The 66,633-nt window shown below is 39.5% G+C and overlaps 1 protein-coding gene and 2 pseudogenes across 2 annotated transcripts; 2 read left to right on the top strand and 1 right to left on the bottom strand.

Annotated features, from left to right (window-relative positions):
- Positions 1-7,704: 7,704 nt before the first annotated feature.
- Positions 7,705-16,768, top strand: LOC148109660 (trafficking protein particle complex subunit 2-like; annotated as a pseudogene).
- LOC123786153 (store-operated calcium entry regulator STIMATE pseudogene) lies at positions 15,886-19,904 on the bottom strand (annotated as a pseudogene).
- A 225-nt stretch (positions 19,905-20,129) lies between these two features.
- On the top strand, positions 20,130-54,285 carry ACTR2 (actin related protein 2). 2 transcript variants are annotated; one of them, XM_087863464.1, is made up of 10 exons: positions 20,130-20,307; positions 26,944-27,054; positions 29,065-29,079; positions 32,432-32,647; positions 36,373-36,445; positions 39,863-39,999; positions 41,936-42,085; positions 45,731-45,876; positions 49,654-49,786; positions 53,395-54,285. In XM_087863464.1, exons 1-10 carry the CDS (start codon positions 20,260-20,262, stop codon positions 53,563-53,565), a joined length of 1,200 nt encoding a protein of 399 aa, XP_087719590.1. In that variant the 5' UTR covers positions 20,130-20,259; the 3' UTR covers positions 53,566-54,285. The 2 variants fall into 2 exon arrangements, with proteins under 2 accessions (XP_087719590.1, XP_045644077.1); XM_045788121.2 differs by lacking the exon at positions 29,065-29,079 and having other exon boundaries at positions 20,131-20,307.
- Positions 54,286-66,633: the final 12,348 nt, after the last annotated feature.

The raw sequence follows: 66,633 nt of genomic DNA on the forward strand, positions 1-66,633 counted from the left end.
TGCCCCAATTTGGATGCCTTTCATTTCTTTTTGTTGTCTGATTACTGAGGCTAGGACTTCTAGTACTATGTCGAATAACAGTGGTGAGAGGGGAAATCCCTGCTGTGTTCCTGACCATAGGGGGAAAACTCTCATTTTTCCCCATTAAGAATAATATTCACTGTGGGCTTTTTGTATATGGCTTTTATGATATTGAGGTATGTTCCCTCTATTCCTACAAGGCAGAGAGTTTTTATCAAGAAAGGATGCTGTACTTTGTCAAATGCTTGTTCTGCATCTATTGAGAGGATCATATGGTTCTTGTCCTTTCTTTTATTAATGTAGTGTATCACATTGATTTGCAGATGTTGAACTACCCTTGCAGCCTGTGACTAAATCCCACTTGCTCATGGTCAATAATCCTTTTAATGTACTGTTGGATCCTACTGGCTAGTATCTTGGTGAGAATTTTTGCATCCATGTTCATCAGGGATATTGGTTTGTAATTCTCTTTTTTGGTGGGGTCTTTGTCTGGTTTTGAGATCAAGGTGATGCTGGCCTCCTGGAACTAGCTTGGAAGTTTTCCTTCCATTTCTATTTTTTGAAACAGCTTCAGAAGAATAGATATTAATTCTTCTTTAAATGTTGGGTAGAATTCCCCTGGGAAGCCATCCAGCCCTGGACTCTTGTTTGGTGGGAGATATTTGATTACTGCTTCAATTTCCTTGCTGGTTATGGGTATGTTCAGGTTTTCTATTTCTTCCTGTTTCAGTATTGGAAGTTTATATATTTCCAGGAATGCATCCATTTCTTCCAGATTGCCTAATTTGTTGCCATATAGTTGCTCATAATATGCTCTGATAATTGTTTGTATTTCTTTGGTGTTTGTTGTGATCACTCCTCTTTCATTCATGATTTTATTTATTTGGGTCCTTTCTCTTTTCTTTTTGACAAGTCTGGAGAGGGATTTATCAATCTTATTAATTCTTTCAAAGAACCAGCTCCTAGTTTCATTGATCTATTTTACTGTTCTTTTGGTTTCTATTTCATTGATTTCTGCTCTAATCATTATGAATTCTCTTCTCCTGCTAGGTTTAGGCTTTATTTGCTGTTCTTTCCACCCCCTCACTTTCAATCTGGAGGTGTCTTTGGGTCTGAAATGAGTCTCCTGCAAAAGCATATCAATGAGTCTTGCTTTTTTATCCAATCTGATACCCTGTGTCTTTTTATTGGGGCATTTAGCCCATTTACATTCAGAATAACTATTGAAAGATACAAATTTAGTGCCATTGTAATACCCGTAAAGTCAGTTTCTGTGTATTGCCTCTGTTCCTTTCTGGTCTATGTTACTTTTGGGCTCTCTCTTCGCTTAAAAGATCCCCTTTAATATTTCTTATTGGGCTGATCTAGTGATCACAAATTCTTTTAGTTTTTGTTTGTCCTGGAAGCTTTTTACCTCTCCTCCTATTTTGAATGACATCCTTGCTGGATAAAGTATTCTTGTCTACATATTTTTCTCATTTAGCACCCTGAATATATCATGCCAGTCCTTTCTGGCCTGCCAGGTCTCTGTGGATAGATCTTCTGCTAGTCTAATGTTTCTACCCTTGTAGGTAATGGACCTCTTGTCCTGAGCTGTTTTCAGGATTTTCTCTTTGTCTCTGAGATTTACAAGTTTTACTATTATATGTCGAGGTGTTGACCTATTTTTATTGATTTTGAGGAGGGTTCTCTGTGCCTCCTGGACTAGAATGTCTGTTTCCTTCCCCAGATTAGGGAAGTTCTCTGCTATAATTTGCTCTAATATACCTTCTGCCCCTCTCTCTCTTTCCTCTTCTTCTGGGATCCCAGTTATTCAAATATTGTTTCACTTTACGTTATCACTTATCTTTCTAATTCTCCCCTGATAATCCAGTAGTTGTTTATCTCTCTTTTTCTCAAATTCTTTATTCTCCATCATTTTGTCTTCTATATCACTAATTCTCTCTCCTGCTTCATTTATCCTAGCAGTTAGACCCTCCATTTTTTATTGCATCTCATTAATAGTCTTTTTAATTTTGACTCTATTAGATTTTAGTTCTTTTATTCCTCCAGAAAGGGGTTACCTAGTGTCTTCCATGCTTTTGTCAAGCCCAGTATCTGAACTCTAGTTTTGACATCTTACTTATATCCATACTGACTAGGTCCCTGGCAGTCAGTACTGCCTCTTGTTCTCTTTTTTGAGGTGAGTTTTTCCCATCTTGTCATTTTGTCCAGAGAAGAACAGATGAACAAGAGAACAAAATACTAAAATGGCAACAACCCCCGAGAAATATATACTAAACAAAGCAGAAGAGTCCCAAAACCAAAAAAAAAAAAAAATATATATATATATATATATATATATATATATATATATATATATATATATATATGATCAGACAGGTGAACAGAACAGAGATCCTGTGTGTATTTTGGTCTGTTTGTTAGAAAATGAGATCCCAAAATTGTAAAGAAAGAAAAACTTATATATATACAAAAATTAAATTAAATGCATTGAAAGGATAGAACGTAACTGTGAAGATGAAAATTAAAAAGGACTTAAAACAAAGAAGAAAAGAGAGAGAATATGATTAGATAGGTGAAGAGAATACAGCAATACACCAGATTCTGGGTGTATTTTGGTCTGTTTTTTAGAAGATACTGCATTCCAAAATTGTAAAGAGAAAAAAACTTATATATATATAAAAATAAAATTAAACACAACAAAAGGATAAAACGTAAGTGTAAAAATGACAGTTAAAAAGAGTTGATAAAACAAGAAATTGGTTGAAAAAGGAAAGAGAAAAATTAAAATTGAAAAACTAAAGAATCATGGGGGAAAAAAACATGAATTCTATATACTGTTTTCCCCTAGCACGGGAGTTTTACAGCGGGTGAGCGTGATCGTAGCCTGATATTCTTGCTGATCTGGGGGAGGGGCCTGTTGCGCTGATTGTCAGGTGTCTTTCCCCCAGGCGGAATTGCACCGCCCTTGCCAGGGGCCAGGCTAAGTAATTGGCTCAGAGTTGCTCTATGTGGCTTTTGTTCCCTAAAGGCTTTCTGAGCCACTTTAGAGGATGAGAATGAAAATGGTGCTGAATCTCCAGCTCCAGAGCAGAATGCTCGGGCCCCTGACTCCTCAGTGCACCCTCACGGAAAAGCACTGCATCACTCTGTCTCCCTGCTCTCCGGAGACCGCACTCCGTCCTTGCCCAGCCTGTGACCGAGCCTTTCTATCTCAGGCATGCAATCCCGTTTGGAGTCTCCAAACCCTGCAAACTCCTCCTCCTAGAGGAGGGAAAGGGGTGTCGAGGCAGTTCTGCTGCTTGCTGGGCCCCTACTCAGAAAGCAGTTGCCCGACTGTTGGGGTTCGTGGTTTTATGGCAACACGGAGCTGAGAGCCCTGATCTGGGCTTGCTGATTGCAACTGGCTTCCCTGCTCTGATGCTAAACTCAGACACTCCTGCTCTTTCTGTGATCCCGGGGATCCTGAGACCACACGGTCCCGCCTAGGATTCCACCCCCCTTAGCCACCTGAGCACCTTTCTGGCAGGGACGTTCTTCATCCAGAGCAGACTTCTGAAAGTTCCAATTTTGGGGTGCCTGGGTGGTTCAGTAGGTTAAGCATCCATCTTTGGCTTGCGTCCTGATCCCAGGGTCCTGGGATTGAGTCCCCTGCTCCTCCGGGAGTCTGCTTCTTCCACTACCTCTGCCTCCCTCTCTCTCTGTCTCTCATGAATAAATAAATAAAATCTTAAAATATAAAAAAATAAAAGTTCCAATTTTGCATTCCACTGCTGTATCACTTTCCGGTGGCCGGCTTACGGAGGCTCCCTTCCCCCCACGGTTTATCTTCCCATCTATCCACTTGGATTCACTTCTCTGCACCTCCTATCTCAGAGAAAGTGGTCATTTTTCTATATGTAGAGTTGCAGCAATTCTTTTCTTAGATCTCCAGTTGAGTTTGCGGGTGTTCAGAAGGACTTGAGAGCTATCTAGCTGAATTCCTGGGACCAGAAGAAACTAAAGTCTCCTATTCCTTCAACATCTTGGGCTCTCTGACAGTTTGTTTCTTTTTATTGCTATGCAGAATTCCATGGTAAGGATGAACCATACGTTGCTTAACCATTTGCTCGTTAAAGGACATTTGGGTTGTTTCCAGTTTTTGGGCATTGCAAGTAAGACTGCTATGAACATTCCCGTATAGGTTTCTTTTTTTTTTTTTTTTTTTAAAGATTTTATTTATTTATTCGACAGGATAGAGATAGCCAGCGAGAGAGGGAACACAAGCAGGGGGAGTGGGAGAGGAAGAAGCAGGCTCATAGCGGAAGAGCCTGATGTGGGGCTCGATCCCGTAACGCCGGGATCACGCCCTGAGCCGAAGGCAGACGCTTAACCGCTGTGCCACCCAGGCGCCCCCCGTATAGGTTTCTTTGTGAAAGTTTGTTTTCATTTATCTGGGGTAAAAGTTTAAGCATACAATTGCTGGGTTGTGGGTAAGTGATGTTTAGTTTCATAAAGAATTGACAGACATGTTTTCTAGACTGAGTGTTTCATATATATTCCGATCTGCAGTGTCTCAAAGATCCAGTTTCTGTCTTTTTACCAGCAATTGATGTTACCACTTTTTTTTTTATTTTAGTCACTTAATAGTCTAATAGGTGTGTAGTGGTACCTAATTGTGATTTTAATTTGCTTTTCCATTATGGCTAATGATGTTGAATATCTTTTCTTGTGTATCTAATGGATATTCTAAGAATGATCTCTTAGGATCTTCCAAAACTTAAAGCAGTGTCACTTCTGAGGAAGGTGAGAGGGAACTGGGATTAAGGATGAGCGTAAAGAGGGACTTCAATGTATCTGTAATGCACCATATGTTAAAAGAAGAACGAATTCATGTAGTATTTATATGATTAACGATTAGCTAAAACAAAACAAAGAAAAAGCACAGAATGAAAAACAGCAGCAGTATTTTATCATGGAAAGAACTAAGACTTCAAATCAGACAGACTTGGCTCTGAAGTCTGATGTCCCTACCAGGTGTGAGGCTTTAGTAACTGATGTTAACCTCTCTCAGTCTCACTTCTCTTACCTGTAAAATAGTGGTACAGTACTCACCTCATAAGATTGTTGTGAGAATTTAGTTAAGTTAGATAATATATTAAGAGGGCTTAGATAGCGTGTGGCAGAAACGAGTTGCCCAGTAAATAGCCACTGTTCCTACTAAGATGGAGACTCTATTGTTTTCTTTAGAGATTAATTTATTTAGACCTTCGACTCCTCTTAACCTCCCATAAGTGGACTAGTGTTCATTTTCAGGAATGGTGTTATGCTATAACATGCTTGGTGATCTCATTCCATGCTTCCTAAATGAGTAAGAGATTGCACCCATAAGTTGTACAGAGTTAATACTAGCAAATCCCTAGTAAACTCTTTTCCTTGAGGTCCTCAGATTTTACAAAACTATCTGTAATGCTTAACAAAGACTTTTTCTACATGATTGCGGTTGTCAGACCAAATCCACAATGGAAAGTCTATAATCTTAACCAGAGTAAAGAGCAATCATTCATTGTTAAGAACGCCCAAACAGGTTTGAACAAGTCAGTTTCTCTGGCAACTTCACATTCCAAGATAAAATCTCATCCAGATATTCAAAAGGAAACTCGAGTTCTCTGCACTAGGCATTAAGTGAAGTGCCATGTTACCAGAATTATGTGCTAGGTCTGTGCTAGGTCTCCAATATGAGTTAGTCTACTTCAGTGTGTTTAGGTTTCTTTGCCCCCAGAGATGACCAGTGTGTCACTGATGGCTGTGTTCTTTCAGGCAGCAGTGCACTGCATTTGTAATTTACAGGGAATCCAATTCAAGTGTGATGTGTCAATTATGTACATTTACCTGAACAAATATGAAGAAGTGATCACACTTCTAGAAATGTTGATACAGGTCATAGAGGTGAACATGGAGGTTCTTACTCTGCTAATTGAGGAGAAAAAGGCAAGGGAAGGAGAATAAGGAAGGAACAAGTATATGAGGAACAAGTATACGAGGAACATATAATGCTCACCCTACTTAGACTGTCAGCCATGAAAAAATATAAGGGAACATGAATTTCAATGTTATAACTGCGTGTTGTAAAATGATACTACTTTTTATAAATTGGAAGAGTAATGTATTTGGGGTAAAAAACAAACAGAAATGTATAAAGTGAGAAAAGTTTAGAAAGTCCGGCCAAAGCTAAGTCTTTTAAAGTGAAGGCTGGAACCCATGCCTTCTAATTCATGGTTCAGTACGCTTCCCACTAGCATCTGTATCTCATGCTATAATTATATTCATTATTCCATCACTTAACTCTGTGCACCTCAGGCCACTCATCTTTACAATAACGGGGGCGGTAACAGATCTGAAGGTAGTCACGGTATCTGAGGGCTGTTTTCAATATTCTGCAAGAGAACAGTGATACTGTTGTTTCGAAACAGCGATACTGATGATTCCAGGGTGTGCCACAACAGTTACTGGGACACATGGCAGACAGTGACCGTGCATGCTGCGCGCAGAGAGTATGTTCTCTTCCTGGCAACAGTTCAGAGCAACAGCCAGAATTAAGCAGCAAAGTGCATTCAGTGGGATCTCCTTCTGGAAAGGTTGGAAACCACTGGACTCGATTGCTATGCTGCTTTAGCAGTAGCAGAAAGACAGTTAACTCCCCGCTCAGTCCTCTTCCTGTCTACACCTTATGTGAAAGCCAGGTCAGCAGAGGAGTCGGAGTTGGAAGAGGGTTTACGGCTTCATCTGGGAGTTGTAGGTGAAAGTCTCAGCTAGACTCATGAAGACCATAACACAGGTCAGAAGTAATCCCAAAAGGAAGAAGAAAGGGATCTTAAGCCTCCAGGCCAATGGAAGAGGCAGAGCCCAGGCTTAGTCTTACTAGGTTCTATTTTCATGTCTATAAACTCACGTATTTTTATTTTAGACTTGTTTGTTAAGCTTCAAGGCCTGAAACAGCTTGTGACAAAAGCTCCATGCTGTTCCTCACGCTGCTGTTGGGGGATTTGGCCATGGAACTGATCCCTTTTTAATCTTTCATTAGAGATTTAAATTTATCACTGCCCCCGCAAGCTTCATGCTTCTTTTCAGTAGCAAGCTATTCCATCAGATTTTAATCACGTTTTTAAAATAACTGAGTATCTTGCTTAGGTTAAATATACATAAATTCTGAATTTAATCAAATTTTATGCATTTTATCCAGATGATTCAAATGATTCTTAAATTAAAACTGCTATTCTCATCATTTCTTTTGGTGATGGCAGATCACTTGGAGGTCAGGAGCTTACATGCTGATGTTGGATACCGTTGTCAGGCATAATTGTCCCCCCTTAATCATGTGAAAAGTGAAACTCAAACTTACTTAGTTATTTTTAAAAAACTGTTTAGGGGCACTGAACCCTTATTAAAAAGTCATCTGTTAATAGTCAAATTCTGAGGGCAATGACAGCTTCAGGAAACAACAAGAATGAGTGAATCTTACAACATTATGTTGAGCAAACAAATGAGACAAAAGAATATATATCATAATGATTCCATTTGTATAAAGTAAAAAATGGGCAACAGTAATCTTCGTTGTTAGAAGCTGGGTAATGTTTTGCTTTGGGATGGAGAGGTGGGACAGTGATTGAGAGGAGGGGTGGGGACATCTTCTGGGGGGCTTGTAATATCATACTTCTTGACCGCGGTGTGGTAACATAGCTGTGTTCACTTAGTGAAAATGTCTTGAGTGTAAAAAGTGCACAAATGCACTTTTTTGCATGTGTATTACACCTTAATAAAATTCATTTTAAATTATATCCAGTTTTTAGACATTAATTTTTAATTTCATGGGAAATACATGAAAACATCCCCTCTGTTTAAAAAAAAACCTGGAATATTTTAAGTTAAGGTAAGTTCTTTTTGATCCCTTTCAAATTTTGTACTCTCCCAAGAGGATATCCGTTTATCCTTTTAACATATATTTACAGACCTAAGGGCATAGAAAATATATAACATTGTGTGTGTATTTTAAAATCTGTGTTCTTTTGTTAAACTATCTGGATTAATAGACTTTGCATTGTTTCTTTCAATAATGCAGGTTATCCACACTACCTTTCACTAAAAAACCTCTAATAATCTTCACGAACCTTAAATATCATTTTGTAATATGCCCCATAGACACAAGTTTTATCATGCATATTATATTGGATATATGATTAGTTTTTTATATGTTATTTATGCAATATACCTTTTATTATAGTACAGACTTTCATACAACTTGTAATAAAATTTATGCAAAAAAAGAGTCCCTTGTGTACCTGTCAGTCAGCAAACCTCGAGGACAGAAAATTGAACTTGGAAACAGAAGCCTATAAGAATCAACAGTAAGTAGCTGAGTTGAGGTAGCAACATATATAATCACATTGTAAAAGTTTATGAAAGTGCTGCTAATGAGATTATGCTAGGGTGTTGTCCACACTGTGTGTAGAAGCCTAAGGAAGCTCCCAAATCAAGGGTTAAAATGTAATTTAAGCAAGATACATGATGATCTTACAATTTATGTTGCATAGGGTAATGAAGCCTTGATGAAAAGAAAGCCAAAAAGCAAAAAATCAGCCATTGTTTATTTAGTACTGGCTATTCCACCTACACACACACACACACACACACACACACACACACACACACACAGAGGTTGAAAAATCACATGGTTTTCGGGGAGTTCCAGCAGAGGCTGCCCAGTGCAGGTCTACGGTGGGGAGTAACTGGCCGTTCCCTGCAAGGGCTATCTGCTGACGACAATGTCTGAGAGCTTCTGCTTTACAAGTGTTGGCCACCATGATAATCCAGTTTTTGAAATGGAGTTTTCGCTAGCTGGAGAAGCAGAATCCAACGATGACCGTCACCATCTGAAGCAGTTCATAGCTCATGCTGCTCTCAACCTCGTAGATGACGACATGTGACTGTCCACCAACATGGACTTGAAAACCGTGGGCAAGTTCAAGGAGTGGTTTCTTTTGGCATTTGTTGCCACAGGTCATGTGAGATTTATTATGGTTCGTGACATAAGGCAAGAAGATGAATAAAGAACTTCTTTACTGATGTCTATGATTTATACATAAAGTTTGCAATGAATCCATTTTATGAACCCAATTCTCCTATTTGATCAAGCCCATTTGGCAGAAAATTTCAGTTTCTTGGGAAGAAACACCTCTTAAGTTGAATGCAGAGAAATTTGGAAATAAACGGTATTGCTACCATGGTGTGTTTTCAGGAATGTGTACATTGTAAGTAACGTGAGAAAATAGCCTGGAAAAGTTTAGGAAAAAAGTCCAGGGGTGCCTGGGTGGCTCAGTTGGTTGAGTGGCCGACTTTTGATTTCGACTCAGGTCACGATCTCAGGGTGGATAGATCAAGCCCCCTGATGGGCTCTGCGCTCAGAGGGGAGTCTGCTTGAGATTCTCTCTCCCTCTTTCTCTGCCCCTTCCCTGGCTCACATGCATGTGCTCTCTCTCAAATAAATAAATGAAGCTCAAAAAAAAGGTCAAGTGGTTTTACAAGGCTTGTGAGGTTGAACATCCAGCGTCAGGCTTACCCTCTCTATTCTCAATTTCTTCTTCCCCAAGGCAACTACCTTCAACTCTTAGTAGTTTCTTCTGATACTTAACTCTTTATTTATGAACATGCTTCTGCAGCTATTTCTTCATCTTTTCCAGTCTAATTTTTTAAGATTTTATTTATTTAAGAGAGAGCAAGAGAGATTGAGAGAATGAATGGGGGAGGGGCAGAGGGAAACACAGACTTCCCATAGAGCAGGGATCCCAATGTGGGACTTGATCTTAGGACCCTGGGATCATGACCTGAGCTGAAGACAGGCCCTTAACTGACTAAGCCACCCAGGTGCCCAATCTTTTTCAGTTTAAACACCATCCCTTAACCATCTACTATGAAAGATCATTTAACTCCATTACAACTCCTCCCCAACACACATACACTTCCCTTCCCCTCATCCTCCTAGCATCCAAATATCATAATATTTGATTAGACCATTATTTGGTATTTATACTCATACTGAGCCATATAGTATATATAATAACATTTCTTTTGTATTACAATTTAAAATTTTTCCCTGGATTTAATCATTGTCTTATTTTTTCTCTGTTTAAGAAGTGATCACTAGTTTATCACCAAACCCTCCACTAGAAGTACCTATACACAGCTTGTGAAGTCTTTTATTTTTATTTTTTTATTTGAGAGAGAGAGAGAGAGAGAGCGCACAAATGGGGTAGGGAGGGGTAAAGGGAGAGGGGGAGGGAGAAGAAGACTCCCTGCTGAGCAGGGAGCCTGATGCTGGACTCGATCCCAGGTCCCCAGGATCATGACCTGAGCCGAAGGCAGCTGCTTAACCAACTGAGTCACCCAGGCACCCCTCAAAGTCTTAAAATATATCAGATAATCTAGTGCGTATGTGTATGTATATGTGGGGAGGGAGAGATTGATTTCCCTCCTGAAGTACTCTGTCCTGATTCAGACCCTAAAGTGATTCACAGCAGATTCCTTGGGATTTTTGTTCTACTGTCAGTCATAGAATTCTTATTTCTCTTCTGTTTTGGTGAATTCCTGGTCTTCTACTTCTCATGATTTCATATTTCTTGAATAACTGCCTCATTTTCCAGGAATACATCCTTCAATAACTTTCTGAGAAATGGAGCATTGTCTAGAAAATTGTTTCTCAGTTCTTGGAAATAATCTTGTATTATCTCAAATTCTTTCTTTCCTCCTATTTTCTGTTCTTTCTTTCTGTAAATTCTATTATTGTGATATTAAATGTGATATTAAATGTGGCTCAGTTGGTTAAGTGTCTGACTCTGGCTCAGGTCATGATCTCTAGGTCCTGGGATCAAGCCCCACATTCGACTCCGTGTTCAGTGAGGAGTCTGCTTCTCCCTCTCCTTCTGCCCCCCCAACTCATGCACGATCTCTCTTTCTCAAATAAATAAATAAAATATTTTTTAAAATGTCCTGGCCTGATCCTCTAATTTAATTTTTTTCCCTTTTTTTTCCCATTTTATTGTCTTTTCACTCTACTTTCTGGAAAGCGTCTTAACCTTTATGTTCCAACCTTTCTGTTGAATTTTTTCTCCTATCATATTAATATTTTCTTATCCCTCTGAGGACACAAAGATATTAATTATAATGATTTTTAAAAGTTCTCTTCTGCTTCCTATATTGTCACTGTTTTGGTTTTTGTCTTAGGTGCTAGAGATTCTCCTCAAGTGTTTGACGATCTTAGGCTGTCCAATGATATTTAGGAGAGAAAGACTGAAAAACTGAATGGAAGATGTGTGTTGGGCACTGAGTCCTGTTGACGAGTGGGTTTTACTGTAGTATGACCTAGCAGAGCTTTGACTATTTTTTTAGGGGGATCCCCAGCTGTCAGTATCTATAGGAAAACTGATTACCAGTTTATTAGCAGTTCAGTAGGAAGGAGGCTGGGTGTCTCATTGTTTGGATGTAGATTTCCCATTAATCTCCCTGTAGTCCCCAACTGTGCCTGTCCCTGAGAACAGAGTCCCTTTGTCTTTAACCCACTCTAGAGAAAAGTCACTCCATTCCACAACAGGAGGGATGGCATGGGCGGCAGGATGAGGTGTCATCTGACTGAAGGGCCAAAGGAGGATATTTAGGAGTCCAACTAATTTTTAAGCCATTTTTAGTCAATTCCTATTCAGATTTCTACCTCAAGAAGAAGCTTGCTTTTTCCCCATCCTAACCTCAGGCATTAAGTTTAAGCTTTCTAATGTTTGTTTAATGACTGCCATTCCTCCATCTGCTCTCCAGTTTACAAATATTTGTCGATCAACCTAACAACCTCATTTCTTTCTCTCTTTCTTTTGTTCATTTGTTCATGCCTTTTTTTGGCCTCAGGGAGTCTTTGTACTTGCAGTTCTCTTCACCTGTAAAGCGAACTGCTTTAGCTTTTATCCTGAAAGGTTAAAAAAAAAGGCTTTATTGAGATATAATACATATACTGTACAATTCACTTATTTAAAATATATACAACACTATCTGTCAAGTACATCTCAGTAAAACTAGAAAAAATAAATACTACAATAGAGTTGTGCAACCATCACCACAAGCAATTTTAGAACATTTCATTATCCCAAAAAGAAACATATACCCATTAGCAGTCATTCCTCATTTCTCTGTTCCTCCCCCACAACCCACCAACCTAGTCATAAAAACCATAATTTACCTTCTGTTTCTATAAATTTGCCCATCCTGGATATTTCACATAAATGGAATCATAAATTATAGATGGAATTGGCTTCCTTCACTTAGCATAATGTTTTCAAGGTTCATCCATGTAATAACATGTAGCACTACAGTACTATACTCCTCTTTGCAGCTGAATAATATTCCATTATGTGTAATTGAACACACTACATTTTGTTTATCCATTCATTGGTTGATGGACATTTGGGTTGTATCCACTTTTTGGCTATTATGAATGTTGCTATGAACATTTATGTACAAGTTTTTGTGTGCACATATGTTTTCATTTCTCTGGTGTATATCTAGGAGTAGAATTGCTAGGTCATATGTTAACTGTGTTTATCCTTTGGAGGAACTTCCAGACTGCTTTGTAAAGCAGCAGTACCATTTTACATTCCCACCAGCACCATTTTACATTCCCACCAGCAATAGATAAGGGTTCTAATTTCTCCACATCCGTGTCAACACTTATTATTATCTGTTGTTTTGGTTACAACCATCCTAGTGGGTGTGAAGTGAAACCTCATTGTGGTTTTGATTTGCATTTACCTGATGGTTTCTTTGATGGTAATCATGCTAAGTTTCTGTTCATGAGCTTATTGGCCATTTTGTATATCTTCTTTGAATAAATGTCTATTCAAATCCTTTTCCTATTTTCAAATTGTTTTAGTTCTTTTTTATTATTGAATTTTAAAATTTCTTTATATGTGCTAGGTACAAGTCCCTTATCAGGTATACAATTTGCAGGTATTTTCTCCCGTTTTGTGAGTTGTCTTTTCACTCATTTGATGGTATCTTTTGTAGCACAAATGTTTTTAATTTTGATTGAGTCCAATTTATCTATTTCTTCTTTTATTGCTTGTGCTTTTGTATCACATCCAAGAAATCATTGCCTAATTCAAGTTTATAAAGATTTATCCCCTACGGTTTTTAAAAAAAGATTTATTTATTTATTTGAGAGAGAGAGAGAGCAGGAGCGGGAGGGGCAGAGGTAGAGATCTCAAGCAGACTCCCCACAGAGCCAACATGGGGCTTGATCTCATGACCATGGGATCACGACCTGAGCTGAAACCAAGAGGCAGACACTTAATGGACTGTGTCACCCAGGCATCTCTACCCCCTATGTCTGTAAAAGAGTTTCATAGTTTTACCCCTTAAATTTACGTCTTTGATCTATTTCAAGTTAATTTTTGTAAATTGAGATGAGGGGGGAAATATGAACCTTTTGAATGAGGAATATCACAACGAAAATGCCAACTAAAACTATAGCTTATACACACTGATTGCCTATGAGATTTGTGTTTTGATTTTAAAAAATCATTTAATTAACCTAGTTTTAAAACTATAATTCTATTGGAAAGCAACTGCAGTGGCTAATTAGGTCAAAACCTATTAGCTTTGGAAATGAGAAATTATGGGTCAGGCAAATTACTTGATTATTTTCTGGTTCAATCAGGCAACAATCATTGATGACTGCTTAAATTATCAAGTGGCAAACTCATGGGGAACTCTGCAATACATCATTTGATAAAACCAAAATCCTCTAAATAATCTTCACTAACTGTGTTTCTTCAAACGTGATGCAATAGAAAGTACAACTCGCTGCCTATGAAATACTTTTACCAAAATAGTTGAAACTACATCTAATCAAACTTCTAGATCTAACCACCAATTTCTAGAAAATATGGAGGCTAGAGGAACAAGACAAACAACATTTCATAGATACAATCAGCCAAATATAGAATTGGGAAACTCCAGAGGACAAATGATCCAGTTTCTTCACCCAAAATATGGTGTAAGAAAAGAGAGAGGGTAGTGTCATAGACTAAAATAGTCTTAAGAGACATATCAACTGAATGCAATGTTCAGGCCTTATTTAGATCTTGATTGAAAAAAACCAAATGAAAGAGGAGGAAGAGGACATTTTGGAGATAACTGGGAAAAGCTAAATATGGATTATTAGGGGAATAAGAATTTGTTAATTTTGTTGGCTATAATAACGTTATTGTGATCATGTTTTTAAAGTCATTGTTAGAAACACAAACCGAAGTATGTAAAGGAGGTAACGTATGATCCCTGAGGTTTGCTTTCAAATACTCCAGCAAGCAAGAACAACAAAACTATGCGTGGAGGGAAATTGATGTAACAAGAACAGCAGAAAGCCGATCGCTGTAGAAGTTAGCTGATGGGCTTGTAGGGTTCATTTTACTATACTTTTATATGAGTTTGAAATTTTCCATAATAAAAGCCCAAAAGAGCAATCAGATCAATTATTAAAAAATAACTTAAGGTGCCTGGGTGGCTCAGTGAGTTGAGCATCCAACTTTTGATTTTAGCTCAGGTTGTATCTCAGGGTTGTGAGTTCAAGCCCCTTGTTGGGCTCCACACTTAAGACAGAGTCTGCTTGAGATTTTCTCTCTGCCTCTCCCTTTGCCCCCTCCCCCCTCATGCTCCCTCTAAAATAAATAAGTAAAATCCTTTTTATAAAAAAAAACACTTAAACCTATTAAATCATGAAACACATAAATTCTTCAGAATTATTTTCCTCTAACCCTGAGATGTACTTATGTTATACAGAGAATCCAAAAACAAGTAAGAGGCTAAATGAATTCAGGAAAAGGGCACTTGACTGTTTCAGTCTGTAGAACATGTAACTCTTGATCTCAGGGTCATGAGTTCAAGCCCCACATTGGACAGGAACCTACTTAAAATTAATAAATAAATAAAGTCAGGAACTTGGATAGTAAAGCGTTTAGTTTAAGAACTTCCATAACATTTATTCCCTTCCCCAACAGAGTTATGGAATCACAAACCACAAATTCCTACTTTTGTGTGCGTGCCTATGTATGTATAACAATTGTACTCTTTCTAGGCTAGATCTAAACCAAGACAATAGCATTTTTTACAGTATTGCAAGATTTTTGCTTGGTTCTGATATCAATTCAATGTTAATTTTGTATTATCAAAAACAAAGAATATCCATGTACACAGCCTGTCTATAGTATCATCAAATGCCATAACAACATTATGTATAAATGTTACTTAAAATTTTAACCAAACACAAGCAAGCAATTATACAAATCCAGAACATGGAACATTTCTATAGCCAAATGATCTGAACTCTTCAAAAAGTTAATGCAATGAAAAAAAAAAGTGGGATGACTATTCTAGATTAAGAGATTAAAGAGATTAACAAGGGCTGCCGGGGTGACTCAGTCAGTTGAGCATCAACTCAGTTTCTGCTTAGATCATGATGTCATGGGAGCCCACCTGGGGCTCTGTGCTCAGCGTGGAGTCTGCTTGAGTTTCTCTCTCCCTCTCCTTCTGCCCCTCCCACTTGTGCTCTCTCTCTCTCTCTCTCTCAACTAAATAAATAATTTTTTTTTTTAAAAGAGAGAGCCATAACAACAAACACAATATCTGAACCCTGGTTGGATCTTGGTTTAGGAAGAAAAACAGCTATAAACATGGTAGGGACAACTGGGGAAATACAAATATGGACGGAATGTTAGATGATGTGGAATTATTACTAATTTTTCCTAGGTATAATGATACCATGGTTTTGTAAAAGATTGCATTTTTTCTTCAAGTGAGCATGCTGAAGAATTTAGGTGTGTAGTCCACTATCCAAAACATTAAAGCATTGACAAAGAAAAGGGCAATCAGCATGACGATGGCCAGTTTCAGATCTGGGTTTTCAATGGGACTCAAAGGGCCACCTTTTTCCACTGAAGTATGAGGAGGACGATGAAGGTGACAGACTTCTCAAAAATCATGATCAAGATATAAAAACATACTGCTGCACCTGGGCTCCACACTGCAGAGGGGCTCCACATTCGTCCAAATGCAGGGACTTCCACTGCTACTACCTGACCAAGAGGCTCATGGCTTGCATGCCCACATAGATGAGCAACTTGCCAACAGTTGTGTCCCGGGAGGAAGCTGAAGTAAACGAGGGTCCTATTCGAGGAGATCTGTTAGGTACACATTTGCAGAGTGGATGAACAACATTCCTATGACTTGTTTGGAAGTGTCTGAAAACCATATCCTCTAGGGATGTCTTTCATGCTTTGGTTCTTTGGTTTGAGCATCAACATGCTGAAGGCCACTGCACGGAGCAGCCCCTGCAAGAAGATGCTGAAACTGTGCAGGAGTGCCCAGTGGGGCCCTGCATTGCCAGCCTGACAGAGGGGCACAAGCCCCAGTCCACCCGTGGCCTTGCTGCATACAGGCCACCACTCTCATTAAGGTTTTAATTTGTATTTCTCTAATGACTAATGATGTTGAGTATCTTTCCATGTGCTTATTAGCCATCCATAAAACTTCTTGGGTAAAATGTCCATTCAAATCTTTCACCCACTTTAATATTAGGTAATTTGTCTTCTTATTGTTATGTGTTCTTAATTTATTCTGGATACAAGTTCTTCATTGGATACGTAATTTGCAAAAATCTTTTAGTCTGCAGCTTGTCTTTGGTTTTCTTAATACATGAGTTAAAAGTTTTAAATTTCTGTTAAGTCCAATTTATCATTTTTTTCTTTTATGAATCATTCTTAACACCAAAAGATTTTTCTTGTCTTTTTTCCTAGAATTTATGGTTTTAGCTCTTATAAATTTATCTTTATTTTTTAGTTTTTAAAAGATTTTTTAAAGTAATCTCTGCACCCAATTTGGGTTCAGACTCACAACCCCAAGATCAAGAGTCCCATGCTCCTCCAACTGAGCTAGCCAGGCTCCCCAGCTCTTCTAAATTTAAATCTATGATCCATTTGAATTAATTTTTTGTTTAGCATGAGGTAAGGATCAAAGTCTTTTTTTTTTCTCCACATGTAAGAATATCCAATTGTCCAAGTACTATTTGCTTAAAAAAAGATTGCCCTTTCCCCATTGAATTGTTGTTTTAGCAGATTTGTTGAAAATCAGTTGGCCATAAATGTAAGTTTATTTCTGGGCTGTCTATTCTGTACCATTGATCTATACGTCCATCCTTGTGACAATATCACACTGTCTTCATTACTATAGCTTTATAATAAGTTTTGAAATCAGTGGAAGTCTGCCAATTTTGTTTTTCTTTTTCAAAATTGTTTTGGCTATTCTGGCTCTTCTGCATTTCCATATAACTTTCAGGTTCAAACTTGTCAATTTCTGAAAAGAAAAAAGGCTGCTGGGGTTTTGATAGAAATTACATTTGAATTTATAGATCAATCTGAAGAGAACTGTCATTTAACAATGAGTGTTCAATCCATGAACATGGTATGTTTACTTATCTAGATCCTCTTTGATTTCTCTCAGTGATGTTTATAGTTTTCAGTGTATAGGTCTTGCATTAAATTTATTTGGATTTTTCTGATGTTCTTTCACTTTCAGATTGTTCGCCAATGACATATAACAATATATTGATTTCTGTTATGTAGACCTCATGTCCTATGACCTTACTACACTTAATTTTTTTAAAGCCCTCATTTCTCATGTGTAAAATGGGGATATCTACCTGCAAGATTTTTACGTGGAATAATATACAGAAAACCATGACAGAAGGACAGAATTGAAGTCTCCCAACCCTCCTCCCCCAAAATAGTTGCCTAAAATGTGTGATCAGATTATTTTGAGGACAGTGAAATGACCAGGTTTTGCCTGGTATAGAAGGCAGGAGCCAGTCACCAATAGTACTGCATCTGAATTTGCATAATCAAGGATTTGCTGCATTTTCGTTAGTACAGTGAATAGATGTTTGTTGATATTTTCTATCATCTCCATGTACTGTTTTTATAATTGGAAAAAAAATGAAAAATGTAATTTCTTAAAAAGTAAAAAAAAGAAGTATGAAAATTTCATAGAGAGGAAAAATAAAAGGACACAGCAATGCTTGAGTTTAATTTGCTGAGACCAAATAAATGTACTTCAAGGAAAATTGGACAGTGCCTGGCCACAAGAGGAAGATGTGTAATTTGTGAACTAATGCACTGTTCAGCAGGCTGAGGTACCTTAGCAACTACTGAAGCAGGTGCAGAGAAGACCTATTTCCCTGAGGCCTCCTAAACATCCTAATTTCTCAAACTTTCAACTACTATGGCAGCTTTAATCTGTTTTATATGTTGAGGTTCCATGTAAGATTAAATTTGAGTGGTACACCTGGGTGGCTCAGTCAGTTAAGTGGTGGACTCTTGATTTCCACTCTGGTCATGATATTAGGGTCCTGGGATTGAGCCCTGCCTGCATCAGGCTGCACGCTCTTGAGGATTCTCTCTCTCTCCCCTCCCCCTCCCCCCTCCCCGTGCTCCTGCAATCTCTCTAAAATAAATAATCTTTTTTTTTTAAAGTTTAAATTTGAGGGCGCCTGGGTGGCACAGCGGTTAAGCATCTGCCTTCGGCTCAGGGCGTGATCCTGGCGTTAAGGGATTGAGCCCCACATCAGGCTCCTCTGCTATGAGCCTGCTTCTTCCTCTCCCACTCCCCCTGCTTGTGTTCCCTCTCTCGCTGGCTGTCTCTATCTCTGTCAAGTAAATAAAGTCTTTAAAAAAAAAAAAAGTTTAAATTTGAATAAAGCCACCTATGCCTTTATAAAGGTTTGAAAACCACTGGTCTAACAAAAGAACAAAGTGAAAACTGAGAGGCAGCCTAGTATTATAATACTAGACTGAGGGGTTCATGATCCAAGTTTTATCCTAGTCACTGCACATGTACAGCCATGTGAAAGCACAATTCTGGTTCTCACCTCTCAAAGATGCTAGCATTTTTTCAACATAAATTTTAATAACACTCATCCAATAATTTGTTGAATGTAATAAGCACAGTAGTATTATTCATATATCCATGGTAAACTAATTCGAGAAAAACGAGTAAAGAGCATCTTGAGGGTTAATCAGCAAAGTCTTCATAGATGTGACAACTGGGTCTTAGAACATGAGCAGAAATCTGATCGATTAAAAAATAAAAAGAGAGGCATTATAGGTAGAAAGCACTATATATTTAAAAGTATGTAAATAATAATAGTTACCACTGAATAGATACTTACTCAATGCACAGAATTTTATCCTCACAACCACCCATGGAAGTAGAGGTTAGTTTTCATATGCATAGACAAGGATAAATCCAAATCACAGAACTCTTGAGTGGCAGGGCCGTATTTGAAACTGGGGTTATCTGATTTTAAAGCCGAGACTCTGGGTTCAAACACGTACATACAGTGAAGAGGTGTGAAGCAACATGGTGCTTTTGGAAGGGAAGTGGTGAGCGAGGGGGCTGAAAAGGTAGGTGCCCACTCCCACTCACTTGACTAAGGGCGAATTGGGCAAAAAAGGGTTGGGCTGGAAATGGAGGTATCAGTATAAACGCATGACTGCATATGTGTGTATCCATCCCTGCTCTGTTCCCTGAAGAGGTCTAGAAGCAATGACACACCAAGCCTTGTTCAACGGTGAAGTCAGCAGTGATGTCCAGGTTTGTTTCTCCCGCCTTCGGCCCTCAAGGCTGGCTCGTCTCGCCACATTCCACCGCCATCTCACAAAGACCCACTGTCCTTCATCTGCCTGCCCCTTTTGCAGACGAGGAAGCGTGCCCCTCAACTACTGCAACGCCTTGGGCTGCAACGTATCTGCAGCCATTAAGGCCCGCGAAGCTCCAGGAACTAGAAACAGTGGGTAAGAAACCGGGTGGGCGGTGACTGCGACGGCTGAGGGGGAGCTGAAGCAGAAACCGGAGTTGTAGGCGGGGCCTCGACACTTCTCCGTCTCTTATTGGATCTCACTACTGTCGGTCTCGGCCTCCTCCCACCCATCCCCACCCCTTCCGCGCAGGCAGTATCTTAAATGGCGGGTGGGGCCGGGCGGTGACTTCCGGTTGGGGGAAGAAAGTTGGGCCGAAGGAGGGGCCGCGAGGAAGGAGGAGGAAGAGGAAAGGGCCGGGCAGCAGGGGCTGTAGGTCGTTCGGTGGTGGCGGCGGCTCTCTTCCGGGCAGACGATGGACAGCCAGGGCAGGAAGGTGGTGGTGTGCGACAACGGCACGGGGGTAAGCGCCCGGCGGGAAAGCCGTGGCCACAGGCCAGGGCGGGGATGTGCGAGTGGCGCGCGGGCCCTCGGCGCTCGGGGTTGTACCCCAGGGCCCTCGGGCCGCCGGGACCTAGGGGCGCGGGGCAGCGCTTCCGGCATTCGCGGGCGTGGGGAGTGAGCGGACCGAGCCCGGTCCTGGTCTCCCCAAGCCTGCCACCTCCGCAGCTCCGGGTGAGGGCGGCGGGCAGGGCCGACGCTCGAGGGGGATCCAGTCTGCTGCCGGGGGCCGGCTCCGCGCCCCAATGGGTATAATTTGGCTAAAGGGCTGGAGGGGTAAAAGACTGGGTAGGTTTGTTCAATAAGGGCTCCATTCCCCAGGGTCACTGGTTCTGTAGAAAGGAGAAAGACCCAGAGGCCTTCCTCTTCCTGTATAATTGAAGATACCGAACGGGAGGCAGGAAACGGGTTTAAAGAAAAAAAAGGGAAGTGCTGTCATGCAACGAGCCGCAGCCCTTTCGCAGTTTTGGAGGGGGGGGGCAGTTGAGCAAGGCATCATTTACTTTTTGTTCTGCATGCTGGGAATTTGGCCTCGGTGCAGCCCCGCAGAGACAGTATGTTCTATTGATCTCGGGAGATCTAGGACCCTTTTAAGGCCCACGTGTTAATTGTGGACCTTGGGGGAAGTTAACCAATCTTGGTATCCCCCTCCCCAATTTTCTTCCTTAGATGCAAAACACAGATCATGTTAGTCTTTAAGATTCAAAAAGGCAAATGATTGTAAAAATCTGGCTAAAACACTGATTTAGAAATCATTTGAAAGTTGTTGCTTTCAACCCCCCCCCCCCCATTTAAAAAAACTTATTTGAAGTAGCACATTAGAAGACAGAAATGTTACTTATTTGGGATGAGTTCTATAGTGATCATTTCCCCCTACATTACAATGATTTCTAACCATTTTGGAATTGCAATATTTTGTGACTTTTCTCTTCTTTTTCCATAAATGTGACATGTGAATTAAAATAGGCTTCCAGTTATGGAGTGAATAAAACACACAGATGACAGGTACAGCATAGGAAATATAGTCAGTTATACTGAATAACATTATATGGTAGCTACACCCATGGTGAGCATAGCATAACATATAGTTGTCAAATCACTATGTGGTATGCCTGAAAAAAAAGATTTTACTTGAACTTTAAAATGTTTTGGAAACTGGATTGTTGAGGGGGAAAAAGGAGCTGATATATACTGCATAATACTGCCCTTACTGTGCTACAGACTTTTACAAGCAATAATTATACTAGTTTTATATGAACTAAGTTAAAAACACAAGAGTAGGAAGAGTTACCAAATAATGAGACATCCATACAAAATGATATACTTAAAAAAAAGATCCACCACTGTGGAAACATGTCTAAGATTTATTGTTAAGTTAAAGTTTTAGAATGATCCCATTTATGTGAGTGTTCTTTATTTTTATTAAATATGTTTATGTGTCCACGAACTTGTACACAAAAGTTTTAGGGGGAGAGGTATATTCATAGTGGTTACCTATGAGCCTGAGGGATAAGAGTGAGGGAAGATGGGAAAGACTTCATGACTCTTCTGAATTATTGGGAAGTGTTGTGTTTTGTTTTTTAACAAAACATGTGAGACTATCTTTAAATAAAATTAACTATAAAAAATTTATTACTTTTACAGCTAAAACTCAGTTAAGGGTGCTTAAAAAAAAAATAGTAGCCTGATTCTCCCTGTAGTCTCAAATTGACCTCTAAATAAATATAAAGCTTTAAAAATAGAATTTATGATATTTTTTAAAAAAATGCCTGATACTCACTTTAGAAATCAGAGCCAGTTATATTTCAATGGATTCCTCCTCTCAAAGGGTAACCAGCTTTGTATTTGTAGTGTATGAGTTTTTCAATATTCAGTGAGATAGGAATGTTAGCCATGAGTTCATTTTTGTTACTATTTCATTAGTTTACCTGAGCTAGAAGGCTGACACTATGTTACTGATTAGGCTTGTGGTTAATCCGTAATTTAAGAATCTTATACCTTAAGAGATCACTAAAGTAAAAATGTAGTTAATTTGAACAAAATGTATGTATTTGGTGTTACATTTCTAGTTACTTTAAAATTTTATCCAGATTTTCTGTAGACAAGATTGGCTTCAAATGAAGAAACAATTCTGATGTAGTATGTGCTAGGAATGCTGTGGTATTTCTGAAAATTTAGAGGATTCTAAATACAGAAATTCTCTATTTCTTCCTGTTTATACTTCATGGTCCTCTTGATTTTGTTTAGGTACCTGAAGCTATACTGAGTTATCTACAACTAAATATTACAGAAGGTGTTTGCAAATTTAATTTCTAAAAACTTCTGTAAATAGTTGTTACCCTAAAGCAACTGGCCTCTTACACATTTTAGGTTTTAGATTTATAGGCTGTTTGAGAAATTGATGATTTTTTTTTTTTAACCCCGCTGGCAGGCCCTAATTGGAATGCTCTAAGAGTGGGTGAGTCTTAGGATCACATGCCAGATGTTGGTCCTGCCTCTCTTCCTCACTAGCTCCCAACTAGAACAGGGTCTCTCTCATTAGGGTGGCCTAGAGGAGGAAAACTTACCTGATTCCAATAATTTATGCATTTCATCTTTATAACCATTCAAACCTAAACTAAAGCTTCCATCTAAATAGAGCCACTGAAAATGGCCAGACAGATGAAAATCTGGACATCTGCTTAGATTTAGGTGTCTTTCAAGAGTTGGGCCCGGGCCCCTGTTGTGTATTATTACCAAACTTGGGTGATTTCATCAGCATTAAGATAGTTCACCGGCAGGGAAGACTCCTGTGCTTACTGTGTGACTGGTGCAATTTTTAGGGTCTAATGATACAAAGTAGCTTATACTAGGGTAATTAGGCTTTCATTTATAATTCTCACATTTGTTGCTTATGGTGTGCTTTATCAGATTTGTGCTTGTTTATTTGTTGAATTTAGGAGTGCTTGAAGTAGGAACAAACCAAAAACAAATTTGGTTTCACTCTGCAAAATGCTTTGAAATAGTATAAATATTTTTGTGGCTTAAGATGAGAATAATCACTGGGCAATTAAATTAATGAATGTATCAGTACCATCAGATTAAATTAATAAAGGAAAATTACCATTATATAAACTCAAATGAGGCTTTAAAAATCCCAGTTCATTTTTTGAGGGAAGAAAGGTACTTTTAGAGCAAATGTCCTTGGATTTTTTTCTTCATTTTTGCTTGAAAGAACATTGTACTGTTCATGTTCTTACCATTTGATGACTCAGTGGCAAGTAAGGGAGCCAGTTCAAACCACAGTGCTATGAAGAGGAAACTATATATGGTAAAATCTATTTCTTAAACATAGCCTTCTTGCACACAATGAGAGAACTAAGTCGAAGTCTTAAAATGATTAGACTGGGGAGGTATTGCAAGGATTAAAATGATACCAAATGAGTAGTTAGAAAAGAATATTTTCTTTGCATTTTATCACATGAATTAGATTTTTTTAAAAAGTACTGACTTTTTGCAAGAAAGGAAATGCCAAATTGTGTCTTCATTTTATGTTATTAAAGATAGATTATTTTAATTAAATTCTTATTATAGCTGTTAATACTTTCACATTTGAAATAATGTGAAATAGTACAGCTATTGCCATTTTGACTGAGTATCCCTGTAGGAGTGCTGGTGCTGGGTTACTAAGGCAGCACCTGCTTCCAGTAAGCTACTGCTTAAGCTGAATAAGTCATTTCATTAATAAGTGATTGATATGTTTAATTTGGATTAAATGCCAACTTTCCTTATTTTGTAAAGCACAGGAGTAAGTGGGTTTACAATTGTTTTTATAGTTTCAGGGGGTCTCATATTTCAGGGAGGTCTTTTTACCTTAGTCACTTGGCAAATATTTCATCCCTTAAAATATGCTCAAACAAGAATTTTAAGATATAAACCTCCCATCTGAACATTTATAATCAGTAAACATTGACAAATGTGATTATTTATGTATTTGCCATGTTGTGTGTTTCTGAGTGTGTGTAGCTTGGAATGAGAGGGGAAGCATGTCAGCCTTCACAGTCTTCTCTCTGCACCAGGATTTGATTTATTTCCCATGCCAGCCTGGTCCTCCTACCTTCAATTTTTTTTTTTAAGATTTTATTTATTTATTTGACAGAGACAGCCAGCGAGAGAGGGAACACAAGCAGGGGGAGTGGGAGAGGAAGAAGCAGGCTCCTAGCGGAGGAGCCTGATGTGGGGCTGGATCCCAGAACTCTGGGATCACGCCCTGAGCCGAAGGCAGACGCTTAACGACTGTGCCACCCAGGCGCCCCTACCTTCAGTTTTTAATATGATTTCTCTCGTAACTCATTTGTTTACATTTAATATGCTGAAGATGGCCCTTACAAACTTGTTGATTCTTTTTTCAGTCATTCGTTCTGTAATTTTCTTTAAAAACGTCTATAACTATATAAGTGAGCATTTTCAGCCTGGAATAGACACTTTTGACCCACCCAGTGTCCTTATCTGTTCATTACTTTGAGGTAAACGTAAGAATTTAATACCTGCATAATATTTACTTTCTATATTTGGACTATAAGGTAAATTATTTCTAATGCTGATATTAGGCTGATGATCATGACAAATTTTATTCATATAGAAATGTGGGTATTGTTGGGGCGTGCGGGTGGCTCAGTTAGTTAAGCATCTGACTTTGGCTCAGGTCATGATCCCAGGGTCCTGGGACCCAGCCCCACATCGGGCTCCCTGCTTCTCCCTCTCCCTCCGCCTGCAGCAACCCCTGCTTGTACTCTCTCTCTGTCAAATTAATTAATTAATTAATTAAATAAAATAAAAAAAATCTTAAAAAAAAAAGATTATTCCTTATGCTATCATATCCTACTATTGCCTTGAAAGATAATCCAGTAAGAATTGTATCGTAGTTTTAGAAATGGGTAGCTATAATTGAAAAATACCCTAGCCTTGGTGGCTCAGAGGTTAACTGACCAGGACTAGGTTTTGTGGGTTTGGAAGAAAATGTATATGAATAGTATGTTTTATGTAGATTCTAATATGTAAATGTGAATTGAGAGGATAGGAATTCAGGTGGTATTTCAGACAGATTTTTCATAGCTTTAATCTGCATAAGTCATGACTTTAACATATTTAAAAAATTCTATTTATAAAAGACTTGAAATTCACTTGAAATTCTGGGTGGCAGAATGTTCTAGGCTATTTATAATTAAATGTGGTTCATCAACATTTTCAACAAGGTCGGTATAGAGATCTTTGATATATGAAAATTTTATATTTTGGGGTGTTAGTCAGAAGTCAGTAAGTTTAAGATTGTTGCTTAGTTTTACCACCGTCAAATAAAACAGTTTCTTGTACACAGTAGCTTTCTGTCAAGGGGTAGGTTAATAGTTTCTGTCAACCTTTTTGTATTTGCCATGTCATGTGTACAAAAATGCCTTTCATGCTGATTACTGTCATGTGTCACACTCAGATACTGTTTTTCTCCTTAATTCTTTTCAGAGATTGTATGGTGCCTGGAGCCATGAAACAATGTACTTTTTCTCAGTATGAAACATACTCTCTGTATTAAAATAATCATAGTATCATACTCCCAAATCAACAGCAAAACTTTTCATTTTTATTGATGAGTTATATAGTATGCACTTGCTATGTGCCAGACACTGTTCTAGGCACCTGGGATTCATCAGTAGACACAAAAATCCTTACATCATATAACTTACATGAATGAAGACTTGTTAAGGAAGAGGGTTGAGACTATGATTACATTTCCTGGTCTATAGCTCCCTCCTCCTACCCTGAAGTTTTTAATTGCGTTTTCGTTGCAATGTCTGCTCTTAAAAATGAGACTGAACAGACTGTATTATTGGTACAAGAATTAAAAACCCTTGGTTCTATTTTCAGTTTTACTGTAGTTGTTAAATCTCTTAGTGTATCAGTTTCTTACAGAGTATTATCAGAGTCAGTGTTAGGCCCTCACTGGAGAACTACACTATCTGAACATAAAATACTGGTTACCTAGTATTACTAAATACATTTATCTAAATATAAAAGTGTAAACAGTCAAAAGTGCCCCAAATGGTTTTTTCTAACATGATGCAAGTCCAGATGCCATTTTCTCCCCCATTTTGGTAAATGTTGCTTAAGTGAATTGCTAGAGATAAACGAAAGCCTGCTTTAGAATTGAAGCATTAGTTCTGTTCAGTTTCTAACATTTCTCTTTTTAAAGATTCTTAGCATTTGTTGAGTGAATGTTCCGTTTCTCCCTTGTGTGACTATTGCGTGCTGAGATCTCTTTGAGGTGTTGGGCTCCACCATGAACTGCTCCACTTAAGCTCCCTGCTTTCCTGAGACTTCCCTGTAGTGGGGAGACTTGCACACTAAATAAGCAGTTAACTGGTAAATAAACATGAACTCGGAAGTAGTCAATGCCATAAAGGAAATAAAAGGAGAATAGGATAGATTGGGTGACTACTTTGGATAATTTGAAGGCACCAAAAGTTTAAAATATTGTATAAATGCAAAGTAGTATTTTCCAGATGCTGTTTTTAAATGGACATGGTAAATACCTTGACACTAACCCACTTTTACTGTTCTTTTCCAGTTTGTGAAGTGTGGATATGCAGGCTCTAACTTTCCAGAACACATCTTCCCAGCTTTGGTTGGAAGACCTATTATCAGATCAACCACCAAAGTGGGAAACATTGAAATCAAGGTAATATTTTATTTATTGATAAATGAGGATCAAAACTTGTGGGGTGTTCTTTGAATTAAGTAGTTTTAAGGTATGATACCATGAAAAGCGAAGAGGCAGAATTTCTTATATTTTTAATTTATATCAGCACTTGAAGAAAGACTCAAAACTGAAATGCCATTACTCTCTGAATGGAGTAAAACTCTTAAGATTTTTGTAATGATGTGACTACTGTATTAGGGACTTAAAGACCATATTACATGTAATGTTTAGAAGAAATCAGCCTGATATTTTTATGTCTTTCAGTTCCATATATTTTTCTTTATACATTAGTGTCTATTTGGGACCTAAGACTTTTGCTTCCTTCTCATGGCCTGATCCTCCTACTTTTTAATATAACTAGTCAGGAAAACAGGATATAAATTTTATTGGTTCCTTTTTTCACTAATATATTAACTGATTTCCATAATGTACAGGAAGAAGCTGTGCAAATCTTGAGTTGGCCTTGCATTATTTATCTTACTGTAAGGAAAAAAGAGGAAGGTTGTACTTAACATGAGAGACTGGACATTAAGGATGATAGATTTTTCTCTGTATTAAAGGGATGGTAAATCAAGTGGGAATTACAATATTTTAAAAGAAAAAAATAGAACAATCAAAAGAACAGTGGTCACCAATTGACTTAAATTCTGCAGGTGGCCTAGGGATCAGATTATGAAAAATGCAGTCGAATTTAGGGGCCCTTTTACTGAATAATTTGGGAACAAGCTAGCATTGTGGGTCCTATCTGGTCAGTCTTTGGCAGAACTTCGGTTAGATTATGAGTCATTTGAAATACAAGTTAAGTGTACCTCTTTGGGACATTCGTTTGAGATATCTAGGAAGGTAGTAATAATTAGGAGAGATTTGCTACTTGGTAGCTCTCTGCTCTTGGTACTAGAGAATTGAGTTACACAGTGAGTACAAATGTCAACTTGAAACTGAGGTTCTGGGTTGAATTTTTAAAGACTTAAAGTAGTGAATGATTCTGGCCTCTGTTTTGTTATTTTACAATCAAATGGGACATTCAGTATGATAATGTTTTTTTTCAAGGTCTTTTGGGAAATTTAGGGGATACCTTATTCTCTTTTTGTGAATGCCTTTCATGCTGATTGAATTTAATCTTAAATGAACAACTTAAAATTTAGCCAGTACTAGTGATAAGGACAAACTTTTTTAGTGAAGTTGGAAGTCATACTTTTTATTCAGTATCAGGCTTTTAAAGAATGTCTTTTTAAATACACTTTATGGATAATAACATTTTTGAGGTGTACAGATACATCACGTGTAACCATTTTAATCTCTAACATGGCACAAATGATTACATATCTTTTCGTTCCCACTTTCTTGCTTTTTTAAGGCCAAGTGATAGAAATGAAACTAGTCTATATTCTAAGACATTTTTGCTAAGGAATTCCCCAGTAGCATTTCTTGTATGGTTTGTCATTCTGTGTTCTGTTGGCTCAGTTCTGTTCAATCTGCTCAATCTTTTAAGTCTCTCAAGTTAATTTGTTCTTCCAGTAGAAAATAGTAAAAGAAATCTGTGTCAAATTTAACTTGACTACTAGAGCTTAGAAAAAAACCACTCTAAACTCACCCTCTACCAACTCAGCTAGACCTTTTCTGTTGTTTATTTTCCTTAATTAAAGTTCTTAAATTCAGTAATGAATTAAAGAAACTTGACTTTTTGGAATTCCTGTGCCCAGTGGATTGACTTATACTTTTGTGTTTTGTTAGCTGAAATGTGGTGATAGACTAAGAACTGGAAATTTGAATTGTTTAATGAGTTAATTTTCATTCAGGAGTAATAACTGTCCATGTTAATTTGGCCCTAATTATTAACTCCATAAGATATAGTACTGCATCTGACCTCTACCTAATTTGTCTCTATTGCTTGTATGTTTAAAAATTTCAGTGAGGATTTTATTTAGGCCTTTTCTGACTCTTACTTCTACCTTCTCTCTCTTCACCTTTCTTGACCTGTTGAAGTAGAATAACAAAAAGATGGTAAGTGAGGTTACACACATGCTCTCTGTTTGTTTTCCACTTTTGCTTGATGGGACAGTAGTTGTTGTTTTGTGTCCCTGTAGTATTGGGGAGGGGGGTAATTCCATATTTTAATTTTAAGTACTTTGATTTTAACCTTTTTCATTGCTTCAATTTGGTAGCAACTAATGAATTCCTCTACTTTCCTGATTGCATACAATGGACCAAACCAGAACTAATTACTAACATAGTTTTGAATTGTTTTCCTTGTGTTTCTTATAGATGAATGTTATAATTAAAATGGAATGTGGTGTGCGTAATATTAGAAACCAAGTAGCTTTATTTAGAATATGTGTGATCCAGAGAATTGGGGTGAAGTCGTTACCTTTGGATAAATCTATTTTATTGATCAATGTTAAATTGAACATTACCTATCATAGTCTGTATGTATTTGCATCCAGTTGGGTAGCAAATGTGTAATAAACTGAGTAAAACTTTAATATGCCAATGCCTGTAGATAGTAAAAAGGGAAGAAAAGAGATTGACTTGTTTCCTATACCATTTTTATTGATGAGCAGATTTTTACATTATCCGAGGATAAATAAGAAAAATGTGAAAGTCTTACAAGACTTTTCCATAAACAACAGATCTTCCCCCTAAATAAATACCATTGTGTGGCCCCTTTTTCTTTTGAACTAGAAGCTGGGCACATCCAAACAATTCACTCTTCTTTATATTTTTCTGTGATAGTCCTTAAGTGCTTCATTAGTAGGTATTTTCAGGTTTGTGTGTTTTTGATATTATTTGTAAGCAGTTTTGACAAAGATCAGGCATTTCTATTTATATTTTAACTAGTAACAGTATCTTTGTGGGGTTTTCTTTTGGGTAAATGAAAACATTTAAATGTGGAAATTCCTATATTTATACTAAATAAAAGATCATGCATTAGTCTTAAAATCTTAAGGAGATTAAGTGTATACTTGTAGAGAACAGTGTAGGCTTTATTAACAAACTTTTTTTATGGAATTTCCTTCTTAGGGATTTAATTATGGTTTTAAAGTGTGTTCACTCTCTTTTCCAATTTGAGGTGACACTGTTCAGAGTAATTCTTGGCAAATATAATCTACACTGCCTGCTTTTCATAAAAGATAATGCCTTTGAAACAACATCTCAGACAGTTACTGTGATTTCTCATTCTTTCAGGTAACAGGTGGTAGTTTAGGCTTAAAGTCCAGGGATGAGGTGGGTGGTCAGAATCTAAGGTTCTCAGGTATGAGGACGAGTTACATAAAGCTCTTGGCATTTGTAGTTTTTGGAAGTTGAAATGTTCTAGGGGAGATTATATGTTTTATGATTTTTTAAATTAAAATTTTAGATACAGATAAATTTTTGAATTAGGTGCTTGAGCTACTTGAGAATATTTGCACTAATTTCATAGGTTAATACCTTTTTTCCATTTTAACTGTCCCTCTTCTTTGTTCAGAGGGATAAAATATTCAATGCCAGATGTTTATTTCAGTTTATCCTTTACAGTGTGTATGCTCTAGAAGTAGGATAGATGAGGCTTTTATTTTGAATTGGTATTGGGTCAGACATGTAAATCCCTGTTCTTGCATGGAAATAAAAGTAAATATTCTGATGAAATCAGATCAGACTAAATTTGATGAACTATAGATGTGAATGTATATTCATTATGTAAGCCATCTAATTATCTAATTTATTAACTTTGTACAACACATAGAATGATACATTCTAGAGGAAAGTAAGTAACAAAATTGTGTATTATATTTGTTAATGGTTAAAAGTAATGTGTGTTCTTGTAGGTGTAGATTCCCCCAACATTTTTTAAATGTTTAGAACGTATAGCAAAGTTGAACGAATTTTACAGTGAAACCTTTATACCCATCACGTAGATTCTGACATTAATATTTACTCTACGGACATATCTCATATTTATTTATTCATCCCCCCATTAGTCTATCTCTTTTTTGATGTATTTCAGAGTATCAATGTACTTCTCCTAAAGTAATTCAACATATGCATGTCATTGACTAGAATTCACAGATGCAGATTTTTAATTTTCCATTTTCCTATCAGGTGATTTTAAACAGTTAATATTTAAGAAATTTGAGTGTTTAAGTTATGGTATATTAACTTTATAAGAAATTAGTTGCAACAGAGAAGTTTTAGTGAACATTTCTAGCATCTGCTTTAACTTTGTTTTTCCTTTTTGTTGTTGCTCTCAGTGGATTTTCCAGAAATCTTTTTTTGAGCCCTCACCCTGGTTTACCTCTGATCTTTTTTTAAATTGTTATTTTTAAAAGTTCTAAACTCATGGATATTTAAGCCTTATTTTGAGACATTTTATGTTAATTTTAATGTTTCTTTTCATTTCCTCATGTTTTAAACTTATGGTATTGTAGCAAACAGCTATTTCTGATCGCTTTTTTAAGTTGAATTTATATGTAGAAATCAGGATTATTTAATAACTTGACTAGCTGATTTTTAAAAGAAGTTTAAATTCTGTGACATCATTAGCCTTTATTATACATACACAATTTGACTTTTCAAATGTGGGTCATTTTAAGTATGCCCTCCTTGGAGACAAGACTTGTGAGTACTCTGCTTCTTGTGCGCTAGCATAGCTTTCCAGTATTACACTTTAAGGTTGGAAATGTTGCTCATGAGCTGATTTTTAAAAATTGTTTCCCTGTGTCTTAATTTTTGGTATCTCTACAAATTTCCATTGATCAACTTAATTTCAATTCTGAGGCATGTACAGGTAGAAATTTGTGAAATTTGCAAGTTATGTGGTGCATATCTGCATTATTACAATATAATAAAGAATCATTTAATTTTTAACTTCTTTCATTTGCTTTGTAGTACATTAAAATGTATCATTTACACTTACCATTTCGATATTTAGTACAAAGAACTGTGCTGCATGCATTGAGCATTTTTCTACAAGTTTTTTTTCCCTGATGTGCTATTTCACATATCACAGGCCTTATTTTTTGAACATTTGAGCAAAAGAAACAGATGAAACCTCATACAAAACCCTCCAAAATATGAAAATGTGGGGTTTATTTGTGCTAATGCTCTTCTTTTGGAAACATATGTATTAAAGGTAAGGTCCATTTATTGACTTAAACCACGTTGTACGTAAAAATTTATTATCCATGATTAAACTTTCCAAGGCATTGTTCTTGACAGAAAAGATTTTTTAAACTTGTGGAATGAGGAACTTTATCTGAAAGTGCCAGAAAAATTAAAATTAAATTATTCCCAAGTTTTCCAAAGTATGGGAATGTAATTTTCTGAAGATATTTTATGCAAGAATTTGTTCTAAAGCCTTGATATTATAATTTTCTAGGATCTTATGGTCGGTGATGAGGCAAGTGAATTACGCTCAATGTTAGAAGTTAACTACCCTATGGAAAATGGCATAGTACGAAATTGGGATGACATGAAACACCTGTGGGATTATACATTTGGACCAGAGAAACTTAACATAGATACCAGAAACTGTAAAATCTTACTCACAGAACCTCCCATGAACCCAACCAAAAACAGAGAGAAGATTGTAGAGGTAAGTTTTTAAATGCGATGTGTATGAATGTGTTTCTGTGATGTGACGGTATAGCAAATGTTCTTTCTTTCATCGTTGTTGAGGATAAAGGGAATGAAAAGCATTGTTTCCCCCCAGATCCTATTTATTGAGCACCTAACTAGTCATTATTTCTAAGTAGGAAATATCAGTAAACAAAATCAAGTCCTGCTGCCAGGGAACTTATGTTCTGGCAGGTGACACCCACCCCTCCACCCTACCCCACCCCCACCACCCAAAAAGTGAGTTAATTGAATGGTTTGTTAGAAGATAATAGATGCTAAAGAAGGGGGAAAGAGCAGGTTAAGGGGGGTGGGGAGGTTACATTTTTCATAGGGTGTGAGTGTAGGCTTCCCAGAGAAGGTGATGTTTAAACAAAGCAGAAGGGAATCGGCCAGGCTATGTGGGGGAAAAGCATTCCAGACAAAGGAAGTAGCTAGCCAGTGTGAAAATCTTAAAATGGGAACAAGCCTGGTGTGCTACAGAGTCAGCAAGGAAGCCAGTATGGGAGAGCAGCAAGGGATGAGGTCAGAGAAATAACAGGGCCAGATCATCTCGGGCCTCGCAGGCCCTTAAAGAGCGTTACTCTACTCTGAGTGAAATGAAGCGCTGGCACACAGAAGGAGCGCGCTCCGGTTTCAGTGTCTGTGGCTGCTGTGTTGTGAGTAGACCATGAGGAGGCAAGGGTGGAAGAGAGGCCAGTTCGAAGACTTTCAGTTATTTAGGCAGAAGATAATGATGGTTAGGATTAGGGGTAATAGCAGCAGAAATAAAGAGAAGTGGCGAGACCGTGAATCTGTTTTGAAGGTAGGGCCAAAGCATTTTCTGATGCATTAAATATGGGTAATAGAGGGGAGAGTCAGGGATGACTCCAAAGGTTTGGGCTTGGGTACCTGAAGGGTGACATTACCATCAACTGAGATGGGAATAGACTGAGATCAGTAGAGCAGGATTTGAGGGGAATGGATCAGTTCAGTTTTGGACATGGTAGGCCCTCATTAGACCTCAGTCAAAAATGTCAGAGTGATAGAGGTATCTCCCACTTTTCGAAAGTTCATGTTATGCCACTTGACTTTTACCAAAGACCTATGTTAGTACCTGTTTTCACTAACTGAAAGAAGTCCGAAGAGGATTTCCACTTACATGAAAGAGGGGGAAAAGCGAAAATTGCATTCAGCATTTGTTTTGCAGAGAGCTGTTAGAGGCAGTGCGCACCCAGAGCAGCGAGAGTGGCCCCGCCAGACTCATACCCTGGAACTACACTCGGCATCAAGGGGCCGTAGCTTTGAACTGTGTGTCTATGAGCATCTGTGCTTTATCTCGTTTTACTTTGTGCATCCCTTAACAAGATGTGTCCTAAGGTATCAGAAAAGCCTAAGAGAGGTTATTTTTGGGAATTGGGAACACTCAGTTTTCCATATAAACTAATGGTAATTGCTTCTCTGATTTACGTTTCAGCTTTACCTAGGGTTTTATAGGAATGCTCTACTTTCGGATAGCCGGGAAACCTGTAAAAAGATCAAGTTCAGGAGAAAAGTCTAAGGCTGGAGATAGAAACTTGGGAGTCATCAGGATATAGATAATCGGTTCACCAAGGAAGTGGGAGCAGACGGTGGTGAGAAGGCTAAAGATGAGGGAGGTGGGAGTTACCAGGAGGAGACTGAAGGGCTCTGGGGGAAGCAGGTACGGAGAGCAAGCAGCCTGCATTCTTCATAGTTTAGATAAGTCACTTTTCAAGGTTGTCTTTCATTATATTTTGTTTTATATGAGATAGGAACTGTATGTCTTTGTCTTTTGTTATATTTGAGGTAAAAACTTAAAATAATTGTTTCTGTCTTAGTAGCTTTGCAGATATTACTTAATGTAAATATTCTGTTTTACTCTATGACCATATTTAGGTGTTGATGGAACTTTTGGAAGGATTTTAGAAGAGAGTGTTGCTAGACAATATTTTTAAACTCTGGATTAAAACTTAAGTTTTATATTAAGTGTTCTAAAAATTTAAGATCCTGGTTTTAGTTACAAAATCCATGTAATTCCTTATGGCTTATATCATTTCCCCCTCCTGAGCACCCCTAGAACTGTGAAAGATGGCCGTTATTATATTAGTTCATATTTCAGTTGCAATTTATTCTTTCTAAATGATTTATAACTACTAATACTTTGTGATAGATAAGTAGTCATTTGTAATTGGTATTTATTTTTAACAGTGCCTTGTAAAATCAGAGTAAGAGGTACTTTTGCATTAAACCAAAAGGTTCCTCCTACACATGGAAACCTCTTTAGGAAAGCAGCACAATGTCAGAATGAAAACCAAGTTTCCCCTCAGGTGAAAAGTCAGGGAGCTGACGTTATACCTGGATGCCTCTTCCACTAGCTAGCTGTTTGACTAGGACATTTTTTTTTTTTTAATCTGCTAGAGTGACAAGAATTGGTTTTACTGTGCTATAAAGTCTCACCTTCTTTTAATGCTCTTTTTTTCTTCTGGGTACAAATTTGGCTGTGACTGATAATCCAGAAAGTTGATTTAGGACTACAAATACTTTCTAATTATCTTACAAATAAAAACAAATTCTAATGGACTTTCAAGATGACAAATGCAAATACAGCTTCACTCTTCCGTTTTCTCCCCTGTGGAGGGGGAATAAAGGATGATGGAATAGAATACTGGTTAGAATAGCTAGTTGCTTAATGAATCATCGAGCCTTACATCGGAAACCGGGGATGTACTGTATGGTGACTAACATAATATAATAAAAAATCATTAAAAAAAAAAAAGGATATCTAGTTGCTTAATTGATGAGTACTGGCTAGATTAGAATATCTGGTTAGAGGATCTAGTTGCTTAATTGATGAATATGTGTTTCAGAGTAATAACATTTAAATTCTATGTAATTCTCATTGTGGTCAGTTATAAAATTTCTAGGTATCTAGATTTACAGAGTGGTAGTCAGCCCTGCCAATCAAGGAGTGCTCACTGTAGATGACAGAAGAAGTCCTACAGGATGTTCCCAGCCCACCTGGACTACAGAGAATGAGCATGGCTGTGACCTGAGAGGGCACAAGGAGATTCCTCCCTTTAGTGTAGCTCAGCTGAGAGTGGCACCGAAGCAAGGGCTCAAGCTGGAAGGGTGGGCTTAACAGCTAGGCAGTTTCTATATCTGCCAGCATTCAGGAATTACTGCATGTATTTTTGTCTTCCTGCCCTGTGTTTTACTACTCTCTTCTCTTCTCTTCTCTTCTCTTCTCTTCTCTTCTCTTCTCTTTTCTTTTTTTTAACTGTTGGAGGTAGAACTCCAGTCTTGGCCCAAGTTAGGGCGGCAGAGGGATGGGGGAGAGGGGTCAGCAGTTAAGCAATTTCTGTAGTTTGTTCTGGAATTAAAAGATACTTTCATTAGGGGACATCATTAAGAAAGGCTTGTTCAAATGCAGAAATCTTTCTTCCACTCTAATTAGCCATTAACTAAAACACTCAAAAATCTTTGCTTTGTTGCACTTAGGAAATACTCAAGGATTCAGTATGTATCCAAAAATCTGTTCCCCACATTAGAGCTCTGTGACAGCTGAGGAGAATGGAGGACCCTTTTAGGTCCCCTTTGATTCTATTTTGGCAACTAATCTACTCTGTGACCATCAGGAAAGCATAAAAATATTTACTATGTAACTTCTAAATACCAGCATTTCTTTCTTTCCTTTTGCATTTTCAGGTAATGTTTGAAACTTACCAGTTTTCTGGCGTGTATGTTGCTATCCAGGCAGTTCTGACTTTGTATGCTCAAGGTAGGTGAAACTTAACTTTTAGAATAATCAATTCAGCAGCCATTAAGTGCATTTTATGTCAGAGGAATTTGATTTTTCAATAAGTTGTAAATCCCAGAAAAGCACAGTATTTCTATATTTATTTAAATATCTTCAAATATTCAATATTTATTTAAATATCTTCAAATATTCAAATATCTTCATAATTTCTAAAATTTGTCAAATAAAATATCACATATGTTTTTTTTCCTTCATTAAGCAATGAAGGACTTAAGGTAAAAGAGAACTCAATTTTATAAAGAGTAGGAGGTTTCCTCTTTTAGGCTATTTTAAAGTAAAAGTTTCTTATGCAGTGAAGAATGAACATGAAATTTGTCCTTAGAATTGTCAGATTTGGGGCACCTGGGTGGCTCAGTCGGTTAAGCATCTGTCTTTGGTCATGATCCCAAGGTCCTGGGATTGAGTCCTGCATCGGGCTCCCTGCTCAGCGGGGAGTCCGCTTCTCCCTCTGCCTACCGCTCCCCCTGCTTGTGCTCTCTCTCTCTCGCTCACTCTCTCTCAAATAAATAAAATCTTGGAAAAAAAAAAAAAAGAATTGGCAGTTAAAAAACAAAACAAAACATAGAGATCCAAAAAAGTTAGTATAAAATCATGCTTGTTGTATACATAGGAGGGGAGAAGGTAGACATTTGGAAGTGCCTTCCTAACTTTTATGTTTTCTTGTGTTGCCATTAATAAGGGCCTCCCTTTCTATTGAAAATAAAAATTGGCCATGTGGGGAGAGTTCTTTATATTCTGATGTTCTTATTAAGAGAATTTATGGGGCTGTCAGATATGTGCCACACAGCCTGTTAGGCACTTGAAATATGAAGGGGCCCTCAAAGAACTTAGAGTCTAATAGGGAAAAAGATATAGAAACTGATAATTTTGACTCGGCATGGCAGAGAAGGTTTCTGAAGGAGGTGACACTTGAGCTAAGTCTTCAGCCTTAGTAGTTAGCTATGAGTATGACATAGTACTTAGAAAACTCACTTTAATACTGTGTGACCCATCTAATTCTAAACACAGATTAGTAAAAATCACCTTGTAAGAATACACATTGGCTCATTAAACTGTCTTCAGTACTACATACAGATACTTAGAAAATACTTGGGGGAATGAAATTGCCAAAGAAGCTTTTGTTCATTCACCAGGTAGAATGTACCTTGCACTGTTTAGTGCAGAGGATGTGGCGGTGAGTAAGCTGGACGTGGTCTTCTCCACCTTAAGGTGATTGCATTCTAGCTGTGAACAATTTTCCTTTGAAGAAGGAATTTAAAATCACTCGTTACTTTACAAGGAGTGTTTGCCTGCACCGATATAATTTTATTTCATTTTTAGAAAAATAAATTTTAGAAATTATTTTAGAAAATATTTTGGAAAAAATAGATACTAAAATTTTGAATCTAAGCTTTGAAACTAGTGATAATAGTTTCGTTTAGGTGGTGAGGATAGGCAGTTCTGTTGAAGTGAATTTTTGATTAAATCATATTTGAATAAAACTGACAATGGATTTTTCTAGCAGTATTCATACATTTATTTCCATCCAGTGGAAGATACCCTCTTTTAATTCCTGATATTTAGTCATTTGTTAACTGTTGAATCCTTGATTTTGAGAAATGATAGTCCAGTAATGATCAAAAGAACTGTGAGCCACAGTAACATTCTCCTTCTAAACAAGGTGGTTAGTGCTACCAGTTAAACAAAGGTAGGAGGAAGCATTCGGAGCCGTGGAAGGGTTGTGAATAAGAGAAGTGACGCGGTGAGTTAGGAAGCTATGTTTGACTGCATGCTACAAACAGGAGTTAGGGAATCTGGAGGTTAGAGTTGTCAGGAAAGGTGTAAATGAAAAGATATGAACTCTATTGAACCTTAAAGAATCCACAGGAATCGAAGTGAAAAGAATGGATACTCCAGTGACAAAATGGTACGGTGCTGGAAATGAGTCAAATGTGTACAGGGAAAGGCTAGTCTGTAACCTGGTGGGAGTGGGAGAAAATAAGCTGCAGTTGGATGGGAAGGTCTGTTTGGAAAATAAAATGTAAATCCCTGCTTTCATTGATATTACTGGGAGTGTTTTTGAATTAATGATGTGGATTCCTCTTTTTTTGCAATAAAGTGTTTCTTGTTGAAAGGAATACAGCATTAAAAGGCAGTAGATGATTTTTATGAAGCTTTTTATGAAGATTTATATACACCATCAATCAAGGAAAGACATATCAGCTTCAAAAGGAGGTAGATTGAATAAATGTATCAAAGATAAATCATTATGATTAAATATTAGTAGTGCATTCAAGTTTGTATTAAGAAAGGGAGAGAGCCTATTCAGGGATGTGAAAATGATTAACGGTTAAGAAAGTTCAGACATTGCATATTATATAAGGTTAAAAAAATTTTTTGGTTAAAACATTATTAGATTATTAACTATTAGAAAATTCGAGTTAGAAAAAGTTTTTCGTTTTTCCTGAATTAACCTTAGTGCAGAAGGCAACTTTTGCAGTCATTTGTACTTTAAATAGTATCTATGGGAAAGAAGCCAGCTTCTTTGCTGTTCTTTTATTATAACGTTTAACTGACATTGTCTTTCTGGTTTCTGGTGAATAATTGAAGTGATCCTTTGCTAGCCAAGATTAATTGTTCTCAAATTTCCAGCTATCTAGTATCAATAGGAATTTTTCCAAAACACAGTTTTGAATATATTGTATGACAAAAATAATAAGTACATTATTTCAACAGGTTCACTGTCAACTAGTATAGTATTTATCTCTCACAGTGGTTTTCCTAAAAGTTACCATTCATGCTTTAGAAAAATTCACTTCAGGGGCTCCTGGGTGGCTCAGTCGTTAAGCATCTGCCTTCGGCTCAGGGTGTGATCCCAGCGTTCTGGGATCGAGCCCCACATCAGGCTCCTCCACTGTGAGCCTGCTTCTTCCTCTCCCACTCCCCCTGCTTGTGTTCCCTCTCTCGCTGGCTGTCTCTATCTCTGTCGAATAAATAAATCTTTAAAAAAAAAAAAAAAAGGAAGAAAAAAAAGAAATTCACTTCAAGGGAATTTAGGGATCAAGATTAAATTGGAAAGAAAAATAAAGAATTGTACTAAGCCTTAAGAACATGTTGCGTTTTTTAGTCCTAGGTCTTAGAATCTGTTTCTTCTCATATCCTGGGATATAGCACACAGTTAGACTAAAAGTCTCACAAGAGACATGTGTGAGAACACTCACTTTAGTGTCTAGATGTTAGAAGTAAACTGCAAAGTAACAAATAATAAAGAAATACTGGCTTCTAGACTGTTCTGGTTGGTGAAGTTTCTAGTTTGGCTTCTGTACTAAGTTTTGAAATTTGCTGGCTCTGATTTTTCTGATTTGGCCTTTTATTTAAAACCTCATGGTTCTCACACAGGTTTATTGACTGGAGTAGTGGTGGACTCTGGAGATGGTGTAACTCACATTTGTCCAGTGTATGAAGGCTTTTCTCTCCCTCACCTTACCAGGAGACTGGATATTGCTGGAAGGGATATTACCAGATATCTTATCAAGGTAAGCAAAAGAAGGTATCATAGAAATTAGCTTTTGTAGTTTATATTTACTAACTTAACATATTTGAATATATCCTCTCAGGATCATAGCAGATCTTCTGTACCACTAGGGCAATGGCCCATTTACCCCATTATTCATGTCAAAATCCGGGTAAGATTTATGCACATGCTCTCTATAGAGTAATGAGAATAGAAAACGTCATTATAGAATTATGTTTGCTATTCCTGAGCACTTGGCAGTGAGAAGAGACCTTAAAACTTCTTGAATAATAGAGGCAGCCTTTTCTGCCATAAAACCTTTCTTTGCGGGGCGCCTGGGTGGCTCAGTCGATTAAGCATCTGCCTTGGGCTCTGGTCAAGATCTCAGGGTTCTGGGATCAAGCCCTCCGTTAGGCTCCCCCCTCAGCAGGAAGTCTGCTTCTTCCTCTGCCCCCACTCCCCACCCCCTACCCCCCTCAACTCGTGCATGCGTGCCCTCTCTCTCTCTCTCTGTCTCTCAAATAAATCTTTTAAAAAAACAAACAGGACCCAGTTGTACCAGACTTCAATATTTAGTAGTGTCCATGGAATATATCCAGTTTTAAGTGTTTACTATATATTAAGGTTTACTTCTGACTATCATTAGTTATAATTTTCTTTAAAATGTTGCTGGAGAAAGTATATAAGGCTGTTATTTAGAGGTCTTAGAATCTGTTTTAATGTTGAAAAAAAATGTGTAGTTAATCTATTCTCTCCAGGTCAGTGGCTCTCAACCAGGGGTGATGCTGCCCTCCTCCCCCCCGGGACATTCTGCAATGTCTGGAGACATGTTCTGGTTGTTGCAGCTGTGCAGGAATGCTACCAAACATCCTACAATGAACGGGGCAGCCCCCATGACAAAGAATTGTTAAGGCCCACAATATCATTGGTGCTACTGTTGAGAAACTATTCTAGGGTGATGTCTGTGCAGCAAAATGGGTTGTATAAGTCTATCTTGACATCGGCTTCCTTTCGTCTCATTTAGAGTAATAATGAGATCAAGCTAATGAGAACTATAATACTCTCATTCCAGGCCAAAATTCTCTCTGAGGAATGTCCGAGGGTTTTCTCACAAAGATTAGGGGATTAATTTTTAAGGTTTTTATGTAAAAAGTCCAGTTTGTTCATGATGCATATTATGGGGTTTTTTTTCCCTGTTAACTTGAATTCTCTTCATTTGAATTTTTTTCTGTTAACTTGAGTTCTCATCATTTATTTGACTGACAGTTGCTCTTGCCCATCTACTATGTGTCAGACATAATACTAGAAGTTAGGGATAAGGGGTGCCTGGGTGGCTCAGTCGTTAAGCATCTGCCTTCGGCTCAGGGCGTGATCCTGGAGTCCTGGGATCGAGCCCCACATCAGACTCCTCTGCTGGGAGCCTGCTTCTTCCTCTCCCACTTCCCCTGCCTGTGTTCCCTCTTTCACTGGCTGTCTCTCTCTCTCTCTGTCAAATAAATAAATAAATAAAATCTTTAAAAAAAAAAAAAGAAGAAGAAGTTAGGGATAAAACTTTGTAAGACCTGGGGATATTTCATGAATATGGCATTGACTGAGCAAATGGCAGATTGTAGGAGTCCAGTACTAAAATATTATTTATCAAAATATTTATTTTGATTATTTATCAAAACTGCCTAAACATTAGCGAACTAATTTTTTAAAACTAGCTTGGTTTTTTAAGCTTGTTTTGCCCATTTATTATTCATAAACTCTTAATTCGTTCACTCTCTATGAAACTGAAATATAAATCCATAATTATGCAAAGTACTATTCCCATATCTGAAATATCCAGTAAGACCTAAGGATCCACTGTCCATTTCGTTTGTTATCGACGTGAGCTATTTAGTGAACAATGATAGTTTGCCAGAGTTGAACTCATTCAGATTAATTGTGAATTTACTGCTGTTTTTTTGTACCAGCTGCTGCTTTTGCGAGGATATGCCTTCAACCATTCTGCTGACTTTGAAACAGTTCGCATGATTAAAGAAAAATTGTGCTATGTGGGGTATAATATTGAGCAAGAGCAGAAGCTGGCCTTAGAAACCACAGTATTAGTTGAATCTTACACAGTAAGTATTTCCAGTATTTAATATAACGTGGCTTTCAAGTGGAGCGCCATGATTATTGGTGTGTGCTTCAGTAGTTTTTCTTAGAATCAGTATTTTTGTTTTGAGTTGTTAGAGTTTGTGTATGTGTGACCTTTAATGTCTTTCTACAATAAGATTCTTTGATTTAGTTATTTTAGGACCCCACATAATGTGAAATAAGGCAAGAATCATAAATTGCTCTTCTACCTTAGGATATAATTAGATAAGAGATGTTATTTTGAGATTCTGATATCTGAAATAGCATTTTCAACATGTGTTTTACAGAATGTTATTTCCCTGAGATGTTATTAAGTAATTTCACAAAAATTAAAGTGGAGTTTACACCATCCAGTAAGTTTGGGAGTCAGTTTCACTTTACTTTCAGAACTTCTCAGAACCTTTGATGTGCTAATATGTATATGCCTGTGAGAATATGGTAAACTGCCTGTTTCTCAACCTCATTAGACTGCAGGTGTCCAGCATTTCATGAGACTCATGTTCTACGGAGCACACTTTGGCAGTGCTCCTCCTGTGGTATTCCTCCAATAATTCAATAGGTGGCAGTCTTTTCCTGACTTTGTATTTCCTTAATGAGACGTTCAAAACAAACGTTAACTTGAAAGTGTAACTAGTAAGGCTGAGAACCCAGTTATAGGTTACACCAGGAGAGTTGATTCTACTTGAATTTTTAACGTATTGTTATCTTAAGTCTGTTATATTCATCTGGGTATAAAGTACTTCCATATCTCATCTTTGATCTAGTCATTACTAAAATGAAATCAAGTAATAGGCAATAAAAGCAAGTATTCTTAAACCATTTGATTCATGTAAGCTCTACATATCACAAATATGTATGAAATAGTCATTTAAAAATTAACTGTTAATTTTTATAGATTATATTGTTTTATTTTTAAGCAGTACTGATCCAAATAGTCTCCGGATTTGCCCAGGGGATTCTTTTCTGAAGCTTTTTTCACAGTTCCTTCTAGATTTATAATTTTTCATCCACTTGACTTATTTGTAAGAAAATGGCATGAGACAAAAGATGAGGGAACTAAGAAACGTAAGAAATGTTTTATTTAATTCCTCCTCTCCTTTCTCAAAGAATTTGAGGTGGCTTACAAAAATATATATAGTTGACCCTTGGGGCGCTGACCCCCTATACAGTGTATAACTTTTGACTCCCTCAAAACTTAACTACTAATAGCCTCCCTTTATTGCCTTGCCAATAACATAAACAGTTAACTAACACATATTTTGTATGTTATATGTATTTTATACCATGTTCTTACAATAAAGTAGGGTAGGAAGAAAAGAAAATGTTACTAAGAAAATCATAAGAAAGAGAAAATACATTTACAGTACTCTACTGTATTTGTCAAAAAAAATCCATGTGTCAGTGGACCCGTGCAGTTCAAACCCACATTGTTACAGCGTCAGCTGCACAACAAATAAAAAACAGCAGGCTGATGAAACTGATGAGTAAATGAAGAGGGATAAGGGCTGACAAGGGATAGGATAAGATTTGGCGCAAAAAAAAAAAAAGAGAATCCTACAGTCTTAACAGATAGGGTCTAGAGGTGGGTAGCTTCTAGGCCGGGTGGCCCCATGCTGACCAGCAGCCAGAGTATGGAAAGAAAACCACACCATCAGAGAGGCTAAGTATGAGCTACAGAGGTTTTGCCAATAACTGTACTGTGTAAAGTTTTTCCAGATATCTTGGGTGATTTCATGTGGTTTCTAAACTCACCTGATGGGTTTTTATTTTTTTAAGGGTAAATGTTTGAATCAGCATCCTTGGGGTTTTTTTTGTTTTTTGGGTGTTTTTTGTTTTTAACTTGATACAATTTATTAAAAGACAGTTGTGGAGGTTTTGAAGGATGTGATTGCTTTGCATGGATCTGTAAACATGGAGAAAATGTTTTTTAAAAAAAACTTGCTTTGTGGTACTTTGTGATACTGGAAAGTCATTTTTAGAATCCAAATACAATTACAGTAATCATATTGTTACAAATATACTGTTAGAAATGTTAATGTAAAACTAATTCTGGTATCTCCTATGGAAATGGGTCAAATGCCAGCATACATAGTCATGCTTATAATTTAGGTCAATCCAATGAGTTGTGAGGTGGTTTTAAGAAAGGGAGGGGCGCCTGGGTGGCTCAGTCGGTTAAGTGTCTGCCTTCAGCTCAGCTCATGATCTCGGTCATGGAATCAAGCTCCACATTGGGCTCCCCACTCACTGGGGAGTCTACTTCTCCCTCTCCCTCTGCCCCTCCCCCTGCTTGTGCACTCACACTCTCTCTCTCTCTCTCTCAAATAAATAAAAGCTTTAAAAAAAAAAAAAGTTTTTTGGGGGGTGCCTAGCTGGCTTAGTCAGTGGAGCATCTGACTCTTAATCTCAGGGTCAGGAGTTCAAACCCCACATTAAGCATAGAGCCTAGTTCAAAAAAATAAAGATTAAATAAATAAATAGGGATTTTACTTAACGTTTCTCATTTAATTAAGTATAAACATGATGTGACTTAAGAGTTTTCTGTACCATGGTCATGTTGTAATGATATCTGACCTGTTGTTTAAATCTTAATCTGCTTCAGGGGCGCCTGAGTGGCTCAGTAGGTTAAGTGACCCTCTCTTGACTTCAGCTCAGGTCTCATGCCTGTGAGATTGAGCTGTTCCTGAAGCCCTGTGTTGGGTTGTGTGCTGGGCGTGGAGCCTGGTCAAGATTCTCTCCCTCTCCCTCTGCCTGCCCCCCTACCCATGCGTGCATGTGCGCACGTGTTCTTTCTCTCTCTTAAAACAAATCTTATTTGCTTAAGTTAAAATTGTATTTATCCATTATTTAAAATTTAATAGGGTCTAGAGGGAAGTCTGGCTGGCCCAGTCGGTAGAGTATGTGATTCTTGCTCTTGGGGTTGTGAGTTTGAGCCCCATTTTGGGTGTAGAGATTACTTAAAATCTTTAAAAAAAAAAAAAACTTTAATAGGGTCTAGTAAGTAGGATACAGTAGAACTGCTTAATAAAAAGTAGTCTTAAAAAAAAGTAGTCTAGATCAAGTTTTCTTAAACTTTTTGATCATAAAACATTTTTCAGATTAAATTATTTGACAGAAGTTTTACACGTGGTATAAAGTATTTTGATGGCAAAATAGTAAAGTTTCACAGTGTAATTACTTGGTAAAAGAAGTTATTTAAAAATTTTAACTGAATGTGCCTGTGCCGCACGGTAAAAATATCCGTGAACTAGATCACAGCTGTGTTAAGCAGAGGAGCAGCCTTGACAGCAGCAGGAATCCAGATGCGCTGGTTCGTTAATGCTTAGCTGCGCGCAGCAGTGGAACGTAACGCACTCACGCGTTGGTGACTTTTCCGAGAAATTCCTGATGTGTTGGAGCGGGGCATGATGGCATGTTCTGCATTTAAAAACAAAACTGCATGATAGTAACAACTGTCTAAACGTGTTTTATTTTACCTTTTTTCTTTTTCAAAAATTTATTTTAGGAGAAGCGTGTTGCTGATAATGATTTTGGTTATTGAACAGATGTGTTTAAAGTACTAGTGTTCTAGAGAACACTGGGAAATTTTTTAATGTTTTGCTGACTAATACCTGGTTATTCTTGGTTTCTAGCTCCCAGATGGCCGCATTATCAAAGTTGGGGGAGAGAGATTTGAAGCACCAGAAGCTTTATTTCAGCCTCACTTGATCAATGTTGAGGGAGTAGGTGTTGCTGAATTGCTTTTTAACACAATCCAGGCAGCTGACATTGATACCAGGTACATCATAAATGATGGTTTCGAAGTTATTTATCAATAGGTGGCATATGGATAGTTAAAACGACCAAGTTGTCTATTACCGCACTCACGTTTGTGAACAGATAAGTCAAAAGAATTTGTTGAGGGTGGCACTGGCTGTTGAATATATATCGTTGTGTCTCAGAAACCACCTTCAGCTTCTTTAATAATTCAGAACGTAAGGAGAATTTTCATGAATAAAATACAGAGAACTCATGTATGTTCTTTAACCTGTTTCACATTCGACTCAGTTTAACGTTCTGCATGTTTATTCTGTCATCCTCCCTTTTTTTTTTTCTTGAGCCATTGGAGGGTCAGAAGTCCTCTTTACTCCTTAAAATTTGCTTTGTATTTCCTGCGAACAGCGCCGCAGTGCCGTTATTGAGCTCAGGAGATGGGTTACTGGTCTTCTGTTACCTGCCATCCATTTTTCGATTTCATATGCTGTCCCAGTCATGTCCTTTATACAGTTTTTCTTTTCCCCAGGAGATGATGAAGTCCAGGATCACACAGTCTATGCAGTTGTCATGTCTCAGTTGGCTTTTATCTGTTACAATTCTTTAGTCTTTTGTGACAGTGACATCTTTTTCGAGTATAAGCCAGTTATTTTAGGGAATTTTTCTCAACTTGAGTTTGAATGTTTTCTCATGATTAGATTCAGGTTACGCATTTGGGGCTGGAATACTACTTAGTGATTATCCCTCTGAGGGTGTCCCGTCCAGAGATGAGATCTGTTTGTTCCTTGTTGGTGATGTTAGGATTAAGCTCTTAATGAAGTTTCCTGTTTAGTTTTTGTATTTTTCCTTTCTTAGTTTATAAGCAATTTGTGGGAAAGTACTTTGAGACTGTGTTGCTCTCCTGTTCCTCATTAAACTCTGCCCCCACCCCTTTTAGTATCTATTGATAATTCTTGCCTAAATCCATTTTTACTGTGGCTACAAAAAGGTGATTTTCTAATTCTGTCACTCCTTCTATATTTATTAATTGGCATTCCAGCATACGGAAGTGCTTTTCCTTGTTTTTGTTTGTTTTCAGTGTGGACTCTTGATTTTGTCTAGTGATTATAATTTATTACTGTCTTTACTTATTTTGATGCTCAGATTGTTCCTGATTTGGCCAGTGAGAGCCCCTTCAAACACACCTCTGTGTCCCTTGACATGCTATTACCTCTTTGAGCACATTCTGTTTTGTGGCATAGGATAGTCCTGGCTTATCTTTAATTTGGTAGGTAAAACATTACCATTTAGTCAAAACATTACCATATACAAAGCATACTTTGGAGTATTAGTCTCCCAGCCCCTTGTTCTCCACCCTGGTCCTCCTCCCTCTTGTAGGTAAATGATCTCATTAGTTTCAGGTTTATCCTCTGTGTTTCTTACTTGTTCTTACACAAAAGGTAGCTCAGTATAAATGCTTTTTGCACTTCTTTCACTTAATATATCCTAAACAATCCTGTACCATTTCCTAGGGATTGTCCTCCTTTTTTCCAGGGTATACATATCGTGGTTTATTCAGTGAATCTTGGTTATTTAGGTAGATGCCAATATTTTTTCAGACAAATAATGCTGCAATTAATAACCTTGTGCACGCCATATTTTTGTACTGTTGGGCATGTATATTTTGAAAAAAATTTGTAGAGGGAATTGTTGGGTCAAAGGGTAAATAAATGCATGTAGTTTTGTTACTGCTCAGTTCCCCTCTGTGGAGGTTGGGACCTTCTTCCCACCAGTAATAGTTGAGGGCACCTGTGTCCCCACAGCTTGGTCACAGTTTGGCCATTTTTAACTTTTATGCCAGCCTGGTGAGTGAAACGCTAATCAATGTAGTTTTAATTTGTATTTTACTTAAGAGTGGGGCGCCTGGGTGGCTCAGTTGTTAAGCGTCTGCCTTCGGCTCAGGGCATGATCCCAGCGTTCTGGGATCGAGCCCCACATTGGGCTCCTCCGTGGGGAGCCTGCTTCTTCCTCTCCCACTCCCCCTGCTTGTGTTCCCTCTCTCACTGGCTGTCTTTCTCTCAAATAAATAAAATCTTAAAAAAGTGAAGTTGAACATATTTTTCTATATTTAGGGCTATTTTATCTTTTTCTAGTGAATTATTTGCTCATGGCTTTTGCTTGTTCTGTAAATTTTTGTGATTTTCCCCCTCAGTTTTTTAAAAGTTCTTTTTGTATTATAGCTCTGTGATATCTGTTGCAGATACTTCTCCTGGTTTTCCATTTGTGTCTTGCTTATGGTGTTCTTTGGCTATATAAAAATTTGTATTTATGTAGTTAATAAGTAAGTTTATAACCTTTTATTGCATCTGGAGTTTGAGTCATAGTTGAAAAGCCCTCCTGTACACCCAGGTTATTGAGGAATTCACTCAGAAGCATTTTGTAAAAAGCAAGTGTTGGCTTACTTGTCTGTTTAACCCTGAATTAAATAACCACCAAACTAATTTTTGTGGGATGGCTGAGGAGCAGGATAATAATGGAAAGTAATAAAAATAGCAGTTGGCTTATAACAAGCTATAAACTTAATGTAAGATGATCAAAATCTAAACGTCTCATAGTAGGGAGTAAATTCTCATAGTAGGGATTAGGTAGATGCTTTCCTCCCTTGATTTAATGATCATTAATAGTAAAATTGCATTTAAAAGTGTATGCCTGTTGGTGGTGATTCAAGTTTTGGCATTCCCGAAGCATTGGAGGCCAGTTCAGTGCCCTTACGACAGAACTAGCATTGGGAAGTAGCACAACTCTACTCGGTGTGTGCTGCATGTTGAAAGTGTGCATGTAAATGCTAGTGGGTACGTACCACGTGTAGCCATGTCTCACCTGCATATGCTACACTCAGGTGCATACTTTTGCAGGTAGATATAAAAACTCCGCTCTTTTATAAGCTGGGATTATAGCCAGAGCCGTTGGAAGCCAGTTTGAATGAGGCCAAAATAGATGTGACTCAGCTCCTGGGCTTTACTAGGAGAGTTCCTCAGACCCCTCGCGTAGTTATATTACTTTCACTACATATGCAGTTATTGTAGATTTGATTATCTGGTATCATAACCGGTAGCGTATTTAAGGAAGAAAGAAAGGACTGCTATAATGAGGAAACACGTCAGTCTCACCCAAAATAACAGCAGCTAGTCCCAAGGCAAAGGAGCAAAAGGGAAAACTACAAAAGGCAAATGGAAAAATTGAAAAGCAAGAACTGAAATCATAGTAGAAAATGGTTAAATTATAGTAAACTCCAGGGAAGCACTGTAATGATACAGTCCAAATGGTGGGAGTTTGTAATGTAAATGTCATTATTAAAATGCTCAATTACAGGGTCTCCTTGGTGGCTCAGTCAGTTGGGCATCTGACTCCTGATTTCGGCTCAAGTCGTGATCTCAGGGTCATGAGACTGAGCCCCTTGTCCGGCTCCGAGCTCAGTGCAGAGTCTGCTTGTCTCTTTCCTTCTGCCTCGCCCCCGCCCCCCGCTCTCTCTCTCTCAATAAAAAAATAAAATCTTTTTTTAAAAAGGCTCAATTATATTTGCAAGAGAGCATGTCATGTGCTTTAGAAGTATTCTCATTAAAATTATAATAAGTATTTTACACGTAGAGAGGGTTTGTTATCTAATAAGAGCATTAATAACAACATTCAGCCCTACAATTTCCATGTTAAATTTTATTTAATTCTCGCAGCAATCCTTTGAGGCTGACAGATATAAAAGGAACTCTGAAAGACTGTCTTTCTCATCTGAAACCCCAAATGAATACCTTTTGTGTCCTTCTAGATCTGAATTCTATAAGCACATCGTGCTTTCTGGAGGATCTACTATGTACCCTGGGCTGCCATCACGACTGGAACGAGAACTTAAGCAGCTTTACTTAGAACGAGTTTTAAAGGGAGATGTGGAAAAACTTTCTGTAAGTATCAATCAATAATCTAACTCTTAACATGCTTTTAAAACCCTGCAAAGGAGGTTGTGAATCTTGACAACCACCAGAGGGAGCAAGAAGTCTTCCTAAACATGAAGTCACATGCAGCCTTGAAGAGCTAGGGAGAAGTCAATGGTTCGAGGTATGAAGAAGTAAATGGCTCTGTTTCAGAAAGGTTGTGCTGCCTGGTCACCTCTGTATTCAGTGGCTGGAAGCAATGAGGTCCAGGGCCAAATGTTCTAGTTCTTCTGTAACAGACAGTCTGGAGTAGAGGTGCTTCTAAGGGCACGGGAAGGACCTGCCATCCAGTATTCCCTCCCCACCACCCTTTTCTGTGGGGCATACGTTTGCAGGCCTCCAGTGGATGCTTAAAACTGCAGATAATGCTGAATCCTATGTATACTATGTTTTTCCTATACAAGAACACGTATGATAAAGTTTAATTTATAAACTAGGCACAGTAAGAGATTAACAGCAACAATAAAATAGGACAGTTATAACAATGTACTGGAATAAAAGTTCTACGAATGTGGTCTCTCTTAAAATATCTTATTGTACTGTACTCTGGTGATGATGTGAGGCTAGAATGCCTACGTGATGAGATGAAGTGACATGAGTTATGCAGGCCGTGTGATGTAGGGATTGTCAGGAGGAGGATCGTCTGCTCCCAGACCATGGTAACTGAAACCACAGAAAGCAAAACCACGGATAAAAGGGGGGACTGCTGTGCTATGGAACAAGAAATGCCTCTTTGGGGTTTTTGGGTTCTTTTTAACTTACATTTTGGATATGTAACCAGCCTTCATTGCTACTCTTGGACTGTCTCATATTTCTGATTCTAGGTTATTTTTCTGGCTGTTTCTTGCGTATGTCTTATTTCCGTAATCAAATTGTAAAACATTATCAAATATTTTGCATCCCCATCAGCTATCCTAGCTCTTGAAACAGACTTTAATTGGTGGTTGTCTATGTGTAGAATAGAAAGTAATTTATAAACTAGTATGTAATAGTTCATGGTTATTCAGCATTGATTTTTTTTTTTTTTTTTACCAACACTGGAGTGTGCGAAGTACACTATATATACTATGCAGTCAGCCAGGAGTCATTTAATTTGAGTTACTCTCTGAGCTTTGTCCCAACAACTTTGATTGGCTGTTGTAGATAATGAGATTACAGAGGACTATATATATCAGAGATACTAACGTCACATCTTTCATCTGTGAATAAATTGTGAAAATTAAATTGAGTATGGACTCACATACATTAAATAAATTAAAAGACTCAAAAGGAGCCATGTTGTCTAAGTACTTTGCTTATTTGATTTTTTTGAGTTATACATATAATTTAAAATTAGTCTCCGTATTTCCTTATTCAGCAAATATTTCTTGACCTGCTTCTGGGTGCCAAACCCTTGTCTAGGTGCTAGAACAAACAAAATAGTAGTAAATAAAAACCAAGTCCCCACTTTTATTCTATGAATATGTCAGTAGTTAAGTGCTATGAAGAAGAGTGAAGGTGAGGGGCTAGAAGTGGCAGTGACTGGGGACATGGCCTGCTCCTTCATGTAGTCACGGAAGGGCTCTGAGGAGATCACTTCTCAGTAGACGCCTGAGCAGAGTGAGCGGGTGGGCCACGTAGCCATCTGTGGGAAGAATCTTCCAGGCAGGAAAGGCAAGTACAAAAGCCCTGGGTTGGGGCACCTGGGTGGCTCAGTCAGTTAAGTTTCTGCCCTTCTGCCTTCGGCTCAGGTCATGGTCCTGGGGTCCTGGGATTGAGCCCCTCGTTGGGCTCCCCACTCAGTGGGGAGTCTCCTTCTCCCTCTCCCTCTGCTCCTGTGCACACTCCCCCCCCCCCTTTGTCAAATAAATAAATAAAATCCTTAAAAAAAAAAAAAAGGCAGCCCTGGGTTGTTGGGAGTGTGCAGGTGTGGCTGGAGCAGAGTGAGTAAAGGGGAGGCCTCGGTGGTGAGGTCAGGAAGGTGGTTGGATGCAGGTCTTGCCACAGCAAAGGGTTTAGCTTTATTCCTAGTGAAATCGAAAGCCTTGGGAGGGTTTTGAGCAGAGAAGTGATAGGATCTGACTTGTGTTTAAGAGATCCCTAAGTCTGGGGTGGTGAATAGAATTGTTGGGGGAGGGAGGAAGAAAGAAGGTTGTAGAAGGATGCGGTAGCAGGCTCGGAGGGAGTGAGGAGATGGTGAAGGTTTATGAGATGGAAGAGGTATGAAATGGTGGTTTTGAAGAGTAGAAGAGAGAAGACACGTGCCATGGGCTTGCCGAGCTACACTGAGGGGCTCAAGGGAAGAAAGTGATGCAGTTAAACCAAGACCTGTCGTGTTCAGTTGCTTGAGGGCAGCTGCCAAGTAGAGAGTTGGTTCCCCAAGTCGGTGTTGTGCCACATGAGTGTGAGAGGGAGAGAAGGACGACATCACTACAGATGACACCAGGAAGTGTTGGGGAGATCACACACGTGCAAAGTAAGAGCCGGGACGGAAAGGAATAATCTGGGGTTCCTGTAGGTGACTTGGCAAAGAGGAGCAGTGGATGGAAGGGTCTGATAGAATGAGTTTCAATTGGGAGTTGTAGGGAGGCGGGAGGGAGAAGCAGCACTGGAGAGCAAGAGTGGGTAGTTAGCAAACCAGGTGGCGTGAGAGGAACAGCAGCCAGCTGAGAGCTGCAGGGGCAGCGGTTCTTCAGGGGCTGGCCAGGTTTCCCTAAGGTTGCTCCAAGCCAGGGCAGCCAGACTCTGGGCCTGTATCTTATCGGCTGTCTTGGTAAATAAAGTTTTATTGGAACAAAGCCAGGCCCATTTTTTTTTATATAAGTAAACTGGTGTTTATATCTGATCCTGCAGTTCAGTTATGTGACGTGAAGACAATCTAAAATGAATAGTTACTTTGAGTCTTGTATGATTTGTGACACAGTAAATTGAACTATGACATTTTAAGGTTTTTCTTTCAGGTGTGGACTGATGACACAGATCGAGGTGTGTGTCTTTTATTAGACAATAGTGGCTACAGAGTATAAACTTATCCCACTTGTCTTTAATTTTGGTTACTGTGTTCATTTTTTCCAGCATCCCCATGGTTTATTTGACCATGTTATAAGAAAAGAATTTCAGTCTTACTCTTACATGGGACTGCAATCATAGAGGCGTTAGACCCTGAAGAAACCAAAGAAGTCCTCTTACCCAAACTCTTGACTTGACATCTGGCTAAGTGATTTGCTCATGTGGTCATCCCCAGTCATGGGAAAATCTGCCACAATCAGGACTCTGGTACTTGGGCTCTCAGTAGGCTGATCGTGGAATTTATTGTTCAGATCAAGACAATTTTGAGAGTGAGAAGGGGTGTTCATAATGATGGAGCAACAGGTGTAAATCAGGACGGTTCTAAGCACACGGGGATGGATGTATGATCTCTCTGTGAGCTTTGGCAAATTAAAAAAATGTCTCTACTTCAGATACCAAATCATGATATCCTACTTACGTCACAGGAGTTGCGAGAATTCAACAGGAGAATATATGAAGAAGTCATTTTCATAAAGCAGAAGCCTGGTGATGCGCTTGTGACAGCTTACGATCTTGTCTTTCTCTTTTAGAAATTTAAGATCCGCATCGAAGACCCACCGCGCAGAAAGCATATGGTGTTCCTGGGTGGCGCCGTTCTTGCAGACATCATGAAAGACAAAGACAACTTCTGGATGACCCGACAAGAATACCAAGAGAAGGGTGTTCGTGTGCTGGAGAAACTTGGCGTGACTGTTCGATAAACTAACTCCAGAGCTTGTCCGCATCACACCCCTAGTGCTTTCTTTTCTCCTTTATTGCCAATCCCTGAACTCATTCAACTCCGGGACGTGGAAGAGTCCTCTCTGTGCCCTTTGACTGGAAAGGTCAGGTTTTATTCTGGTGTCTCGGGGAAGCTTTGTTAAATTTTTGTTAATGTGGGTAAATCTGTTTAATTCAACCACTTCCCTGCAAACACGATGAGAGGGCAAAGGGTCCGTCTGCTGCTTTGTTTCTTCTAAGTAGGCATTTAGATCATTCCTGTCGGCTTCCTAGTTTCACTTTACTGCTCTAACGCTGCTAGTTTTAGTCCTTGGCACACTCGGGGTACGCCTTTATTAGCATATGAAAAACCTTTACCGGAGCTTTTACATATTACTGGGGTGGGGGTGGTAAGGGACGGGCGGGCAGCTGCTGACCCCTTGACAGCATTTCCTCTGGTGTGGTGCTTTCAACAGTTACTGCACAGTTGAAGTACCTTAAAGCTTCTGGAATTAACATTTTAGGGGAACGTTAGGCTCAGAATTAAAGTGTTTTGGGTGGGTTTTTGCGTGGGGGCAGGGAGTGGTCTTTTGATTTTAACTTTTTGATTTTTGAGCTCTTCTGCTCTGAGGTATGTAAGATGAAATTTATTTACAGTACTTTGATTTGGCAGGTTTTCTTCTACTTTCAATCTGCCTGGAACTGCTTCCATGATATAAAAAGCAAGTGTAATATTCCATTACCATGTGGCTTAGGGATTTATTTGTTTTGTTTTGTTTTTAAATCAACCATGATAGGTGGGAGTAGACTCCCTAGAATCTATCAGTGGAAAATTATTAATTTTAAAATGCTTTTGGAAATTCAGATTACAGATGAAAAAAGTGCTTAAGAGTGCTTCTTTTTATACCAGAAGCATTAAGGTAATCCAGTGCCAAGTACCATTCTTGCAGTTTCTCTTTTATATAACTGACCAGGGCTTCTTTAATAAAAATAGGTAGATACAGATGAATAATTACTGGCAGTAGGTTATATTGTTGGGTTAAAAATAACATTGAAATATGGGACTTGTTGCCAGTTGGTTAATTTTCATTAGTTTCTTTTTTATTATTTTAATTTGAAACCTGAAGTGGAATAAAATTTGGCTACTTAAAATGTTGGCAAAAAAAAAAAATCAAGATTTAAATTTGTATTTGTACTGAAAAAGTAATCATAACTAGTAAGCCTCAGTCATTTTATGCTTGAAAGAAGAGTTGTTGATATTTTGTAAATGTTAGCAGACTTTCCCGTCTGTCAGAAAATCATATTTATGATTCCCATCGGTATTGCTGTGTGTCTGAAAAAATATCAAATAGTACTCAGACTTGAATTCTTTCTAAATTTGAAAAATAAAGTAATAAATTGTATCACGCTAAGTATAAAATGCAGATTCTGGGAAAAAATGTTTTCCTTCATTTCAAAATATTCTTTACTAATAATGGCTTTAAACAAAGAAGCTTAACTTTTAGGTAACTGAAATTGGAGATATTACTGGCTTTAGAAAGAGTCTCTTTTCTGTGAGCAAACTTAAAAATCAATTTATATGATTATGCAGCTTCTGTTAATGTTAAGTATTTTTTGTCTGTTTTACCTCAATTTGAAACAAGTAAAAGAAGTTTGCCTGCATGCTGGACATGCTTCCGTGCACACGAACAGCCTGTGAGTAACACGTGCGAGATTTGAGGGACTTGCATGTCAGTCATTTTGGAATTCTAAAGTGTTCCGAAATCATGTTCTTATAAATCCCCCTAGCCTTTGAGTCCTGGACTAGTTAAAGGACACACATGTAGGACGAGTGCCTACCAGCTGTTCATTTCAGGTAAATGGATTAACTCTTGGCCTTTGGTCATTATTTTAATCTATTGGGGCAGAAAACAACAAGGAATAGGATGGACTCCTAGAACAATAAAAGAGCATTTATCATTTGTCCCTTGACTATAGAATTTGGTTTTAATTTCATTCTGCTAACAAACACAGTTAAAATGGTGTATTTATATATATATATATATATATATATATATATATATATATATATATATAATTTTAAAATTCCATTTTCTAATTTTCCTATTCCAAGGTAAAATAATACATTAAGTAATTTGTGGGGTAGTGGAAATATGTTTAATTGGAGTTGCCGGTTAGGAGTCCCTCAGAAATTAAAATTTTAGTTTTCTGTTTTAAAAGAGATCTGATTTTTAGCTCTTGAAAACCATTGTCACTTAAATTTCCAATAATGATTAAAATTCTTTTTAAATTAGAATTACCAATGCCTTGACCTTTGAGAAGGTTTCTTAAAAATAAGTCCTACATCTAAACTTTTTTTCTTTAAAACGTGGTATTGGATGTTGACTTTTTACACAGTTCTAAGCACTGTTAACAATATCTGGAAAGTGTTTTGAGAGATCAGTAGAAAGGTAAACATTCTACATTTAACGTGAATACACTTCTTTTTGATTCAGAAAATAAAATCAGATTTTTGAAAGTAAATTTGAATTTTGTCTTGGTTTTACCTTTATTTTTCTCTCCAGCTTCATTTTCTTATTTTTGTTCATATTTTCATTTTTGCTGATGCAATATGGATTGACAACTTCACTGCTAGTTGTTAGGCAAGGTTCATTTCAGTGGTGTTCCGCGAGGTTCGTTTCAGTGTTGTTCTATTATTTGAGCAAAAACCTCTCTTTTTTTTCTAGTATGATTTTAAATATGTAAGGAAAACAAAAACTAGAAACCAGAGTAAATTACCGCTACAGCCTTATTAGAGGGTTTTTTCCCCTAAAGTGAACAGTTTGTTTTCTGGAAGACTTAGGGCGGCTTTGCCGGATTAAGAATGCTAGACAGACGTATATGTAAGGTGCCTCTGTACTAAAATGACCTTTCCTTGCTTTCGTACTTGCCTTTGAGGATAGGGGCTGAGGAGTAGACGGTGGGATTCTCATGTATCCTTCTTCATGAGCTTGTATGCTTGAATCTCATTGCTCCCTTCATAGCCACGTTCCCCCAAGGATGTCCTGAGGTTTGCCTCCGGTGTCTTCTCCAACCTCTTCTTAGTTGCCAGAATAATGTGACAACCGTCTCCATGTGTTACAGAGATGGAAGATACTGGGCACTCCTCGTTGATGGAAAGAATGTTTCAGTGGTCTCCATTGGTTTTCTTCACCCATAAACTTTGACCACTGACAGTTGAGTGTGGAACTGTGCTAATTTTAGAACCATCCAAAGGGATACCCAACGAAAGTGAACCAGAAGCTTAAGGATTGATTTTTGCTCAGTTATTTAACACATAATCTAATCTTGATCTAATTGATCAGTATCCACAGTACCTGGGGTATCTGTAGGGTCCCTTTTTTCCGCCCGCTCAAATTCCTTGACCTGTTAAAAGCTTGAATACTTTGTAAAGGCCAAATTACTGACGTTAACCGCTCTATTGCAAGTAACCTTAGCCGTAGAATAGAAACACTTGTGTTGGGGTTGTCAATAAGGCAGCTGTTGTATAAATTCACACCAGTTTTTCGCATTAAACTTAACACTGTAAAAGCCTCCTAAAGCATCTTGCTCTGCATTGTGGACATCTGAAGTTAGGGAGAAAGAAGCTGTTACACTACAGATACTTTTGTTTAAATCATCTGCACTATGGCAGTGACAAACACAATGCTTTGTACCTGTTCTAAGTACCTCATTCTGTGTTGTGTGCAGATGTAAGGTAACCTAACTGGGCAGGGGGAATCGAAGTGATTACTTTCTTTGGCAGAACAGTTCCTGTCCTCCCTCCTCTCTACCCTCAATTTGTCCCTGCCTGGAAGAGGAAGAAGACTGGGAAGGACTTTGCAAATATTCCTTGAAAGAGAAGACTTAGTATTTATTTTATTTTTTTTAAAGATTTTATTTATTTATTTGACAGACACAGCAAGAGAGGGAACACAAGCAGGGGGAGTGGGAGAGGGAGAAGCAGGCTCCCAGCAGAGCAGGGAGCCCGATGCGGGGCTCCATCCCAGGACCCTGGGATCACGCCCTGAGCCGAAGGCAGACGCTTAACAACAGCCGCCCAGGCGCCCCAAGACTTAGTATTTTAACTATGCTTGCGCGCACCGGTTGAAAGGTTTGGGTTTGAGAAGTACAGAAAGCAGTCACAAGAACAACAAAGTACGGTTTTTAAGCCCAAGGTAGACTCCCTAGAGCACTGCCTTTGGCCATTAGCATCATGGTGAGCTTTTGCCTGATGAATGCTTTTTCTTAGAGGTTGGTAAAAAGGAGACTCTACCAAGCTGCTTTGCTCTTCCTTGAATATGGGTTTGGAAAAGAGGGCCCCAACTCTCAGGAATTAAGCGTTCTATGCACTAAAAAAGTAATGGTAAATATTTGAATGCAAAGTTATTAATTTCAAATAAAGGTTGACATTTTAAGCAATTCGTTGAGGAAACAAGTTAAGACCTGCGGCAGTACTGAGCTGGGCTTTGTGGTCAGCCTTGACATGTGCAGGGGTTGGCGCTTTTGCTCTAGGCGTACCATCAAATGTCTGTCTTACCTTGGCTAACCAAATCTAAGGATTTCCTGAGCGAGGAATACTGCTATTAACTGCTCTTAAACATTTTCATATCTCATGGCAACTTGATATTTGAAGATTAACAAATTTGGGCCTTAAGTGAGGCTCAAATGTCAAAAATAAGTTGATAACATACATTTGACCCCTTGATTTAAAACCTTCAGTCTATCTCCACATATGTGTTTTCTTTCTTAGATCTAAAGCTTCTGGCATTAAATTTTAAGAACTGTTGAAAGGAATGTAGGTTTGGAAACTAAAAGTATGATGACTAGGTACAATTCAAAAGACCTTGATGATCAGTTAAAAAGGCCATTTGACTTGTTTTGTTTTCATTTAGAACTTTAGGTGGACTTTAATATATCGAGCATCCTATAGGAAATTATGTAGGTGGAGTAAGATTACCTAAATTTCAAAAACAGTCCAGTTCCTTGCCTCCTCCGTGTCTCTCTTGATAGGAAATCAGAGTCACATGGAGTGTTTAAAATGCAGGTTCCTGACCTCCTTCTGGACCCACCGAGTTTGGGGCTGAGGGGTCAGCCTGTTTTCCAGCTGTGCCGGCGGTCCTGCATCCCCTCAAAGCTCTCACCCCGCTGCTGTAGGATCTTAGCAGGACAGGCTCCCCCAAGGAATGAGCCGCTCCCCCGGCGCGCACACCGGCCTGCCCTTGACCGGTTCTCCTGAGGCCTCACGGAGCTTTTAGCAAGTAGGTTGCTAAGTGAGATGGTAAGAGGTCCTGGAAACCACCTCGGGGCTGTGCTGGGTGGCGGTTGTGCTGGCTTCCACCCCCTCTCCGACAAATCCTCAGTCCTCAATCCCGGTGGGTGGTAAGAGCCTTTACTCAAAAATGCAAATTCTTCTGGGAAGGTGAAAGCACCATTAGCCATTTACACGTTTGTGTGAATCAAAACGAAGTCCAGGGACTCAAGCCGACACCTAGTGAAGATTACCAGCTCTTTGTGATTTAAGGCAAGGGAAGGTCTGTAAGTGTGGCCCGTAGCCTGCCGTGGAGAAAACAGACTCCAAGGCAATGTGGAGTTATTAGTGTATTTAATACTTGTTAAGGGCCGTACGCATGGGAGCTGGGTGCTGGAAGTCGTGAGATAACCAGAGCAAACCGCTTATTTCAGAATTGTTTTTAGCGATGTTTTCTCCTCACTCTGCCTTGCGTGCTTCCCAGCTCCCTGAACTCCAGCTAGTACAGCTAGTGCTACAATTCAGCCATTTGACGGATTAAAATGATTTGTCGTCTGGCCAAGCAACCCACCTACCAGATGTAGCCTTACTTCTGGAGAGGAAATCTGTTTGAAGTTCCATGCAGCTGACCTACGGGCAAACTTTTGGATTCAGCTTGGAGCCCGCGTATATAGGGTTAAGTTTGGACTTTTTGAAAGCATAAGCCCAGCTCCAAAATTTGGAAGTTTGCGGCATTTTATTATTGTAGTTGATAGCTGCCAGAGGAACACGGAAACTTAGCCTGCATTTGCTTTTCCAGGCAAGGATAATCTTAGCGGGCGATGTGAGTGAGGCGGCGGCGGGAGGGGGCGTGCCTTGCGGGGGTGAAAGTTGGGTAGCCGGCCGCAGGTGAGCGCACGCGCGGCGCAATTAAACAACCCGCGGCGGCAAGGAGCCGCAGGCCGCCCGTGCGGGAACCCCCCTACGAGGGAGCTGCATGGAGCCTCTGGGTGAGTGGAAAGTTACTTTTCCCTTCTGACCCTCCGTCTTCTACGGCGCATGCGAGTAAGCTTTAGAGTGTTCTAGCTGGACAAGGTGTAGTTGTGCTGGGTGCACGTTCTCGCCGTGTGTTCGCCTGTATCTCGTTCCTGCCGTTTTCCCCACGGAAGTTCTCTTAACTTTTCCGTTTCGCTCCAGAGCAACAACAGATATCCTCCAGCCCTTTCACGCACCACCTCTGACGGCGCAGTTCGCTGAAAGTGCCTATCCGGGGTCTCTAAGCCTCCTTTGTTCCAAATGTCGACCTGCAAGTTGTCCCAAAGTGGAAGTGTTTAAATGTTCATAATAATCAATAGTCATTTTAATGACGGCTATACATACATTTCTTACCACATAAAAACTGAAAATCTCAATGCTGTTTCCTAATGTGAATTTGGGGGATATCCGTGTTTACCATTGGCCTTTTCTCACACAGGTGGAAGTGATGTTAGGGACACTATCTTCTCACTTTAAGCTACTATTCTTTTAAAAGTGGCGTGACAATGTCAAGTTTGGTTTTGGTTAGTTCTACCAATCTCAGAAGAGAGTGGGCTGAAAATTTTCTTTCTCTTTTCCATTTCATATATTAGCGCTCTTTTATACCTTAAAACCTTTTTCTGTTCCTACCATTCAAAAAAAGCTAAGATGTGTGGTGTTAGCCAAAAAAATCCTCTCTCAGGTGCCTTCAAATTAACAAAAAGGACTTCCTGGAGCATTCTAAATGAAAGTTTGTTGCATTTGTGGGTCCTTTGAACAAATATGTGGGGGGAAGGATTTATAGAATGAAATTCCCATGTTTAAGAGTCTAAAGAGGTTTGGATTTATGGGGCCCCCAGCCCCGCCATCGAATCGCTGAGACTGGAAAACTTTTGAGCAAACGAAACCAAATGGTCGCTCAAATGCCATCAGCTGGGACCAAAGGAGGGACTTTTCCCACTAAATTTCAGTACAGTTACTACTTTAAAGAAGAGGTCCTGTTTTCTTCAGGCTCCGAGCTTGTCTGCTAAAATAGTTAGCTGTGGGGCAGATGGGGGAAGGAGGGCCTCTGCAAAAGGCAGGACAAGGTTAGGAGAGGAGGAAGCAGCAGAGGAGATGAGCCCCCGCCGGACTCACAGCTGCCCACCCCGCAAGGAGCGGAGCTTGCCAAGAATCTCCACGCCGATTTACGGAGGAGAAATGAGGAAACCATTGGCCCCAGATATCTTGGATTTGTGACAATACCGGTGTAAACTATTTTCATTTAGACCAAGAGAATTCCGAGTCTCTGAGGTGTTCCCGCCCCCGCCGTGGGCCCTCCTCTTCCAGTGTTTCTGGCCTCGCTCAGGCCAGTGGCTCTCAACACGGGGGGCCTGTTGCAGCCTAGATACCTGCCCCCGCTTCCAGGAATTGAGGTGACACGCTAAGAGGAGCTCCTTTGCACTTGGAAAAACCTAAGTCAGAAACCAGGGTATTTTGTACTGAAGTAAGCTGCAGCCTAAATGATAGAAATCTGGGTATATTTTCCCAAGGGTTCTGCTTAATCGTTTTCTGAGAGAGTAAAGCCCGGTGCTTTCTGCCTAGAACTTAGCTACCAGGGGCTCTTGGACTCCTGGTTTCTCCCTCTTTCTGTCTCTTCCTCTCCCTCTTTCCTGTTGTGTGCCTGGAGAAAATTGGCTTCCTTTATCACTCTCAAAATTGTTGCCAGTCTCATCCATTTGAAAGGGCCTTTGTTTCAAACCCCTTTTGGAAAAGGAGAGTTTTTCCTGCCTTGGTTTACTGCCTTTCAGAGAACAAGAATGCATCTTGAACCAGTGTTTATCAAACTTTTACGTTTCCTTGGCTTTCTGTGAGCTGAGCCACCGGGGGTCATCAGGCCCTCCACTAATTACGGGAGCCTCCTAGAAGCTGTCCCCTTATGACACAGCAGAAGGCAGTGATGGGCACCTCGTGGTGGGCACCCACTGAGTACGGGGCTCTGCCTTAAGCACTTGGCAAGCATCGTCGTGTCGTTCAGCTAGGAGTTGTTATCTGCTCTTCATAGGTGAGAAAACAGACTGCAAAAGAAAAATAAGCAGATGGAGGACGCGGAGCTGGGAAGTGGTGGAGGCAGAGTCCGACTCCCGCGTCTCTGGGTCTACACCTTCTCTTCAGCACCTGACCACGGTTCTGCATGACGGCCATCCCTGTCTGTCTGCCTCTCCATCGAAGCCTTGATCAGCTGAGGACCCCATCTTGACTTTCCCCACCCCCAGCCCTCACTCGAGGCCTTGGGAAAAGCACTTGTCTTCTGTGTGCCTTAATTTAACTCCGGCAGATGAGTAGAGTGCCCTCAGCCTGGAGTGGTTGACGTCCCAAGTGCCATTAGAAAAGCGCTTTGATATGAAGTGCCCCATGAGAGCTTGCTCTTCTGTTTCTAGCAAACCATTCCCAGGAAGAAAATCCAGTGGTAGCTTTGGGAGTGAACCAAGGAACTGTCGGCTGGGCGCAGGCCCTGAAGTCCAGAGGAGCTTGTCACCCTTTGAGGATTTATCAAGTTTGGGGTTTCTTAAATTTGTTTTTTCTAGTAGGCTTAAATTTTCCTTGCGTGTGTTCATTCTGGTCCAAGGCTCTGAATTAAATCAGAACTTGACAAATTTGTCAGGAGAGTTCTCAAAATCTCTACTCATGACAGGAAGGCGAGAAATGGAAAGAATGTCAGTTATTAAGGTTAGCAGTGGCCCTTGGAATCCAAATGGCCCTTGAAAAGAACACTTGGGGAGAGGAACCCTTTGAATCACTAAGTCTGCTAAGAACTTGCCTGTGTGGAATGCTCGGAGAGTGGCGAGAGCATGAGCAAGCTCTTTGGAGGGCACATTGTCAAGGGGGACAGCCCACTGGAAGGCCGGCTGGAGAGGCTAGAATGCACCAGGCCAGGGGCATTAGCTCTGCTCCCATGCCCAGCAGCGGGGCGGGGGGGGGGGGCACTTAGCAGCAGCGGAGTTCGATGTCTGAATTCAAGGATGTTCCCCGGATCTCCGTACTGGGAAGTGTTGTTGGAAATGGCCATTGTTTGCTCCTGTCCGCCTTTGGCTAGGAGCGGAGGGAGGGGCCTGGATCCGGGTCTCCTGTCGCTGCTGGCTGCTGCAGGAGGACAGGATTAGTGGTTAGCCTCTCTCTCTCTCTCAAAGCCCTGGGGAGCAAAGGGCAGGAAGGAAGGAAGGAAGTTGTGTAGGATAAACAAAACAAAGCAAAACCAAAAAAAGCCGCAAGAAAGTACTTCAGATGTGCAGGAATCTGTAATTCACATACTCAGGGGATGGGTGAGGGTTAGGACCTGGATTAAATGCTTTCATACGAACCGGAATACCGAGTGCGGAGTGCCTGGCTGGGTCTGAAGAGGCCCTGGAAACATTCCTCTTATGTTTCTGGGTGGTTAGAACTATCAAGGCCTATAAATCCTTTTTAACTGTCTCTAGCAAGTTTCACCATAAGGCCATTCACATTGTCCGTTTGCCTTAGGTTTTCATAATAGGATTAAATAGGTTTTATGGACTTGTTGAAAATAACTCATCACTTTTTAAAAAACGGCTTTAAAAGAAGTGACTATGCTGTAACAAGTGTGAAATGGTCTCTTGAAACGCCATTCCGAGTGAAGGAATCGCCATCAGATAACATTTTAGGGTAACGGGGTTGGCACCTGGCAACCTTCATAATTCAGTGCTTCTATGATCTCAAAGACTAGATTCCTTGGGACTGATACTGTGTGTCACACCTCATAGATGGGGTTTCTCGACATCTTAATGACTCTTTGGGCAGCACCAAATACTTTAAAAATTAGAAGCGGTGGGCATTTTGAGAGGCTGCTACTTTCTCTCCGTGTAAGGTGCACCCAGGGTTTCTAAGCCCAATGCAGTGGGAAGTCGTCAGCGTGTGCAGCTGTTCTGGAGAGGGGCTAGAGGGCCAGCCTGCGTGGGAGCCAGGGTTTTTGCAAATTCTGCGCATGTATAGGTGTTAAATTAACTTGAAGTTGAACTTGACAGTGAACCAGAAAACAAAACAAAAATAACAAAACAAAAATCAACTCATGACAATGTTAGTTTCAGCTGGTGCAAAATAAGCACGTTTGAAATTACATTCATTTTGCAGGAAATACCTTTTTTCCGCACTGGATAACATTATTATGCTCTGTGTGAATTATAGTTATTTAACCATCAGCTTGAGTGTAAGGTCAGGGGTCCCCTTGTTTAAAGATCACAAGCTGTGTTTCCTAAATCCAATGGTGGTGGAGACAGTCAAGAGAATTTGAAAGAGATTCAATTATGGACTGTGCTGCTCCCTTACCCCTCACCTCCCCCCACTTTTTAAAAGAGTTTATTTATTTATTTGAGAGAGGAAGCACAGAGCACAGGCAGGGGGAGGGGCAGAGGGAGAAGGAGAAGCAGATTCCCCGCAGGGAACCTGGCGCAGGACCCCGGGATCATGACCTGAGCGGAAGGCAGACACTTAACCAACTGAGCCACCCAGGTGTACCTCCCCCCCCCCTCCGCCCTTCCCTTTATAAAGTAGCCTTCAAAAGCGGTCTGAAACCAGTGTCATTTAAGATCCCTTGTATTTGCAAGGAAATCTCCAAGAGTTTTGAATCTAAAGAAATGTTCTGTGGGGTTCTGAGGCAACATGGGGGCGGTGCGGCTGGGTGGCTCAGTCGTTAAATGTCTGCCTTCGGGGCATGATCCCGGAGTCCCGGGATTGAGCCCCACATCAGGCTCCTCCGCTGGGAGCCTGCTTCTTCCTCTCCCGCTCCCCCTGCCTGTGTTCCCTCTCTTGCTGGCTCTCTCTCTTTCTCTCTGTGTCAAATAAATAAATAAATAAAATCTTTAAAAAAAAATAAGGCAACGTGGGGTAATGGAGCATTTCCCCAGGGGTATTCTGTGTAACCCAAGTCCCAATGAGTGAGGGAAAGAAATCTCCCTTGCAGCATATGAAAGCCTTGGGGAAGTCCTGCGGGAAGGACAGAGTGGGCTTTATCCGGTGCAAAGTCTCCCTCTTCGTCCTCGCCTCCTATTCTCTCCGGCCGCCTCACATTCATACCCTGCAGAGCCCATCCCGGGGGATGCTGGACCCGGCCAGTAGCTTCGACACAGGAGCTGCGGTCCTTTTCCTCCTCTGAAAACAACAGATTTCAAGGTGCCCGAAATAGTTATTATTCAAGTCTCTTCCTCAAAGGTTCACTTTAGAACTAAGATTTGAAGCTTTTGCCTTTTTTTTTTTTCATATTTGAATAAGTCTTAGACTGGCAAGCAGCGGCAAAGAGGAGGGTGAAGATACTGAAAACCCAAGCACAGCAGACAAACCTGGCAACTGGGAGTGTCCCCTGGGTTCACTGCTCCGCGCTCATGCCCTCCTGGTGGACACTGCCCGTGATGCTTGAGGCCGCCAAGCATCTTTTGAACTCTCTTCCCACATTTAGGGACTTTTCTACATTGTCAGTGCGGCCGCCTCAAGGCAGAAGTTGCTGTCCCCGTCCCAGCCTTGCTTGCAGCGGAGATCTGCCCATCGGTGCTCGCGCCCCCTTGGAGAGTAGATCTCCAGAGGATCCTCTCTGGCCAGGGGGCAGCACGGGCCTGGGGCTTTGGGACGCCGGCAGGCAGGGCACCTGGAATCGAGTATGCATTGTCCGATGTGGGCGACAGAGGCTCTGCCGGGAGGGGAGGTGGCGGAGGCCCCGCTGAGGGTCCCGCTCCTTCCTGCACGGTCCTTAACCGGACTCTGGCCTTCCTAGGGCTTCTACAAACTCCCAAGGATCCCTTTGTCGTCAGTCTTCTTTTCCGCTTCTACCGTCCAGGGCAGGTTGCGTCGTGTGCAGCTGAGACCCTGACTACTTCCTACAGGCTATCCTGCCGACTGGCCAGGGTCAAGTCTGTCTTAATGAACCTGGTGCCTCACAGGACCCCGGACGGAGTTTGCAAACATTTAGCTCAGGAGCCCAGAATGTGTTTCATCTCTCAAATGTCTGGGATAAGTGCTCCGTACACCACACTGCAGAGGCTGCCTCAGTATTTGCCAGATTAAAGACCGCTTTCTTTTTCAAGTAAGAGGCCCGACTCCGTCCTCCCCATCTGGTAGAGCGGGACTCTGACGGCACATTGTCCCCGGGGCGGCAGGACCGAAGAGCCGACGGTGTACTCGCCGTGTTCTGAATTCGTTCGCTTCACCCCGTGAATATGGTGACGAGTAGGCCCAACCTCCATAACTTTGCAGGAAACGTGGAGGTGTATACAAAGGATACCCCAGTAAGACAGATTCTGGCTAGGCTTTCCCCTCCCAGGAGCTGAGGGTACTTGGGGAGTGTGGGAGAGGGATCAGAATTCGTCTGTGCCTTCTCTGAAATCGAGCAGAAGTGGTAGAAACCAAGAAAGCTGCTTTGAAAAGCATTTTCCTTGATGTCAGGAAACTGGGATTATTTAATGACATAAAAACAAAGATTTTTCATTCCCTATCTGCCTGGGGCTCAGCGCTCTGCCGGCTGCCGGAGGGAATACCACGGCAATGTTTATTCTCTCTGAGCCATTTGAGAGGGGCACAGACGCCGCGCCCCCTTCTCTCTCAGTACCTGCGCGTATTTCCGATGAACAGGATATCTCTTACACGGCCACAGCACTTGTCAGATTCAAGAAATTAAGACCGTTACAATATTTTTTTCTGTTGTACGCCTTACATTCCAAGTTTGTCCCTTGGCCCAGGAGGGCCTCCGAGCATTTCCCCCAGTCTGGAGCAGAATCAAATCCAGCACTACAGACCACCTTAAGATGTCGTGTCCCGTTTGTTC

This window comes from Ursus americanus, chromosome 7 (genome assembly GCF_024610735.1).
Source record: "Ursus americanus isolate L20-20 chromosome 7, mUrsAme1.1.p, whole genome shotgun sequence".
NCBI lineage: Eukaryota > Metazoa > Chordata > Mammalia > Carnivora > Ursidae > Ursus > Ursus americanus.

Coding starts and splice junctions, on each gene's coding strand:
- ACTR2 (XM_087863464.1), top strand. CDS start 20,260: ATGGACAGCCAGGGCAGGAAGGTGGTGGTGTGCGACAACGGCACGGGG. Junction 20,308..26,943: donor TGTGCGACAACGGCACGGGG/GTAAGCGCCCGG, acceptor GTTCTTTTCCAG/TTTGTGAAGTGTGGATATGC. Junction 45,877..49,653: donor GCAGCTGACATTGATACCAG/GTACATCATAAA, acceptor GTGTCCTTCTAG/ATCTGAATTCTATAAGCACA.